Here is a 71,048-nt window from a genome sequence, read left to right as displayed (position 1 = left end):
ATCATCCCTGAAATTCCCTCCGAATAAAAGGCAATGGCACGACTTATGATTTTAGCCAAAAATTTTAGTGATTTTGGTCCCTCCTATACATTTCGACGAAGTTTGAGGATTTGTATTCGGCATAGTAAGACATATCTTCCTTGCGACTTGCAAATATTTGTTATTCGAGGTACATTTCACATATTTATTATGACTAAAAAGGTGATATTGAATTTGCCAAAAAAAAAAAGTAATGTTTGTAACCCAATATAGTAGGGTAACATATAGCTAATCTGAGCATTAGCACATCTCATTTGCTTTGTTTGAATCGAGCAAAATGAGGTCTAGTTAATGATCTTCATCAAACGTCCTATGATCGCCGATGGTTTTTCTAAGTTACTGAAAATAAAATAACTTGATCATCAATCGGATACTTTCATACTTCTACTAATTCTTTAGCGAACTACCCCGAGCTTAATTAAATCCTTAACACGTATCTATCCGTATATTTCTCGATGGATTAGGATCAATTGATTTACCTAATATGCTGTGTAACTTGGAATAAACTCTGAAATAAGTAAAACTATTTTTTGAGAAAAATCATAAAGATTTGATTTTCTTTTTCTTTTTTGTGTTACAAGGAAGATTGTGATTTAATACAAGGAAATATAAAATTTAACTTGGAATAAATTCTGAAATAAGCAAAACCATTTTTTGAGAAAAATCATAAAGATTTGATTTTTTTTTTTGGTGTTATAAGGAAGGTTGTGATTTAATACAAGAAAATAGAAAATTTAACTAATGAAATACGAATGATACAGTCCCAAAATCGAATCTGCACTGTGCCCCTTTCGGCTTAAGATTCGATATTTAGATTTAAAGGGGAAAAAAATATTAAAGATGAAAAATTAAAAAGGAAAAGAAAAGGAAACAGGGGACAACCAAAAGAAGTGCATTTCCATTCTAAAGGCGCTGCTGCCGTCTCTGATGATTCTTCTTCCGTTCAAAGAAGCTTCGCGCAGAGAGAAATCGATGAGTATACCCTAATCTCATGATCTTCCCTCTTTCTCCAACAAACCCAATTGCCGAAGTATTGTCTACGCAGGCAAAGGTTCGATTTTTATCTTTACCTTTTGTATTCTTTTTCAAATGTTTGCGTTCTTGCGGAAATCGTTCATGTCGTACAAATATTCAAACATGGGTTTGTCTCAGGGCTCATTATTTCTTGATTTCTCCACTTTTCTTGCATAATTCGTTTGATTGTGGAGATTCTGATGCTATGCGTTCTTATTGGTGTCTGGTAAATTTTGTTCTACCGGGTAGGGAGAAGTGATCAGCTAATTTGTTGGGGCTTAGCTGATTGCTTTTCCTTTTTTCCTTTCTTGGGATGTTCAGTTCTGTTTTAGGTTCTGTTTCCGCATCTGTGGATGTGGATTTTGCATTTTCTGTTTAAAATTCTGAAACCCATTTGAGATTTACTGCTAAATTCGTGTTTCTCTTACCTATGATATGATGGAAAAAAATTTTACATATGGATTTACTAAAGCATATGTAGAAGTTACTCTTGATTTTTGCAATTTGGTCAATGTTAGTTAGTATTAGGTCTTCCATCTCCGTTTTGGTTAATCAAGTATTATCCTGTCCTTCTGTAGTCCTGCTGATTTTTCATGCCTCCAGAGCTGGTGCTAGCTGAAGTTCCTCTGGCAAAATTATGTTTATGAGTCTCCGGAAATATTCTGATGGGACTACCTGTCGTTAGCCCTTCAAGCTATGGTAGGGTTCAGTACTTTATTAGTTTCTGAAGGTCAAGCCTTTTAAATTCATTTTGGTTACGGGATAGACTATTAGGCATTTTACCAAGCCAGACCCATCTGTAACCTGTACCAGTCCCTCTCTGCTATGTGTCCTCAAATTACAATTTATTAGATATTGTATTCCTGCAGATTTTCTTGTCTTAATCTTTATGGGCATACTTATGTAGTATTCAAGAGCGGGTGGACTCCTCACATTCTCTATCACAAAATTCATCCAAATGTATCCAAGCTTTGTCATTCGTAGGATCCGGACATGAACTTAACTGTCTCAAACCGATATGCTAGCTGATTTTAGTTATGATGAGTTCTAGCTAGTTCGTCTTACGAGGTGCAGTATTATAATTGATGAATTATGATGTCAGCACCAGTTACCTATGGAGTAAAGGAGCATGTTCTATTAATTTCTCCTAAATTCTGTTTTACAAGTCCAATGGCCCATTTGATATGATGGGATGTGTTGGTACAATATTACACTATCTTATCATTCCATTCCGTTTGCTTGTCAATTCCATCTTCATACCAAAATAGCTATTCGAGTCAAAGAGCTATTCATCCATACCTGTCCAGTGGAAAACTGTTCCTTATCTCTCTGAGAAAAATCAGAGTGGCTAATGGCTGCTGATGATTATGCATGTGTTAGTCAAGTGGATATCCTTGTCTGTTGGGAATCGTGGAAGACCTTGTTATTTAAAAATTAGCCCTCTTTTTTTGTCTTGCACTTCAGAAGCGTCAATTGTCTTATGTTTTATTGATGTGCACCTCTCTAGCTTTTCTTTCATCCCTTATCTACCTTCAAACATTTACTTGGACGGAGTTGACGAATGCTTTTTCTGTACTTTACATATGCTCTGAGCTATTTGCCTAATGTTTACTACTATTCTTTCTTTCTTCTTCTGTAGCATTAATGGCCAACGCCAATAGCGCAAATGATCAGGAATGGGTCGAGAAAGTTAAATCAGGTGGGGCCGTTCCACATCTTGACCCAGATAATTGCCCAAAAGGGTGGGCGTCCCCACCTGGGGACATCTTCATGGTCCGAGGCCCGGAATATTTCTCAACCCGTGTAAAAGTTCCTGCTGGTGAATGCCTCCTCAAACCTCTTGGGTTTGATTGGATCAAAAGCTCCACAAAGATCTCAGAGGTCCTAAATAACCCCAATAGTCGTGTGAGGAAGGCCATTGAGAGGGAGTTCCCTGAGGGTGAGAGACCGTTTGTATGGGCTTTCAATTTGCAGGTCCCAAGCAAGGATAACTACAGCGCTGTGGCTTATTTTGTGTCTGATGAACCAGTTCTGGACGGTTCATTGATGGATCGGTTCTTGCGAGGTGATGATGGGTTCAGAAACTCGAGGCTCAAGTTGATTGCCAACATTGTGAAGGGCCCATGGATAGTTAAGAAGGCAGTTGGTGAGCAGGCAATTTGTATCATAGGACGGGCCCTTACTTGTAAATATTTCAAAGCAGATAAATTCTTGGAAGTGGATATAGATATTGGATCTTCTATGATGGCAAGTGCTATAGTTCATTTAGCATTTGGATACATCACCACGTTGACGGTTGACTTGGCTTTTCTCATAGAAAGTCAAACAGAGTCAGAGCTCCCTGAGAAAATCTTGGGCGCTGTGAGATTCTCTGAGTTGAATCCTGCCTCAGCAAAGCCTATTGAATCTTCATTGACCGATGAGAGTGGAGCTAGTGATAATCTGCAGTCATCTCTACCCACGAGATGGTGGAAGTCGCTGGGGCAAGGATTTTCGCATCTTGTACGTCATAATTCCCAAGAAGGGTCCCGCTCAGGCCCTGGGCATGTGAATGGCATTGCAGATCATGACAGCGGCAGTGAAAAGACTGAAAAATGGTAACCTATTAACCTCTTCCTATTTTAAGCTTAATACTGCGAGTACCTTCAGGGCATAGCTTTAAAATTAGACTTGACTATAGTTCGAGGTTTCAATTGCTTTTTCCTGTACTTTGTAAGTCTGAACTTGCAGAATTTACCAGCCCGTCGGATAAGAGTATAATATCCTTTGAGAAAACGTATACCTATTTCACAATGAAGTGTATCAGTAACACACATGAAAAGATTCGTTAACAGCTAAAATTGAAAATTTGGTCGATGCATTAAAAGGGTGGTTTTCTATTCGGGCAGCTATACCTGTTTCACTTGCTCATATCTGCAATACAAAATTGCAGGTGTCTCACCATTACTTCTGTTTCTTGTTTATTGCAGATTGCGAGTTCTTATTGGGTGCTGATCGAAGGTTATGTTTCCTTGAAAGGGATCGAAGCATCTAGTCTTGAAGACAGTTCTTGGCTTCCTCTCCTATTGCTGCAGATATTTAACTGCGATTTAGATAATTATACATACATATATACATAATATGCACGTTAACGTGGGTAGATGATTTTTCACATTCCTGCCGTCCATTCAATATTGACCTCTGTACTTATTCATTGGTACTGTGCTTATGAAGATAACGTAGCTATGAAGCTAGAAGGGGCATATGAATTATTCATTTCCATTGACTTGTAGTACAATGAATTCTCTTGGATGCTTAAGTGCAGAAGCGACTTTTTTTTTCCTTTTCTTCTGTCTGATTTTATTCTGTAGAATGGTTTTCGTTCCTTGTTTGTCAATCTAATTGATTCGAGCCTCATCTGGGATGTTGTCGCGATTCACCATTTCTTTTTATGGAACTATGTGACGAAGTCCAAGCGGCTGCTAACTGTAACTTCTTATTGATACACAAACTCCTTGGTAATGAAAGGTTTTACCTTTTTCTTTTGTCGGAAAAAGTGAGGTAAAGGAAGATGGTGCACTTGTTCTCATATGCATCATGTCACCTATCTCTATTAGTAAAGCGGAAGCATTTCGAATATCTTGATAAAGAGTCTACTCTTTTTTTTTCTTATTATCACAACTTTAGTTTTTTCTTTTCTTTTCTTTTCTTTTTAACTCTCTACATCAATATATACTAGTGAGCGTCCCGTGCAACGCACAATTGTTCACTAGTATAAATTTCTTGTCTGTCTAAATTACCAATAGAGTTCTTTTTGTCGATCGATTGAGAATTTAAAATTTTTTTCTTTGAAATTATACAAAAATTTGTTCAGTCTCCCTTGTTCTCTTGACAAAAAATATAAAGAGAATAAAAAATATTAATAAAATAAGAGAATGAGAAATATTAATCAAATAAGATACAAAACCGGTTAAAGATTTATAGCAACAACAAAATTAAGAATATTTAACATATGAATTAAATCAAATTTTCTCTTAAGATCTTAAGATGATACGCGTAAAGCATAATAATAATGACAATCTATCAAATTAACCAATATTGGGGAGAAAAATGTGATAACGTAAAAAAAGAAAGAAAATTCTCATGAGTAATTTACGATGATTTTGTCACTTTTGAATTCCCATCCTTTTCTTCCCTTCTTCACTTTTTTATTTATTTTATTTTAAAGTTTAAATTATATAATTAATAATATAAAATAATAAAATGCAACAATTTTTGCTTTTCCTTTTCCTTCTCTTTGTTAATCAATTAGCACATCCTTTATAATATAGAATATTCTAATAAGACAAAACACCTATGGAAGAGGCCATTACTTTTTTTCTTTTATATTTATATTATATTAACTACCATATAAAATAAGAGAAAAATTAATTATTAAAAAACTAAGAAAAGATAAACAAATTTTTGGATGAATAAAATTGTAAAAGATATTGTTCTCGCAATTCTATTGGATCGAGCATTAAATGTTATTTTTGCTCCCAATGAATGTTCTTTTCGATGCTCGAATTTTTGTTTTTTTATAAGGATTGAAGCTGCTTACTACTCAACCAATATTTTTTTTAATTACTCTCCCTTATATTAATTAAAAGTGATAACTTCACAGTGTTTAGGTGGCATTTGGTTCAATGTAATCAAGGCAGGAATTTCAAATTTCCACCTAGATTACACCCTCATTACACCATTTGGATGTAATTTGGAGCCGGATAAATTTTGTTTGCTTACAATGGTGTAATCTCGAAATACCAAACTCAAGGTTGGTATTTGGAGATTACAACAATCATTCTTATATATTTATATATTATATACCGTATTTATATTTATATTTTTTTTATAAATATAAATATATTAAATATATTTTATTTATATATTTATATTTATCTTTATATAAATATTTAAATAAATATTTTTTATAAACATATAACAAATATAAATATATTAAAAAAATTTAAATGATAATAAAAATAAACTTTTGGCATAATAACCATATAAATAAAGGGCTCAATGTAAAATTACTTTCCTTTCCAATCAATTTAAATATACTAGACGTAACAATCTCAAATTACCTTATACTTTAATACGTAATAACTTACCAAACACAGTAATGTCATATTCCTTGTAATATGACATTCTCGGGCTTATTTATCTTCCCTGCAATCTAACATTCCATGTAATCTGAGATCAAGCGAACAAAATGCCCCCAATATAACAACAAACCCTCGAGCCGACATATTACACTACCACCTCATCAAAAGGAAAATCGGCCTTTCTCACTATGCCACATCATTGGAATTCTAAGCCCTCCCATGCTGCCATATTTGCATGTTATAATTTTTAAATTTTTAAGAAGTTTCATTGATATAATTTTAATATGTAGTTTCCTATTAAAATAGACTTACTATTATTATATGCAATATATTTTTCACACGATGTAATATATCAGTCGTCTATTTTAAGAAATTTTTGTTTGATAAATAGTTATCCTATATATTGCTCGATTGTGCTTTATATATACATAGTAATAATATATGGTTGATAAATACTCGTAAACGTAAATACATTTATGAATTTATGAATATATATAGTTGAGAGGTTTTTAATGAGCATGTCAAATACACTAAGTTAAAAGAAAAAGAAAAAAATAATTAATTGAGCCATATTTTTTAGATCCATGAATTTATAATATTTTTCTTCATCAAAATAGTTAAAAGATTTATTTTTCAATTCACGTATACAGCCGGGTATTCAAGACGAATACAATTTGTATTCTAAAACTACACTAATAAAAGAGTAAGTTACACCGAACTTTAGGCGATTTTCCATATTTATCATGATTTTTCTTTCTTTTGATCCATAAAATCATCAATTTTTAATTGTGTCTCAAATCTATCATGTCATCTAATTTTATCAAAAAAGTCTCCGACTTTATCGAACTTTTGGAACTCGGCCCATTAGTCCCCAATTAATTCGGACGAGAACTATTTCTTTAGCCTTTGCTCTATGTCTTGGAATTCCTGCGTTTGATCTCGAAAGGAGAATTGCATCGTTTTCCCGAGGATTCAGAAGGTTCCACTTCGAGCTTCAATGTCATTAAATAAACATCCGCAGCAGTGCCCGGCAACCGGATCAAGTGATTGTTGATCGATCAATTAATTCTTGTATATTTGACTTTTCTTGTTTCAAGGGACGCGAATATATTTTCATGTATTGTTGTAGTGAATTAGGAGAAAGCAATCAAGCATTTTTTTTTCTCCATTAATTCCAGTAATCTTAATGCCATGAGGCTCGAGAGTGTTGATTTTAGCTGAACAATCTGATGAATATGAGCAGAATTGGGGATTATGGCTATGGCGTGAGGTGAGGATAGGGAGACGAAGTAGAGAGAGGGACTAGGTCAAGCTTTCGACATCGACACGTCGTCGTAAGCCTGAGGTCATCGACATCACATAATGTACAAATTTTAAAATGGAGTACTACTTATGGAATCCAAATGATTTGCAACTACAAGAAATATAGTGATCGTGTAATGTGAGCATAATATATAAATATATATGTATGTATGTATATATGTATGTATGTATATATATATATAACTCATCCCATGCATGGACAAGGCACCGACTAGTCTTTTTTGCTGGGTAACCATCATAACTTTATCAGTAAAAAGCAATGTTACAGAGGATAGCCCTCAACTATATAGAGGAAAACAAAATTTGATGTATTGCCAAATTGGCATAAATGGATTCAAAATGTAGGAGATCCAAGTACATTGCCACTTTGAGAAATAAGAGAAAAGTTTCAAAATGTCTAGGATGATATTCCTAATTTCCTAGAAGACGTTCCTCGGGCTACTCAAAGCATTAACTACTACTAAAAATCACTAACTAGCCAAATTTTCGAGCAGTCGGAGTTGAGAGCTAGTGAGGTAGCAAGAAGGATCACTCGTGCTTCTGCATGGAGTGGGGTTGCTGCCAAGACTGTGGAGTACCATGATCGAAGAATTTCTCCATTATAGGATTGGGCCACCCTAGCGACAGTTGCATTGGAGCCTCTCCAACTTGCATTAGTGTGTATCTTCCACCATCCAGGTAGAGGGGACTGTAAAATAGAGGGTGTAACATTGATAGGGCCCTGGTCAGTATAGTTGGGAAGTTGGAGAGCATCCCGATTTGCAAGCATGATGGAATCAGCAAGGAAGTTGCTTGAGTATAAAATGTTCGGGATGAAATAGTAAATCACAACCAGATTACGATGGAGATCTCAACATAATGTCTTTGGAGACTGTTTCCTGTCTACTGAATGAGAAAAGAAAATGATCTCCAAACAATTAATCAGGATAAATTACATAGGGATACAAAAACCTTTTATAAATGTAATGTTTGATACAAAATAAAAAGATTGTAATAATCATATAGAGTACAAAACCTTTTTACCGTCAATATGTGACCGACGACATTTTGCTCACGTAGCTTATGGCAATTTATAAATAAAAATTGTTTTAGAAATAAACTAAAACAAATATAAAAGAAAAATGAAATTAGGAAAGATGGAGAGTACAGAGACAACCGGGGATGGGGGCGCTCCACCCGCAACTCAGACCTATCTCCGCCGAATCCCTGCGAGAACCAAGAACAAGAGAAAGAAGCAGCAGCAGCAGCAGAGAGCTCCACTCAATCCCTACGAAACCGCCGGCCGCCGCCGCCCAACGTTGTCCGCTGGGAGTGCCCCGACTGCTTCTGCGTCAACAGCGCCACCATCTCCGCCTATCGACACCGACCGCCTGCTCTCCCTCTCTCTCCAACACTACTCCCTCTTGCCTTTTTTTTTAATTTTTTTTTTAAATTTTTGGTCGATATCTCTCAACTGCGATGTCTCTCTCTTTCTTTTTTCTTTTTAATTTGTAATATTATTATATATATATGCTAGTTTAAAAATTTACTATAAAAATTTCCCAAAAAATATTTTTTATCATTTAAAAATGCCGAATCATTACATCAACAGCAAGATACATCCCCAAAATTTAACACTATTTAATTTAAATTGACGGAATGTATAATATTATTATAAAATAAAAACATTTTATACTTGATTGTAATAATTATTTTATTTTATACAAAGTGTTATATTTGTAAAATATTTTATACCCTAATGTAATTTATCCCAATTAATCATAGGGATACAACTTTTAACTGGGGTGATGTTTAGTGCTTTACTAGTATTCTGATCCCGGCAATGTACATTACCGCCGCATAGATTCCTACCTGGAATATATATATATATATATATATATATATTGATATGTTTGGTATGCATAGAGTAATCAGAATTAGACCAGACGTCGAACTAGATATGGCATGAGTTTATAAATTTTTGAGTTCAATCGGAAGTTCGATGGGTCGGACCGCAAATTTAATTAATCATAATATTTTATTATTTAAAATAGTATTAATGATAATTAAATGTATAATATCTATCTAAATTCATTAACAATATATAGAATCTAGGGAACAAAAGTAATTGAGGAAGAAATAAAGAAACAACTAACTATTGCCTAGCTGGTTAGTGGATGTGCACATAGTGGGAGGTTGGAGATTCAAAACCTTTCATCATCAATAATTTTTTTTATATATTTGTTCAATCATTAATCTCATGAACCGGGCAGTTTAGTGAATTTTTAAATTCAAACCGGTCGATTTTGTGGGTTCGGTTCAATTGTGCATATTCGGTTAGAAGGTGGAATCGGACCGGTCATGATCCGGGTCCAAGTCAGACCGCATCGGTTCGATCCGGTTTTGATAACAGGCTCTGATAACAATGGGTATGCGTTCGAGTAACATTACAAGTAATGTCTTTTTTCCAATATTTAAATTTACAATGAATTAAGAAAGATGAAATTCCTAAAATAACCCTCCCTTGACAATCCTTCCCATATTTCTTCTTCCAGAAAAAGAGAAAAAAAAAAAAAAAAAGGAACATTGGCCTCACCTGAACTCGAAAGAAGTGGCAGCGACCTCCATAGTCACCCCCATGAACCTTCGTCGGAGCCACAAAAGCACAAAGAGGGCTCAAATCGAACCCTTGGTGGCTTCGATTGAAACAACAGGAGGCTCGATCGTGCCCTCTCTGCTTTGACCGATTGAGCCCGCTCTGGCTTCTTTGTGGCTTCGAGGTCGGTGGCGAAGGCGAAGGCTGATGAGGAAAGGGGGCGGCAGATGTGCCTGAAAAGTATGTGGAAGAGGAAGGGCGACTTTGGAATTTGAAGAATAAAAGATTACCACCTTGGCGGGAATCCACATACTCACTTGTGCGACAATGTGAATTACTATGGCTAAAGTAAAGTGGCCCAACCAGACGTGAAAATCTGGCGGCCCTTGTGAAAATAAATTAACATTCTTGAGAATAAGTCTCACGTACCAAACGCCCATAGAGGGACATCATTTTTTAACACAACGAGTTCTACAACAGGCAATTCCAGTCATCTTGATCCCAACTTGTTCTATAACAGGCAATTCCAGTCATCTTGATCCCATGAGCGCCTGCCGATGTAATTAGTTTGATTCTAATAAACCTTCTTAGACTAGTGAAAATTTTCCCGTGGGACGACGCTTGTATTTATAAACTGCGAAACTCTTATCCCAAAGATATCAAATTCACTCATTATAGAGCTCTAACAAAACACTCCAATAATTCACCTGATTACTGAATTCAATCTCGTAACATCCTCAGAGGGAGAATGTCTTTACTGACCAATCTCGGGTTCGCGAAAAAGATCAATGGCCTGAAATCGAGCAAGAAAAATAAAGCCAAAATCAGTTGCCACTCATCCACAATGACCGTAAATTCAGGCTTAACTTGTTACCATTTTCAATCAGAATGCACAATACCAACCCAAGTCAAAATCAACAATGAGCACCTTGCAGCTCAAACGAGGGCAAAACCTGCCTGACAAGCTAGCAAATAGCAGACACTTCAAGATGAAGTTGAATGCAAACATAAGATTCATCGTTGCTTACCTATTTTGAACCATAGCAGAGTTGAAAATCATCACAGGATGACATCTGAAATATTCCAACAGCAAAATCATAAAGTTCAATCATAATAAGAGAAGACAGAACTCAACCTTTCACCACTTTAATACCGAGACACACAGGTTCATTTGAAGCACTTCTCCAAATTATATAGCATATTGGCCATGCTTGGCACCTGGAAATAAAGAAGTCGTCCTGGAACCGAATCACTTTATGAAGTTGGATCTTTTATATTTCAATCCAATCAACCCTCTTTTATTCCTCCATAGAGAAGTCTCCAATTAATAAATGACTAGGTCAAGACACAGAATGCATCAAAAGCTAGACTTACAATACAAAAAGATATGAAAAATGTCATTATATAGTTCAAACGAGATAGATCACAAATTATCAAACAAAATCAAATGCAAAGACAAGAAACAATATGCAGTGGCAATATAGAAAGCCATTAGAGCTCCATATGACGATTCATATGAAAGAGTGGAAATTCGGATAGAATTTGATAAAAGCTTAAAGGAGATGGATAATGAATTATCAATTAAACTTCAAATGCCAATATGCTCAACATGAACTAGCAATATTGTAAGGCATTAGAGCTCCTTGAGCCAGTATCGTGTAAGAGTGGAAAAAAACAATAATTTGCTATCACCATCACTATGGCAAAAATTGAGAGGTAACAACCCTCGCATTTTTTAACTAACAACAAACCGATCGAAAATCAAACGAGCTCGACACCTCCAAGAGGAATTGTGCTCATTTGCAGGGTCCTCCCAGTCCCTGACCCAATGATCCTTACAGAAGGCAAAGAAGGATCAGTCACGGGCTCGATCTCAAGAAAGCTGAGATCCCAAGCACCAGATCGCTTCAAGCTTGAAATGAAGACAACTCCAGTCCAACACAACATCGAGATAGCCCAGTAGTTGTTCATCCCATGGATCAGGCCCCATGCGATGGAATATCCCACAATGATCCCCGATAGATGTCCCAAGAAGCTCGCCTGCGGGACGATGATCGAGGTGAAGATGAGGGACTCGAATGGAGCAAAACTGATGGGGAGTGACAGGACTCCAAAAAGGTCCAACTTTGAAGAGGGCTGCTTGACGGAAAGGATTGTCATCCACCCAAAGACAACACACGAGTAACCAACAGCTGTTACCCGACGAAAGTACTCGATCTTGAACCGTTGTATGAGGACATGGTACATTCCTAAAACCAGTAAGCCTGACAATAGGACCAGCACGAGAGTGTACTGCAAGTAATACGCAACTCCAAGGCCCAAGTGCCCGGACTGTTCAACCACACCAAGGCTCCAGAGTGCACTCATATTGAAAACCAGGTGAAGAATACTTATGTGCGAGAAGGCCGAAGTTATAATCCTCCAGAAGTGGCCATCAGCAGCAGTCTCATAGCTTAACCCGACTTGGGAATACCCAATGTTCTTCTTCTGAATGTAGAACCATATTGCAGAACAAATTGCTATGATACAGCTTGTTGCCGGTTTCTCCAAGATCTCGAAGAACAATGGCTTGCCCATCTAGACAAACCCCACTTGATTCCTATGCCCAACTCTTGAGATGCCAGAATGAGTACATCAAATAAGATGCCCCCACATAGGGAGAGATATTTCGATCAATTACAGATCATCGAAGATACAGATGGCGCGAATAGCAACAGGACTACCACTACTTCAAGGATGGAAAACGGAGGCCTCCTAAGCTATAGCTAACGTATCGGAAAGGACCAAGACTGTTTCCTTTGGCCGACTAATCACAAACAATTGAACAAGGACAGCACAGTTATCATTCACCGGGCAATTGCAGAGCTGATCGAAAGTCACCAGATCTGCTTCAGTGCCAACCTCCAATGAACAAGAAACCTACACCATATAGCCGGTCGGAAGCCGGGAAAAATCAAAACTTTCCTTCGATATTCTTCACCAACTTGACCACTACCTCAACTCAAGAAACCCCAGATCAGAAACCTACCATCGACGATTCAACTGCTGACATAACCATTACCCAGAAAGCGAAAAATCCAATTGGGCGCTGCGGAGGATCAGCCACTCGGCACTTCACTTCTCAGAGGACTGCCCAAAATACGGATGGATGGAAACTGATTCCAATGGGTGTTTACACGGCAAAACCTTGGATGAATCAGAGGGTTACGGAGGAGGAGGGGGAGCACTTTCTGACCTTTGACAGGAACAGATTTATGGGTTTCTGTCTTTCTATGGTTTCCTCGTCGGTTCTAAGATTTTCTGGGACCTTCCTTGGCTACGTCGTCGATGCTCGGAGGGACCTTTGCGTGCTTCAGACTATCAGTAGAGGATGATGATGATTGGGATCGCGTTCTTTGGCGACTTATGAGAATTTGCACCACAAAATTTACCTCATTTCCAATAAGAACCCTTAAGTTATGTAAATATCTATTTGTACCATGAAACTTTGTGTTTGATCCGGCCTGGCCCCTGAGGTTTACGTACCAAAACTGCCCCGCCATGGCTTGCTTTCAGCTCCTTTCCTTCAATAACTCATGAGTCAATTCTTCAATTCATACAACCGTCCATCGCAGATAACATCTCATTGACCTCGTCAATCTGTCGAGACATAGGATGCCCTTAAAGTGCCATGAATCTCAAATATCCCGAAGCCATTTGTCTTGCGTTCGGTAGGTAAGACACAACAAAATATAGTATGAGAGGTAGGATAGGAATTAATGTTCCCATTGCAATTTTACAATTAGTTGTTTGATTCATGTCCAAGAATAGCATTGAGATATGAAAGTAGAATTATCTTGACGTCTTTAAATAAATATTGCTTTTCAAACCAAAAATTTCTTATCATATAATAATATTTTTATTAATTGGTAAGGAAGTTCAGCATCAAACATCTTATACACTGTGACCTAGCACTCTTCAATTAGTCTCTGCAATTTACTCCTTTAGAGAGTCTCCGAAGTGAAGTTTAATCCATGGAATTAACTTTCATTGGGAGACTCCTTAAAAGGAGCAAACTACAGAGTCCAATTAAAGAGCATTACGTCACCGCGTGCTGGATCATTGTCAGTGGAATTCTTTTTTAAATAATAAGAGTCTTATTATTTAACATAAAACTCATTATATGTGAAAATAGTAAATCACTAATGAAAATAAATGAGTTGAATCATTATTTTGTAATAAACTTATTATTTTGAATATTTTTATTAAATAATAAATTTCTTATTTAAAAAATAAGAATAAACTTATCATTTCTGATGACTACAAGTTAAAGGATGTTTCTAATAGCAGACACTATGTGAAATAGGCATGAAACTGACATTCATGTAACTTTTGTCTCCCTTATGAGATTAATTACGTTTGGTCATCCTTATTAATATAAATAATTTCTAACAAGACAAGCAATATCTTTTACTCACTGTGTGAAGAGAAAACATTTAATTTGATTCTCGAAAGATTAGTTTGCCAATCATTTGGTCATTCAATGAATTTTGTTAATAATTTAGTCCTCCAAAGATTAGTTAGTCAACAATTTGGTTCTCGAAAGATTAATTTTGCCATCAATGAATTTTGTCAATAATTTGGTTCTCGAAAGATTAGTTAGTCAACAATTTGGTCTTCGAAAGATTAATTTTCCCAACAATTTAGTCTCAACGATGTCATATCATGTGTGGGGACTAAAAAAATAATTTTTCAATTGTCGTTACCTAAGGAATTGTCGTCATGGCGTCGATGGTCAGTTAACGTCAGGACTAAATTATCTGCCGAAACGGTCTTTCGAGAACCAAATTGTTGGCCAACTAATTTTTCAAGGATCAAATTGTTGGCAAAATTTATTGAGAGACCAAATTGTTAGCAAAATTAAACTTTCGAGGACCAAATTGTTGGTCAATTAATCTTTTGAGGACTAAATTGTTAGCAAAATTCATTGAAGTATCAAATTATTGACAAACTGATCTTTCGTGGCCGAAATTGAATATTTTCTTCTGTATGCAACATTTCCTTGAGAATTACTAAATTTATTATGTCAAAGCTACGTCATTCATATTACTTGCTGATAGGGAAAGCATCAAAATTAATCTACGGCGCCTTTTTGGGTGCAACCGAAGTCACCAACTCCTCAAACACAGTTTCCCTCGTGGTTTAACAACTGATTGAGCCCAATCAATTACTGCAAAATCCTGTTAAATTTGATATTATATTGCCTATAAATACATATATATAGAACTTCACATTCCATTCCCTAGGGAAATATAGCGTTAACACGCATGGAAACGTAACATAGAGTGTAGATAGCCATGAGGAACACAAAGGTCTGCCCCATCGCCATGTCGAACTGGATAGATTCTCGGCAAGATGATGGTATATTCATTCAGCTGTCTGAAGAAAATGAGGATAACGAGTTCAGCGACACACGTAACGACAACGACTATTGGATTGATCAGCTGCCTCGAGGACAAGAGTATTGGCATGCCAGGCGAGCATTTCTGAGCAGCTACCACTTCTCGGAAGATCGAACCAGGTTTGCAGGGAAGCTGAAGAGGTCCGTGAAGGGCATGAACAAGGCCGCCATGGGTGTTGTGCTGGAGGTTCGTCAAGAGTTGTCCAAAAGAAGATTTGTGATCAGGGTTTTCCGGGTGAAGCTCATCTTTCCCTCGATGGTTCATATTTGCGTGAAATGCTTTGTCCCGTCATTTAGGAAAGTCGAAAAGCTGAGCCACTGATCAACATATGTGATACATATATTGTCTCCATGAAGATTTGTAAATAACAGCATGGAAGTCAGCATGGCTATATCTCCAGTGTATTTGTGTGTTTTGTGGATTTACAAATACTGTCAATGTAGTTCCTTGTCATATATATGTGTACCCATATATCTACATCTTTCTATCTATCTATCTATCTATCGGTTGAGCAAAATATATATATATACATATATTTATGTATGTACATATATATTTATATCTATATATCTTTATCAATATATCTATCTATATCTATATATCCATCTATATCAATCTATATACGTTCCATATATTTTCAAGTTCCGTGACTGAATTTTCAGTCACAGTCTAAGTACAAAACCCTTACTCTTGCAATAAAAGAGTTTTGGTATTTGTACAAATAGTTTTTGTACAAGAATTTTGATTTTGTACTTGATCATGACTGAAAATTCAGTCACGGAACCCAAGAAATTGCCATTAAGCTAAATGAGAGTTCCCCTTTAACTCTCAAGAAGAACTCTCATTTAGTCATGTGTCATTTTAAGGTCATTTCTATTAAAGTATTTAAAACTTCAAACTCATTTCTTAATTATTAAAACAGAAAAACAAATGGTAAGATGGTACGGTTTATATAATAAACATATAGATTACATTGTAGGGCCTTTATGGGGGTCAAGTTCTCATTCTTTCTGCGTTTATATCATATTCATATCAATAAAATCATATTATATTTATATCAATAACATTATCATACTTTCAATAATACAGACACTTGAAGTAGTATTTTTCACTATAAATTTTCCAAAAAATAATATTTTATTTTTATTTTTATTTCTTGAAGGATCATATAGTACTTATAAAAGAATATGTATTATTTGCTTAATTTTATTCGGATTATATTATATTTTTAGTTTTCAAAATTTCACAATCTTCTACAAGGAATCGTTTTATATAGAACTATCATATATATTATTAGATATGTTTTCTAAATCAAACACGTAATACGCATTTATATTCTCATTAATTACTGAAAGATTTTTTGAAAACATTACTATATCCTTAAATGTATATGTGACATTAATATTAATGAATAAAATCTAAAAATTGTTGTTTAAAGGCTTTAGACCTATGTATCGCATATCTAAAGCAGAGTTCTGAGTTAATTAACTTAATTTACATATATTTATATATTAAGCTAACGGAGAGTTCCAAGTTCTTTTAATCACGTGTCACTCCATGAAGCATTGTTACAAAAAAGTTTTTTTAAAATTCTTCTCCTTTTGCTTCACACTAAAAGAAAAAAAGGAACTTGCTTAAAAGGAAATTTTTTGAGGTCGACACTCTACTTAATGAGAAGGTCTTGTGTGTAACAGATTTATCACGTAGGATTATGTCACGAGATATATAGAAAATATTACTTTTGGCAATAATAAATTATTTTTGTCAATAATGAATTTTTCTTATTTTTGTTTACATACTAAAAATCAAAATGATAGACCCTTATTGGCTCTGGTAATATTGCCACGTAATACCTCTATTATATACAAGACTTTCTCCTCCTTAACTTAGTACTCAAGCATTAGATGGCATTTCAAGGAATCAACCCCTTTTTTAAAAAAAAAAATTAACCAAATAATCTTTACATGGTTATTTTATTATCTTTTTTTATTATCAAATCATTCTTTTTACGATTGTTGCTCGAATAATCATCAAGAGAATGTAACATGAAATTGTGAATTTGCTAAATGAAAAAAATAGGTTGCTAAAATGAAAAGAAAATTCCTTCAATAAATTAAGCTAAAGTTACTTAAGTACATGTGAAATTAGACATGACATAAGACTGTAACATTTTGTCAAACAAATCCTTAGTTTTATCCAAACACGATAAGAACTAACATAAATGCTCCCTATGTTTGTGTTTTCCTTAAGTTTGTATCTCGGTATTGCTGTGTCATTATTTAACTTTTAGTTTATAACCATTTTTTTATAAATATTTAATTAATTTAAAATTATTATTCTCAAATATTATGGTGTAATTCTCAAATTTATTAAGAAATATCGAAAATTAGTGAAGATCATATCTCCTAAATAAGAAGATATAAAAAAATTTAACAAAATTGCAGTAATTTTGAAACTTATATAACATTACTCCTGCTACAGCATGCGAACTTTTTCTATATATATATATATATTATGTGCAAGTGTCTACTAAAGGCATATGCAATTAGTGTGGATTTTCAGTGACTTGGATGTCCATCTATTTTAAAGGCGAGATGAGCATCCACTAGTGGGAAAAAAAAAAAGAGGAATAGTTTTGCAGTTTAACATCAAAACCATCACGGTTTTCTGAAGATGATGGGCCTAATATTCATGAAGAAAGGCAATACTAGGTGGTATCTCAGCTGAAAAATATTCTGATCACCCGAGGTTGTGATTGAAGTAGTAAGGTTATGCCCCTTCAAATGGGATATCAGAAGTTCAAATCTTCCCGCCTTTAGTGATTCGACAGTCGCTTAACGGATAAAAGTTACTCTAGGGATAACATGTTGATCTTCCCCAAGAGTTCACATCGATGGAAAGGTTTGGCACCTCGATGTCAGCTCTTCGCCACCTAGGGTTGTAGAGTATATGTTCCAAGGATTGGGCTGTTCACCTATTAAAGCAGCACGTGAGCTCGATTCATAACATTGTGAGACAATTCGGTGGCATCAAAGGGTGCCTACAGATGAACCACGCTCAATGCAGCACAAACTAAAGCCCAGGATTACACTACTCATGTTGCTCTTCCCATTTTTCTTGGCTGAAGGTGTTGCTCTTCCCATAGCTGAATACAGGTTAGGCTCATTGGCTCTTGACAGTGCCTCTGAGAAGAAGAAAACGTTAAGTCGTTTTTTTTTTTTTGGATAAAGTGGGCGTTTCTTTCATTAAAAGTAAATTACATAACAGAGTTCAAGTTAGCCCAAAGGCTTGACATACGAATACGGGTAGTCCCTACAATCATCATACAAAATGTTGTTAATAGCAACAGGAGGTTCCATAAACCGGACAGAATGTTCGTGTAATGCAGTCCCAATCCTAGCTAAAGCATCCGCACAAAAGTTAGCCTCCCGATAAATATGTCTTGCTTCCAACTGATTGAATCTACTGCTCAAGAGCCTGCAATCAATGACAACCGAGTTAAGAAAAATGTTAACTGCAACGTCACCCACACCATGTCATAAACAGTTTCTGTGTCTAGCTCGACTTGAAGATTTTCGATCCCCAAGTCAAGAGCTAGTCGAAGTCCATCTCAGAGTGCCCACAGTTCAGCATTGGCACTCGAGGCTACTTCAAGTTTCTGGAAAATCCTCTTCACCACCTGCCATTTGAATCCTGAATGACACCTCTTGCACCTGCCTTACCGGGATCGCTAATAGGCAAACCATCAGTGTTAAGTTTAAACCATCCCGGTCTCGGAGGCGATCAGGCTACAATAAATTCAGTTCGAACTTTCCTACCACAGAGAGATTTGCTCGAGAAGAACTCAGCTGCTCTTTCAAGCATGAATCGAGGTCCTTGTGAAGAGGATGACCTCTGAACAACATGGAGTTTCTATTCAACCATAAATGCCAAACAGCAAAAGGAAAAATAATGGAACATAGAATAGACAGAGTATGAGTTTTCGTTAGCTTGACAATTCACATGAAGCCAAGAAGTAGAAGGGATACTGAAGGTGGCATGCTTAGTACGAGAACATCCCAGATTGTTCCAAAATGTTCTTGTCTTGGAACAATCACGAAGGATGTGAAGGATAGTTTCCGGTTCAAGCTGACACTGTTTACACAGAGGATTTAATGAAAGACCACGTTTGGAGAGAGTGTCAGCCATGGCTAACTTATTGTGTTCGCACTGGCACAGGAAGGTTTGGATTTTATGGAGGCCATGAGTTTTTCAAATCCACTCCCGCTCGTGATTGTGAGTACGAGTTGGGTCCCAACCCATAGCAATGTCATAAGCTGAGTTGAGGTTAAAATCACCCTTCTAAGAGAATTTCCAGGCCACCGAGATCCTGGACTTGGCAAGATTGATTTTCTGTCCAGACTAGTAGCAAAATTTGTCAAGGGTCTCGAGAATGCACGCAAAAGTATTGGAATCTGTGTTAGCGAAGAGCAGGAGATCGTCAGTGAAGAAAGGACGGGAAATAATGGGGCCATATCAGATCTTGATGCTTTAACACCTTTCCATTGCCCCGACCCTGTGCCCTCGTTAATGAGGGCACTTAGAAATTCCATACAGAGGATGAACAAGATGGTGAAATCTGGTCCCCTTGTCTGATGCCTTTAGTAGGCGATAATGGCGCGACTTGTCCACCGTCAAGAAGAATAGAGTCACGGGAGATGAGACACAGTTCATGATGATTTTGATCCAAGAGTCAGGGGAACTGAAAGTGGGTGAGCGCTTCCCGGATGAAAGGGCCATTCAAGCCGGTCATAAGCTTTCTCCAGATCGATTTTGATCACCATGATCCCAGAATTGCCACTTTTCTTCTTCGTAGAATGAAGATTTTCTCTAAGGACCACAACATTATCAGTAGCCCGTCGGCTTAGAACGAAACTGCACTGACATGGGGATATAATTCGATCCAAATGTGGACGAATTCGATTCACAAGGACTTCTGAAAATGATTTTACAGGCAGTGTTACGGAAACCGATGGGGGTGATATTGAGAAATCAATTCAGGAGCACGGCAATTGGGGCGATATTGACTTGTTATCGTACATCGTTATGGATTTATAAGAGATTGTGAGCTAAATTTATTAGATTGAGTTTTTGAATGGAAGATGGTCTAAATTATTTTTAGACCCAACGGAAAATCTATATCTATATCTATATAATATATTAAAAGTCGATACGACTCACCTTGCAATGTCACGTAGGACAGAAGAGAGTTTTCCTTGTGTGACTATTCGTATGACCGCTAATAGTAATTTTACAAATGGCATAGTATCGCAATACCACATCACTTTTTGAAACCGAAACACCTGCACTCATGGAACATGTAAAGATGAAAGCTATATTGAATTATTTTAGAAAAATAGCTCTCTGTAGATGAGCTTGTTTCTTCCAGGCGAAAGGGTTGTTGAGGAGATAAATTTAAGGACAAAGACCAATTTTTTATTGAATTATACTGCTTTTTTTTTTGTTTGGATTCCATTGATTTACTATTGTTTCTCTTTCATAGAGGGGCAGATGCGCTGATTGCAAATACTGGATTGGGAAAGTAACCACATCATATTGTAAGCAAGCATGTGTACGTACTACTTACAAGTGTTTCATCATTCACGATATTAACGGATCATAATTTACATTAGCATTTTTAGTAAATATTAAAAAAAGAAAATTGTTCGGCTCAATAACTCTAGCCCGAGGATACGTGCGGGTGCGTTGTCTAATTTAATTAAAAAAGAGAAGGAAAAGGTTTTAGGAGATGGGGAGTTTATTTTAATGCTATGACTTGCATCACATCGGCTCTCATTTTTCTTTTCTTTCAGAGAAAAAAAAGGGAGGAATATTCTCCTTTTCTTCGGTAGACTGGGAAACTGGCAAGATCATTTGAGAATCACAATCCAAAGACTGATTTCTTATTAGCTTTTGACCACATAAATTCGACAAGCCTGCTTGATCATACAGCAGATATATTTCTTCTTCGGACTATATTGATTTCATAGGACCCATCTTGTCTTGTCATTTTCACGTTTTGTCTCAGTAGTTTCGTTTCCTATCGCACAATAAATTTCAATACACGTCAAGCACCACTAATCTCAGTGCGTACCCAAAATATAACTAAATTTTCTTATAATTTTTGAAACTATATTGATTGAACTGCACCTGTGTGGCATGATTTGCAACCATACTTTCTAATAGAAATGGAATTTTCTATAAAATATATATAACGTGACCGAAAAGAATTAATAAAGTTTAATCATCACACAATTTATTCACATGTTTGCTGTACTTACTTTTCACAAGTCAAGAGGAAATGAGACGGTAGTATGTGTATCTCATTTTTCTTATATATATATATATATATAATACCAGCACTTTTTTATGCACTATGTTATCGCAAATATGCAGCAAAGAGAATAACACGTACAAGGTTTTCCTGTGGTCTTGGATGGTCCGTCTCGTGGACCATCTTTTCCCCTTAAAATTCTCTTTAAATATGGCGGACTGATCGGACGGCCTAATGACACGGACCACAGAACTATAGCACCTCGTTCCTATCCGTTACACACAATACTTTTTTTCACGTCTCCTAAAGTATCCGGACTGAAAACTTGCAACATGACATAATATAGGTGAGGTGATGGTGAGGATCCCCCACGGTGCCCCAGTTGGCTCCATCAGATGCCTTGATTTTGATCCCGCAGGATCTTTCCTCCAGCAGGGAGCAGCTCTTATCTTCATTTGCTCCATCTCTGACCATTCACTTTTAGCTTCTTCGTGTCCCTCACTGTCTGTCTGTCTGTCTTGTCTGTCTGTGTCCTCCTCACACCCACGTTTCTTGATTTTCTGTGCCATAGTTTTCCATTTCCAAATCCTACAAAAACCCAGAAACCACACTGCCTCTCATTTCCTTTTCCTCTTACCCTCCTAGTCCCATCCCATCATTCTTGTTTCTGGGCTCTCTGCTCACTTTGCAGGGACAACTAGGAAGAAGGGAAAGAAACCAAAGGGAGTTTGTTGAGGGGTGGTTGTTACCGGAGTGACTGAGATAGAGGAAAGTGGTGGTGGGGGGGGATGAAGATACAGTGCGATGTGTGCGAGAGGGCTCCGGCGACGGTGATATGCTGCGCCGACGAGGCGGCTCTCTGCTCCAAGTGCGACTTCGAAGTCCACACCGCCAACAAGCTCGCGAGCAAGCACCAGCGCCTCCTCCTTCAGTGCCTCTCCAATTACAAGCTCCCCCGCTGTGATATCTGCCAAGTAAATATTACTCCACGTCTCCTGCTCGGTCGCCTGAATTTCACTGTGTCTTGGATGATGACAGTAATAAATTTGGTTTAGTGTTTTCTTTGGTTGCTTTTGGCCTTTTCCACCTTTGATGTAGAGCTACAGTTGATGAAATAAGGTAAGGCTGTTAAATATGAAATTTTGAAATTTTGAGCGACACAACTGTTTAATTTGAAAGATTAATCTTGTTAAATATGACGCAGTATAGTTATTTGTTACTTAATAAAACCACAAATCCATCGCCTAAAAGTGCTAGGCCAATTCGGCATTATAGCTTGTTACGAGGTTGATGTGAAGTCAAATTGAGTAAAAATTATCTCCTTTTGGGTGCTCGTATTGTTCTCTTCTAGGCCGTCGGTCATGGGTCCAGCAGATGATTCTCTGGTGATGCTGCTTCATTAGTAGCAACGGACCATAATATGGGGTATGACTTTAGCTGCGGTGTCGCATCTGTAAACACCACCGTGCCGATCGTACTCGCAGAGCAGTTCAGTGATAGTTGAAGTCTTGAAGAAGTATTAGACCTTACAATTAGCATAAATTATGTCTGACTTCGGGTTATACCAGTCTCCCCTTTTAAATCCCGTGGTCTTCGCACTTTTGGGCCTCCGGCATCGTTGGCAGCCTCCAGAAATAGTACGCTCCCAGAGTCCTCACAAGCTTGTTCCCAGTCTATCATGACCTGTAAAAGCATGGCTCCTCATCTAAAATGGTGCTCACCGATCGGCTTCACAGATGAGCCAATGAATTTCCCTATTGTGGGATAGCAACAATCATGTTAGCCTAGTTCTGCTGGCTAGTATTCCACATTATCCAGGTTAAGAGAGAAGTTGCCATCAGTCGGAACCTCTTGCTGTAACAGTGCCTGTATCTCAGCCCCATGGGTGGGCTCTGGAACAGAGCTAACTCACAGGCTATGGTGTTGTGTCCTACCTGTTGCGCCGAATAGTTAACATGCATGCTTTGACATGTGTGATTAAGAATTTTTTCCGAAACAAAGACATGAACACTGGATCGGCATAGTGTGAATCTATATTGAATATGGATATACCTCAAAGCAGTGATCTTCAGTCTCTTTGTTTTCAGTTTTTCCTTATAGTTTGCATGTTTTTGAAACTTGCAAATCGGGAAGGTGCTTTAGCAGCATACTTCTCCAGGATACAATCGTCCGCTCTGGTAGTTAAGTCCTGACTTGCAGAAATTTTGTTGTACAGGAGAAGGCAGCTCTCATTTTCTGCGTAGAGGATAGAGCACTCTTCTGTCAAGACTGTGATGAATCGATTCATTCGGCTCATAGCCTTTCGGCCAACCACCAGAGGTTTCTTGCCACTGGAATCCGGGTGGCTTTAAGCTCCAAGTGCACAAGTGGCAGCCAGAAGGGTCCCTTCGAGCCACCAAGCCAGAATACCCCACAAAACCCGATGAAAACCCCAAAACCACAACAGGCTTCTCTGTCAACAGGATGGAGCGTCGATGAACTGTTGCAGTTATCAGAGCTCGAGTCCTCTGAGAAGGTTAGATGACAAACCCATCGATGCATATCCACATAAACGGGCACCAACTTATATTGACGCACACTTTTATTCTGTTCTTTTCTGGGTGCCATACACTTGTTTTAGGGCTATAATTCGAGAACTTATGCTCTGGTCATTCTCTGGAACCGAAAAAAATACGGGATACGAACATCTGCATTTCCTCTAGAAGAGCTTCATAGATTCAATCTCTTGTTAAGGCAATCCTATGCATTTCTGCTGTTTATCTTTTAAGATGAAGAAGGAAAAAGATAGTTTCTGGAATCAAACAAAGCAATATCTTCACTTGCAATTACGATTGATTTGGTACCGGAAACACAGTTTCTATAACAAGTTGGATGCTCTTCAGCATACCATAAGCATTTAGTAGTTTACCGAAAACTGGCACTTACTACAGATTTTTGAACACGCAGAGAAATCGTCTTTTATTATATATTGGATGGGCAATTTGCATCTGTGTTTTATAACCGAATGTCAGATGAATAGAGTCAGCCGATTTAAATCAAACTTTTCCTTGTTTCTATTTAGATTTTGAATATGAACTTATGAACTTGTGAAATTACGTATTGCCTTAGTATTTCGAACATCCCCTTACAACTTAGAACAGATTCTCCATCATATGAAAACATGGTTATGCTAACTGTGTTTGATTTTCTTGAATGCTGCAGAAGGATCAGCTTGGGTTCGGAGAGCTAGAGTGGCTAGCTGACGTGGGGCTCTTCGGAGAACAGAGCACTCATCATCAGGAAACCCTTACTGCAGCTGAGGTTCCTCAGCTCCCAGTTTCACAGCCGAGCAGCTTTCCTGCCCCTAACTGCCGGACCAACAAATTCACCGTCTCTGCACAGAAGAAGCCGAGGATTGACATTGCAGAAGATGATGATGATGATGATGAGCACTTCACTGTCCCCGACCTCGGCTTGGATTGAAAACCTATGTTCCCTTACTCTATCTCGCATTGGTGGAGAGGTACAGATTTGGTAGTTTATCTGGCTAGCTAGCTTAATTACGATAATATATATCTATATATATATGATCTACTGATGATTTCATACGCTTAGTGAGGTCGATATTATTAGCAGAATTTATACATAGATATAATCGGTACTCGTATAATATTGGAAGATATTATGTGTCCTTCCTGATTGAGCATTGTATCCCAAAGAACGTGTTCCGACACATAAAGTATGTAGACGGTTGTAATACCTGCTTTCTCACGTAGTTTGGAAACTGGATCAAGCCGGCTGGTCAGACCGGTGGACAGGACACTAAACTGCTACCTGTTTGGGGAATTCGGTAAGGATCGAATCTGCAACTATGTATGAAGCTAGTTTTTTGTTGAGCAATTATTTTTCTTACCACATCAATATTACTTCTTTATACAAACCTGGTTGGCATATGAAACCCGGTCGAGCCCATAGACCCATGTATAACTAAACAGTACATATATCGAAGCCGAACAAACTGTTCGATTTATTAATTTTGAAATGTTGGTAGGTGCCTTCCTGCATTTCAATCAAAGGGATTTTCAGGTGAAGACTTTAAAATTAAAGTCTTAGATGCTTGAGATTGACAGCATGCAGATATTTAGCCGTGAGTTTATATAAAGAAAGAACTTTATTGATCGTTTAACATGTCATTGGGAGAATTAACCGTTGAACAATTTCTCGTGAAACTTCAAACATATGCAAATTATCAGTGCCAATATCAAAACCAGTTAAATTATCCGTGCCTCTTTATAACTATTAGATTTTCTATTTCGTTATACAGTTCAGTCGTCGTCGAAAGGCAGTAGAAAAATCCAATAAGTTTGGTACTTAAAGAGAATTGACTTCTTCGGAGAAGTTCAAAGTTTAAGTTATCCTGGAACCCATACAAAATAATACTCTCATATGGGAACACTTACACGGCCTGTTGAGCGAATCCCGAACATCCAACGATAAGAGAGGAGTTTTCAGGAACACGATGATAGACGCGAGGTGAGGCAATCTCCAGCAAAAGGAAGAGGGGTAAATACTTGATCAATTTCAAATCTTCACTTCCTTTTCCAAGCAAATTTTATTAGATAATAATACCTTGAAGCATTGGGGAAGTCTTCCAATCATTACATGCAAAGAAAAAAAAGAGAGGAGAGCCTCAATGAGAAGACCAAAAGAAGAAAGCCTCGTCGAATTTGATGAGCAAACTCCCTACTGAAGAAGAAAGAAACGAAAGAAAAACTAAGGGGAGAATGACAAGGAAAAGGAATTTGCAAAGTTTCAAGTTCATTTGGAGCCCTTCATGAGGCTCAGGACTTCATCCGCAGTTGGAAGGGCCGGGATTGCTCCCTTCTTGGTGGTTGTGATGGCTCCACATGCGTTCGCAAACTTCAGCGCCTCCCTCAGCCTCGATTCGTCCTGCATTCCCATCAAAATCAATGTCACATGTTAACACCAACATTGTCAGGATCCGGTCTTTTAGATGGGTTGAAAGCAGAAGGCAGTGAAAAAGAAAATCGGTCCAAGTTTGTTGTCTGCAGCACATTTTGCAATAAGACTGCAGTGGCTACAATAATAATAAGCTGTCGAAGAGGTCAACTTCTTTCTAAAAAAACTCAATCCGTCACACAGATTGTAGGGGCAAAGGCCCCCGAGTTTATGATCGATTGAGATTGACAAGGATGTAAGAGTCATTTTCAGTGGTACATTAGATGAGAAGATCACCGGAAACATACTCTTTTATGCCATTCACTAAAGCACAAAAAAATGAAGGCCGTGTTACCTCGATTAGGGAGTGGTCGTCAACGATCTTGCAGAGAAGAGCTCCCACAAATGAATCGCCAGCACCAGTGGTATCCACTGCATTTACATGGTAAGCCTCGACATGGCCGCAGAAATTCTGTATACGAGGGGGGAAAAAAGAGCAAATTTTAGCTTAAGTTAGCATGAACAGTTAGAAGCCAGTGGCCTATACATAATTCTAAAAATGGACGAGTAGAACACAGAGGGAAAGCAGACATGTATTATCAAAAAGTAAAACTGTCCAATAACAACATTAAGAAAGATCAAATAAGTTCAGGATACTCTCCCACCAACTCCATGATGGAGAAAGCCAAACCAAAATTGAATTTCAAATTAATATATCTAAGTGGCTATTTGTCATTTTTAAATATCTTAGTGTAATCAGGTGGGTGGCGACAAAACCCTTTCTTATTACTTTGATTGGCCGCTAGCCGTTTAGTCCCATACTAGTATGTACGTTTAATCCTACCACTACACGATACAATGCAGATAAATATTTTTAAAGTGAATCTTCACTGTGTGCATCAGTTTGTCAGACATAGAACTCTGACAATGACTGTGGAGCTAAACGGAGACATCATATATCCATAATGTATTACATTTTTTGTTTTCTTGCTAATGGGGAAAGGGAAAGGTGCTGCGAGATATGGCTATAAAGAATGATAATTACTTGATATCAGCATCAAGACCTTGCAAGTCGATGACCACATTAAGAAAAATATCTCGATGATATGACACTATCAGCTGTTCTATCCTTTGTGTGTTTCATAACACAAAATGGCAAATCCTCGTTATACCCTTATATAGTGCTTTATTTGTTTCCCAGAAAAAGCATCAAGACAGCATCCAACTAATGTGTGCATGTTACTAATGCTATGCACTAAGATGCAAAAAGAAAGGGTCATGCGATCAAAACATAGAAACTGCGATCGCAGCATCAGATTATTTGAACATTGGAAAGAAAAGCAGACACTGACACAATAGAAAATGAGAACCCAATGATCCCACTCACCTTGGTGTAGTATCTGCAGCCCTTTTCGCCCAGGGTGACGAGGAGGAGCTTGAGGTTAGGGTGCCATAGAGACATTGCAGAGGCATCGTCAATCTTGTCACTTCCAGTAAGGAACTCCAGCTCCACATCGCTGATCTTGATCAAGTCCGCCTTTTCCCAGATGCTCATGATCTGCTCACGGGCATCCTCGGCCGATGGCCACAGAGGGAGCCTGAGGTTGGGGTCATAGGAGAGGAGGGCCCCAGCGTCCCGGGCCACTTGCATGGCCTTCAGATGGGCTGATCTGCATGGCTCAACGATCAAGCTGATCGAGCCATAATGGAACACTTTGGCCTGCAACAATGACACAAAAGATCTTTAGGACATCTCTTATTCCCCAGCAACTTCAACTGCTTAGGTCATGAATAAAGCATTACAACTATGGCCAAGTTGAATGTATGAAGGTCAAAACCGAACTAAACCGCAATGCCACCAAATAGTCCAAACTTAGCCTCATTGAAGAAAAGATAATATCTCATCAGGGCATTTACTCCCCGCTGTTCTATTTGGACCCCATGAACAGCATAAAAGCTAACCTACCCCATTGTCCTTGCAGTTCTAAGGGCGCATCTATACTTCCAAGATCAAACAAAGTGCACTGTCCTGACAAGGCCGACATGAAATAGCAGCTATTAAAACACTCAGCTGTAACCCAACTGAAAAGCCCACCAAAAACCAAGATCTCAAGCCCCAACCAGACTGAACGTTGCTCCGCAATTATCCCGAATAACTCAGGTTACATAAAATTTCCCAATATTGAGCAGTTGTTAAAAAGAAAGAATTTTTTTATTCACCTTAAAAAAAAAGGAGTTTCTAACAAATTCCTGTAAAGGGCAGCTTCTATCGCCTGAGGTTCCAATTCCCGCGGGCGGCGCGCGGGTTTGGTCAAAAGTAATTTGGCGCCTCCATGGATTAGCAAATGGCCAGCCAAAAGTCAAAGCTATTGACCAAAAACAGTGCCCTTCGGAGCATGTGGGCATTCAATTACCTGCCCATCCAGCCTCTAGCACGCCATATTTACTATAATAATTAAAAAAATTATATGGTACATAGGTATATATCACGCGCTATTATTTTTAAATTAAACTAATAATTGGATTAAATTGACACTAAAAATTATTTAAACCGCATTATCCGCCTGCTATTGCCATTCGCTATCCATCATCACCGGAATACGGCCTGTCAGCAACAGGCGGTAAAATCAAGCTCCAAAAGATCTGGCCGGACGCCTTAAAAAATCTCCCTTTTTTGGCTTCGGTAAGCCGGAAAGATCTCCCGAGCAAGGACGGAAAATCAATCCGTTCTCCCCTGAGGAAAATCCACCCCAGGTGGGTCCCACATTCACAAGCCGTCACACTCACGTGAGACCGACCCTCTCTCCTCGCTCTTGATTAGATTCCCTTCACATTTCGCCCGTTCGATGAAAGTCAAATTCAATAAATCAGATTACACCCCAAATAAAAGGGGAAATTTTCGTAATTTCGTGGAAGTTTGTCAAAATTTTCAAAAATAAAAATAAAAATGAAAATATGGTAATGTGAATTGCGACGGTGCAGAGGATAAACTAGTAATTTCAAATCGGATGGAGGAAAGGAATGGCGGAATCCCACGGCGGGAGAGACGAGTCAGCTGCAGCTTATTGGTAGGATCTGCGGTATAGACCACCAGCGGGGCCCACAGGATCCCACGTGGCCGAATCAGGGAGGCCGCCTGGCGAGACCGCCGGGTCAGATTAGCAGAGAGGAGAGGGACCGGACTGTGACAGTCTTCGCCTCAATGATCGCAGAGTAAAACTGGGGAGAGAGAGCACAGTCGAACACGGAGAGAGAGAGAGAGTGCTTACGGATCTGATGAGCTCGAGGTTGAGCTCCTCGGGCTTGAGCAGCATGTCGGCGCTGGGGTTCCGGTAGAACATGAACTCGCGCTCGCCGTCGGCGCGGAGGGTGACGAAGGCGAGGGCGGTCCTGGCGCCCTGGTCGAAGTTGATCCCCTCGGCTTTCACGCCGTACTGCTTCAGGATCCCGGCGAGCATGTGCCCGAACTCGTCGTCGCCGAGCTTGCCGACGAACGCTGACTTCCCGCCCAGCCTGGTGACGGCGATCGCCACGTTGGCCGGGGCGCCCCCAGGGGCCTTGACGAACCCCGGCGCCTCGGCGAGGGACACGCCGGAGACGGTGGGGACGAAGTCGATCAGCATCTCGCCGAAGCTCACGATCAGGCCGCTGGAGCTGCCGTTGGACGCCATTGCAAAGGTTTCAGATTCAGGAAGAGGGGAGAGAGAGAGAGAGAGAGAGAGAGAGAGAGAGAGGATTATATGAAGAAGGCTAGAGAGAGAGAGTGGGGGAGGAGACGAAGAAGAGAGTCTCGGGGCTTATTTATAGAGACGAGGTTGTTGGAGATGGATATTAGAGGATTTTGAAGTAGCAGAAATATATCTTTGTATTTCATTTATTAATTTCATCTTTTACCAAATAGAGATTTATTTATCACACCAAAAATTAAAGAAAAAAATATTTTCTTTTAATTTATTTGCATAATAATAAGGTCGAATATCACTAGCCATCTATCGGAAATCTAGATATTTTGATTTGATTACCATCAGCTAGACTTTTTCTGTAATCCAAAATGGATCTCCCCGTTGAATATTGATTGATAAGATCTCTTGACATTCAAAATTGAAATAGATCAAATCTAACTCGAGATTCCGAATGGATCAAGATATTTAAACAAACAATCAAAAATGTTGTTATGTTAATCTGAACTCTTATCTAAACTTATTCGGTTTCGGTAAGTGGGAGATCGAGCGACATTCAACAGATATAGACGTTTGTGTTTAGACGAGCCGATCTCGTGACGATGAATTTCGAATGTTAAATTTTGAGAGAGAATTTGTGGGTAAGATCTAATCGACAATGGTTCCTCTTGAAGGAACCGGCAATTCCTTTTCCAACAAGCAAAACAGAAAATTTTGTTTTCCTCCTTTGGTTGGGTGGGGCAAGCATCATAACCATAAAATAATGATGTAGTCGCCTATGTGAACACGTATTAATAGATTTTAGAATATTATATTATATATTTAGTAGGAAAAAAATAGTACTCAAGGTTGCGTGGGTCAAAAAATTCATTTAAAAGATATTACAAACCAATATATATATGATTTTAATTAAATCAAAACCGTTTATTTTAAATATTTATGCACGAACATATTCGTCGATCAACATACATAAAATTTTATTAGTGAATATTGAATAATATCATATAACTTCTTATTATTTAAAGAAAAAAGGATAAAGGTTTTTATTCCTTTCTATCTCTTTCAAGTTTATTAATTGTGTAATAAAACCCATCTACAAATCAGATTATACCCTTTTGCTCACTATCATCCTTTGATTTTTCACCTCACCTCTTGTATATATTTTTCATGTTTGTACCCTCTCTTAGTCTAGTTAATCCTTGTGAACTTGACAATGCTAGACCTCTTATCATGATGCTAAATTTGTTCTTACAGAACGGCTACTATGTTTGTTCCTCTTTAATCATATTCCATATCATTTTGTTGAGATATATTGTTCCTTACGGAAAAATTAAAAGAGAAACCATAAGCATATATGAGGCTTAGATTCAATAATATATCAGTTTAAGATTTTGGGTTGCAGATGAACTCAAATCCGTGTAGATCCAAGTGAGAGTTTTACATGGTATCAAAGGGGGTTATGCTTTCACGCATATGTGTGCTCACACCACACCAGATTTGGTTTCGAGGTGGCCAAAAATGTACATTAGTCAGGTCCGAGAGTGGCCTGGTGCAATCCCGAGATAACTAAAGATGCACCTCTAGTTAGAATCGAGTGTGGAGCTTGAGGTTATTTGGTGTTTGTCCCCCTCGTCCGAGCACGAAAAAGGATGCGTGGCTCGTGGTTAGTTGTTGAAGTCGATTATTTCAAGGCCCGTGACACGTGCTAAACCATACGTTGCTATGTGAGGGCCGATATTAAGATATGTTGTCCAACACGGAAAAATTGAGAAAAAACCACAAGCATATATGAGGCTTGAGGTTTGAGTTCAGCAGACTATCAGCTTAAGTTTTTTGTTTGTAAATTGGCTCAAGTTCGTGTAGGTTTAAGTGAAAATTTTACACATTTTCACAACTTTATAATAATTATCGAAAGAGTTGAGCCGATGGACAATAAAATCTCACCTAATTATTCTTATTAATCTCGATTCTCCACTCCCGTGTTGTTGCAATGTCAGCTTTTTGCGCTCAAGCTCTTTTCTTCCTATAGAGAAGTAGTCCATCCACATCATACTCGCATGTATTGATTATATACTGATGCAATTGCAATCAAAACTATGTATAATATTATTAAAATGAACGTATGCAAAAGACAGAAGCATAATAATATAAAATATGAATCGAATAAGGTTTGAATTGAACAGAGTAAAAAGCTAATGACGGAATCATGGAAATGGAGAAAGGTATCGGACCAAATTGACTTAGCTAAGGAGGTTTGGTGTAGTGATATCTCGGATTAGATCCTCATTAGAGCGAATCTCGTGCCTCTTTATTAATTAGTTTTTACTATTTTTGTATACAAAGAGCTTTTTCTTATAATGAGAATAAAAAAACTAAATTTAGTTAAATTAAATTTGTGCCATATCAATATTTGAGTGAATGAGAGGGAAAAAGAGGGAAGAGAGAATAAGCTGGATGAATCTAATTTAGTTGCTTTGGCGGAAAAAAAGAAGAATCTAACTTCAATCAAATGTATACTATATACATTTATGTGGAAAAGTGAGGCAAAAGATATTGTTTTTATATATATATAAGAAATATACAGAATTCAGAATTGTCCTATTGCCACTCAGGGTGTTCGACAAATTAATTTAACATGATGTATAGATAGAAATAATCACTTTTTATATATATTATATATATTTATGATGTGAGTTTAGAGATTTAAGGTATCATATTTATTGAAAATTTAAGAAAATAAATTAGGAGGAAGAGGAGAGAGAGCATAAAGAGAGGAAAGGAAAGAAGTTAGAGAAGTGGTGGATAAATGGTCAAATTAATTATATTATTTTATTATTGTTGATATTAAAATAAAAACGAATGTTTTTTATTAGGTCCATAAAATTAGGGGGCTTTTGGATTCTAAGGTAAAAAAAAAATTACTTTTTTATGAATAAAAAAAAAGTAGGTCACGCCAAACTTTTTTTTCCCAATTCATTCTAGACAACAGATGTATTGACGAATAAGAAATTCTCCAGTCTTTTTCTTTTTTGGCCAAAGAAAAAAAGAAATTCTCCGGTCACTTAATTCCATCTTGAAAGAATAAAAAACAGAGATTCGAATTCGATTTTTTATCTAAAAGTACGAATAGAATCTATACATCCATTCCAAGTTCACACGATACAAACTCCTCCCGTGTAGCAATCTCAGCACATTTGAACAAATTGTCGTTTCAAAATTTTGATATATCTCAATATTATTATCATCTTTTTCTTCTTTTGTCGTATGTTTTCAAATTGGGAAAATATTCTTCAATATTTGTGGATGCATATAGTACATGCCACCTTTTAATTAAACAGGTCACTTCCCCTGATTTAGAAAAATGGCATCTCAAGCACACTGTTTTGTTTCTTAATTCAGTAAGAAGAGGTATAGGCCTTCTTTTATTCCCGTTTAAGAATTATTTAGCTTTCGCTATGAGTAGTTTTAGTAAAAATTATAAATAAAAAGTTCTTTGATATTAAGATCGACATATCAATAGACCAGAAAATATTATACTAATTATATCAATTATGTAAAAAAGAATTGTCCAAAAAAATTCAAGTCTAAAAACTGTGATGAAGAATAATTTTATTGGACCACCTACATGGTCTGTGACTAGACTGACCTATCCATTCGACTTATGGCAAGTGCGTGAAAACATTCTCAAGATCATTTCTATTATTTTTTCATGAATATGTAGATTTTCTTAATTTTTAAGAAAAAATGATATTTACTTTTTTGACCTCAAATAATTAGTATTTGTTTGTGAATTACTTTATTTCACTTTATAGTATCATGATTTAACAATACTTTTAACTCACCGAACAGCCAAAGAGACAATAGCAGCTGAGATTTTCAAGAAAATAATAATGATGATGATGATAGCCCCATATTACATCGAATTTTTTCTAAGAAAAAAGAGAAAAATCCTCTTGTGATTTAGGATTGAGACAAATCGCACAATATTTTTTGTTTGGAACAATTAACTTTCTTGTGGTTTGCTCCGTTAGACATAGGGAATTATCGCGTTAATTTTTTCCTTTTTCAGTCCTCAATCTTTAGCATTTTAATCATTTTAATTCTAAATCTTTTTCTTTTATTATTCATATCCTCAACTTTTTATTTTATTTCATTTTACTCCTATAAAGAAAATCGAAAGGGAATGAGGGGTCGAGGCCGCCAATCAGTGACCCCGACCCCTCCATCGAGGTCGTCGGTACCCGCAGAGGACGTTGACGACCTCAATGGAGAGGTCGAGGTCGCCGATTGGCGGTCCCAACCTCGAATCGACTGAGGACTCCGAGTCGGAGGTCACAAATCGGGGACCCCAACCCCTCTACCGAGGTTGCCGGGACCGGGGTTGGGACCGCCAATCGGCGATCCCAACCCCTCCACTAAGGTCATCAGCGTCCTCCGTGGGTACCGACGGAGAGTCCTCGGTCGATTCGGGGTTGAGGTCACCAATCGGTGACCCCGACCTCTCCACCGAGGTCGCTGGTGTCCTCTGTGGGTATCGGCCACCTCGGTGGAGGGATCGGAGTTGCCGATTGGTGGCCCCAACCTCTCCTTCTCTTTCAATTTTCTTTAGGGATAATAGCGTCATATAGCCTAACGTTTGAAGGAATTCTTAGTTCTAACCCAAACTTGATTTTTTACCTGAGATATCCCAACGTTGATGTATTGATTTCAAATCTATCCCGACGCTAACTTATGTCCAAAATTGACGAAATTGCACACGTGGCACATTAATTTTGTAACAAGTGTCGGGATAAATGTGAAATTAACGTGTCATGTGTGCAATTCCGTCAATTTTGGACGGAAAGTTAGCGTCGGGATAGATTTGAAACCAACATGTCAACGTTGGGATATCTTAGATAAAAAATCAAGTTTGGGCTAGAACTAAGAATTCATTCAAACGTTAGGTTATATGGCGCTATTAACCCTTTTCTTTATAGGACTAAAATGAAACAAAATAAAAAGTTGAGGATATGAATGATAAAAGAAAAGATTTAGAACTAAAATGATGAAAATATTAAAGATTGAGACTGAAAATGAAAAAAATTAACACTGTAACCCCCTATGTCTAACGGAGCAAATAACATGGGGGCTAATTGTTACAAACAAAATAACATTGTGTGATTTGTCCCGATCTCAAACCACAAGAAGGATTTTTGTCTTTTTCCCTTTTTTTCTATGTCATCAACACGCCCCGGTATGAATTTCCAAGAGGACATTAACACGGCATAAGTTATCGAAAGGTGGTACCTCCCTTGCCCATTGCAGGAGGGGCTGTAACCTGTGGGTACCATTCTGGAAATTATTTTGTCTGTATTTCTTGAAACACGGTGCTCTATTGGCTTATTTCAAAATAGGAGCTCCGCCAGTCTTCTTTGATAAAACCTATAAGCGCCTACCTTGAAATTACTTTTCGATCGGATCACAAAATATTCTCAATCTATTAACCTAAAATAAATCATTAACCTAAAATAAATCATGTTCGTGCATTAGATTGGCTCTCATTACGAGGCCGAATGCACTAAGAAAGGCACAATTTTGCATGGAAATTCACGAGAAATGCTGCCTAGTTGTTCTCCCCAACATGTTAAAAATTGTTCAATTTTCTTGAGATTAAGCGAACAAATGAGAAATCAGTACCATTTAATGATTAATTTATTTTTTGTGAGGACCGCAGAGTTCAATAAATTAATTTTATTTGGGTCAAATTAATTAATTAATTTAGAGAAGAGGCCATAATTTAACAAAATTTATGGTGGGCCGTGAACTGAAGGGTGAGGGAGAGGGCCCACGGTTTTCTATCATCGCCCGGTACTCACTCAATTCGACAAGTTGGTGGACGTAATAATTTAACCCGAATTTCTCATCTAACTTTCTCAATTGTTTATTCATTATTCTTAAAATTTTAAATTAAATAGATCGACCAAAGAAAAAGGAGAAAAATAAAATGTTGATATTCTCTTAGATTAGGTCCATCTAAGGTCCATCTAGATAATATTTTCCTACCAAATAATGACCAGCTTTCAGAAATTTGAAACGTACCTATCAAACAAAAAAGACCTAAAACATGATTTCTCGGGTTGTGATCAATGTTTAAAACCTGGCTCGGGTGTTAAAACCGGACTCTTCACTGGGTCGAGGGTAAACTAGTTCAACCACTGGCTTGATTTTTTTTCAATAAATTATAAAAACTTATTGGATTATTAGAAGAAACATAAAAAAATATGAAAAAAATTTAAAATTGACGAACTTAGCCATAAAAGTATTTCTATAGCTTTCTCACCTTTTTTTTAAAATGTTACAATTAAAAAGAATAGTCACAAGCAACAACATATAAAGTTGAAAATCAATATACGAATATTCAAGATTTAAACTTTAAAAAATTATGTATGTACAAGATCAATTTGCAAAATACACTTAAATTAAAAAAGAAATCTTGTATCTTATACCTCTTATCTTATATCTGATCTTATCTTATGTCTTATACTATTATTTAAGCGAAAGTTTTGTATTGTAACCGCTTTTATTTTATTTTATAGTTTGATCTTATTTCTCCCATTTATTCTCCTATTTCTACGGGACAAAAAATCCTAAAAATTGGTCCATTTACCTTCAATTAAGAAAACTCCCTACCTTTTTTTTTTCTTAGTCCTGTCGGGCATTCTCAGTCCTCACTCTACCTTTATTTAATTAGTTACAACTATCAAATATCTACAAAGATAGATCATCATTCCCAAAAATCTAACAATTTTCTATGAATATCAAAATCAAGATTATATAATAAAAATAGGAAAGCGATTGCATACGCGAGTAGCGTGTGCGTGTGCGTGTGCGTGATAGCTAATATCTATATATATATATATTAATTTGTATATTGCATTTACAATACAAAATTTCTTCTGATAATTTTTTTAGACAAAATTGGGGAAAGAAAAGATATGAAATAATTGGTCTATAACGGATGGGGCATTTGGGTTGACGGGTTAAAATAGGTTTTTGGCTGAGTTATTTATCTAATTGGATTTTTGTTAAAATCAGCCCTGACAAGGCATCATATTGCCACTTAACTATCGCCGGGTTGTGAATTGTCGTGAGAACGATGGATGAGCTTTACAATTATAATTAAAACTAGAATATTCTGTTTAGGAAATTAGCCATACCTTCGACTTGAATCCAATGCTATTCCCTCTTTAAATCTAAAAGTTCATTTTTTTCCCCCAACATGTGCGTAATTTGTATAGGTTGAATTATACTTCCAAAAGGAAGCTATGCTCAACAACCATGATTAGTGATAATTGTTAAATCACTTCAACCAGGCTCTTCGTGAAAACAACAAAAGCCAAATAATTAAACAACAAAATAGGTAAAATGTAGTTATTTTGATAATTTAAAATAGGATTACCCAAATCGTTTAAACATGAATATAAAAGTTCAATATTTTAATTTATTAAATATTTATATTATTTATTATCTAGATATATTGTCAATATTGTTTATAAAATATAAAATTTTAGTTAAAAAAGAAATAAAATATACATAAATATCGTCGTAATTCTTATATTAAGTGAATCACTCAAAAGAGAGTTTCTTTTACAAATAATATTTTGAAAATATCATATTTATCAAGCAACCATAATTTATCCGAAATAAAACAATTAAAATATCTATAATAAGATTACATTTGTCTTCTATTTAGTCTATGTAAATTTTTATTATATATATAAATACACACAAACAAGAAAAATGAAAAATGAAGATAATAAAGGAATGAATATATATATATATATATATAAACATACAAGAACATGGAAGAAAATGAATATATATATATATACACGTATATAAACATACAAGAACATGCAAAAATAAAAATGAATATGAAAATGAAAATGAAAAAAAAACATGGGTTTGACATGTGGTTTGAATGAAACAAGAGTTTTAGATGTATTAACTATTGAGAAGCACCCGCACAATGCTAGCGAGAAGATATGGAATTGTTATTGTGGATGTTATAATTTGTTTTAAGTAGATTAAATTTTATATTAATTCATATATCTACCATGTAAAAAAATGTCATTAGATATCACGAAATATATATGGTCTATTCATACTTCTGATACCATCTTTATATTTGATATATATATATATATATTTGCAAAAAAATATCATAACATATCATTGTGTCAAGAACATGTAAAGTGTTTTATTGAAACTATATGTTCTAGAGTTTAACTCATCATTTTGCTCATACTATTCAGCTTCCTTTTTTTTTAGATGTGAAACAATATTCAGAAGATGACATGAATGAAAAATATTAGCAATAATGTCGAATAAAAAAACACACACCCTTAACATGGTTATTTTAGCATTAATTTATCCATTAAAAAGAAAATATAAGAACTCCTATATATAAAAGGAGTAACCTATGCATATCTTTCAATTATCTAATTATTTAAACTTACATGTTTATCCTAAAGAAGGACTTGCTTTTCTAATTGATATTATATTGTGAAAACGCGTAAAAAATGCATAGTAGTTTGAGGACTTGTTGTGAAATCAATTAAAAGATATGTGGATCGATATAGTTTTGTGGATTGTTCGTTAAAAGTATTTATATATAAATATCGTCGTTAAAAGTATTTCATAAATATCATCACCATCACCACAATACAAATTGAAAGAAATCTTACCACCAAGCCATCCTCTTCTCTTTTGTCTCGTTTGGCACAGTAAATTTAATAAACAATGATTTTAGTTTTAATCATAATGAAAAAGGAAAAAATTTAATAACTTCACCGATGTCCCACTGAACAATAATTTTAGTTTTATTTTATGATAGATAGATATTATTTATTTGATTATTTGTATTTTACCAACCATAGAAAGCATTCGCTATATATTAATATGATTGTATTAAATCCGAAAGAAAAGTATATATTTCAATTGCATACTTATATAATAAATTTATGCAATAATGAATGAATCAAGCGTGTACAAATTATAAAACATTTTAAAAATTCTTTTACAAGTATAAAAAAAATACAATTTAAATATGAAATATTTTTAAAAAATAGTTTTGAATTTTAAAAGACAATTCATATCGAAATCCCGAATAATGCATGGGTAAAACACTAGTTATAATTAAAACTAGAATTTTTTGTTTAGGAAATTAGTCAAACCTCCAACTTGAGTGCAATGTTATTCCCTCTGTAAATGTAAAAGTTATTTTTCTCGAGCATGTGCAGTTCTAAATTGTCTAGGTTTATGCTTCCAAAATGAAGCAACGCTCAACAAATATAATCGCGGACAATTGTGAAATCACTTCAATTAGAGTCTTCATGAAAATAACAAAAGCCTTTTCTTTAACTATATGATTTAATACAAGAATTTCGCCTCATAGGCGAAAATTTTGGATGGAAAGCTCTATCCTAATATTTGGACGAATGATTCCGTCAAAAAAGGCATCCACATACAAAGAGAGAAACATTCAAACTGGAATATTCGTCTGTATAAATAGAGATGAAAATTTAAGACTGTATAGTCCGTTTTAAAAAATTGGATGGACCGAGACATATATTTCCGTCCCTATCATAGAGATGAAATTGAGACGAAAATTTCTATCCTAGTATAGAGACGAAATTGATATGGAAAGTTTCGTCCCTAGGGAAAATCCCGTCCCAATTCGGTCTATACCTATTAGAGATGGATCATAGACGAAACTCCTGTCTCAATGGCTTAGAGACGGAAAAGAGCAGGAATATTTTGTCTCAATATTAGGAAACAAATTAGAGATGGAAATATTAGTTTCTATGGCTTAGGCATGGTTTGACAAACACGAGCATCCGTCTCAACTTATTAAAGTCGAATTAGAGGCGGAACTTCCATTTCTACTTTGCAGAGAGAGATCATAGACTGAATTTTCCATCTCAAACACAGTGGAGGAACAATCTGTCCACATCAAATATTATTATAAAAAATATCTTTTTGTTAATAGAGAGAGAAAATTGGATGTTAATCTAAAAATAAAATGCTTCAATTTGTATTATGAATATATTTAATTGTATAAAAAAGGTAAAAGTTGGAGCATAACATAGTGGTAAGGTGCCGAAGGCACATTATCAAATCTCGTCCAGTGCCAATTGGAGGTGTGGGTACACTATGCTCCCGTGTGCTGAGGGCCCGCTTAGTTGTGCTGGCCTTGGCCTCCTGATAGCTATTCCAATTATTTATATTTTTTAAAACTGAAAAAAATTAAAAAAAATTTGAATTTTGAGGGACTTTTGTCAAACAAAAATTTTCGCCTTTATAGCCCTTTTGAGACGGATATGTAGACAAAAATCTCAATGTCATAGAGACGGAAAATTCCGTCCATATTTCATTTATCGTAGACGGAAAGTTCCATCCCAATTCCATCTCAATGAGACCAAATAGTGATGGAAAAATCTGTCTTAATACATCGAGACAAAATTACCCACCTCAATTAATTTGCAACGCTAAAATTACCTACGATGCAAAATCCGTCTCTATTCCGTCCTTATGGGTGGAATAAAGATGAAATAGAGAGATTTTGCCGTCTATATTTCACAGATTTCTTGTAGAGTAGTTGATTCAACAAATGAACATCAACCTCTCCTCTATAATAGAAAGTATTAATACAATCCCAACCTAAGGTAGATGGAATTCTTCCCATAATCGTGAAGAAAAACCTCAACTTAGATGTGCAGTATGATCCCACCGGCTTCATTGAAGCCCAACATGAAAGTAACTACGTCAACTATGCTCAGTATGACAATATTACTTATTTCTCTTGGAAGGAAGATTTTAATGTCAAATGGTAATTTATATATACTTTAAAAAAAAAAACTGACCTTGATTCCCACATAATCAAAACCAGAACGGACTCAAATATTCTTCACAAGTCATCCGATTGAGATGTATAAGAAACAAAAAGGGGGAAAAAAAGATCCAATATGGTGGACTTGATATGATTAAATAACGCAAAATCAAGAGATTCCAAGTTCAACTCTCGTTAATAGTAATGTGTCTTTTATTAGCTATTAGGATTTACATTTCATTGTACTAAATCCATGGTCATGTGCCTCCCATGAAACCGCAAAAAAAAAAAGATGCAATTTGCTTGATAAAGAATTAAGTTTAAATTATCGTGAAATCTTACAAGAGAATATGCTTCATATCGCGTCTCCTACACAATTTGACCAGCCTTACCTATTTCATGGGCATTTTTAGTGTTCACGTGAGACATCCCTTGTGATCCAAAATTACAATCAAAATCTCTTTCATTGTACTAGGCCTATGCCTCCTTTGTAACGAAAAAAAAAAAAACAGTAAGACTTTCTGAGGTTGGGGGTGTTCTGCCCTCGTCTTGGATCAATGAGTATTATTATCAAAATTAAACTAACCCAGACCGAAAACTTGCAGATATATTAATTAGTTAATCAAAAAGGCACGAAGCTCAATATAGATCCTTAACATTAGGGAAAAATCATGACCAAGGGAACTAATAATTAGTATATATATATTTCCCTTAGCTTTGAAGGAAAGGTCAAATGCACGATCATGTTCCCTTGTCTTCCACACGGCATATCTTGACCATGTCGGATAATATCTCAAGATAATTTCTTTCCAATATCACATATAATTTATCTAAATCTCTATTGCATTACCATTACATACTAGAACAAGATAGTGGCCGCGACAAGGATCTTATATTATGAAATAACTAATCTCGGCAGCCCGTCCCCTCTTCTTTTCTAAATAATTTTTTTAATTAATATTTTTAATTATTATTTAATTTAAGTATACGACTCTCTTTTTTCCCGTATGTACCACTTAATATTCGGAAGTTCACTTGAAAGTGAATTGAGATTATTTATGCAATATCTTGGTATTCAATTTTCGTGGTAAATTTCACGTCGGTAAATACGAGAGTATTCAAAGTGAATTCTTATAAGGAAATACGAGAGTTTTATTATTAGAAAAGATTTCATATTTAGAAAGTCTAAAGTGGAAACCTATGTCGGGGTGTAAAAGTCTTTCTTTCTTGAAGTTTTGGTCATAAGATGACTTATATGTGTAACGGTAACAGCAATAAATTAATTAATTGTGAATTGATTAATTAATTGGAAATCAATTTCAAAAGTCATTTGACTCATTATGTAAAATATATATGGATATGTTTTATATATTAATGTGGGGCATTAAATACACACACAAAACCGAAAGAGAGAGAGATCAGAGAGGCACACAGCTAATTAAGAAAATTATAAGCCTACTGCCTTTTGTTTTTGGAGCTGCCGATTAAAACTGTGTTTCTTTTTCGGCCGCCAAGAAGGACGTCCGAGACTGCCTCGTAATTCCTTAGAGACAAACAGCCCGTGTGAACGAGGCTAGAGGCTGCACGTTTGATCGGCTTCAATCATCTACAATGATACGTTCTTGATAGGTGTATTTCGATAACCCTTGTAGAAATAATTATAGAGTTGCTTTGTTTAATTTGAATAAAAGGCTATACCATACCCGGAATACGATTCTAGCTCATGATACGATATTCATATGATGAAAATTTTTTAATTATCTGCGTTTAATTCGATTTTCCTTTCAACGCGCAGCATAACCATTCGTATGCAATCGATCGTGAGCAGCAAGCCATGAGAATTGACGAATTCTCTGTGGCCGTGGCCACTTCCAGATCGCTCTCCAAACCGGTTTCTGAGTTCCCCACGAGTTAGAGGCTCAAAGCCTAGGCCGAATGCGCTGGCAATGCCTCTGCCCCAGTGCTTGCAGCATCCTGAGCCAACAAATCCTTCTCCACGATGGATAGCGTTAGAAGAAGTAAGCTGTGGTAGCAATCCCCTGTGTAGTAGTCAACAAAATATCAGTGCCTTTGTCTCCTTCACCTGGTTTTGGATCTGGACCTAATGGCGCTACGTTCTCCACAACATCTTCCATCTTGTCATCCGGTTCGGCTGCCATTGATGACGTTAAGGGATTCAAAGGAACCAGATTTTCCAGGGAGACTTCAGGAGCAGCAGGCGAGTCTGGAACAATACTGTTGGATTTCAAACCGCCCTTACTCGTTTTATCTGAAGTCATTATCTCCTCCCCACTTCCAGGCTCTTCAGAGTCCTTGCATTGTTTCTTATGGCCAAAACGACCACAGTCAACACAGATCATATCGAGCCCCTCATCCTCCACATTATAGACTCTGTACCAAGTACCTGAACAGTGGGTTTCAAGGGCTCATTCAAGTCTAATTCCACGCAGATACATGCGAAGTTCCCTCTTGAGGCGTCTCCTGTATTATCGTCGATCTTAATCATTTTGCCTAAGCCAGAAACCCAGCCTTCGTAGCAAGACATTGTTCTGGTATTCCATGGGTAAGTTCAGGATTCTAACCCAAGCAGCCGTTTTATCGATCTTCGCATCTTGCCAGTGGAATTCCGGTACCCATTCCTGAACCGTAAGTTGTGACCTTGAACAATCCAAGGACCAGAGGAAAGGGCGCGATCCCTATCATCACGGACAGAAAACTTTGCGTTATAGAACTTGTTGGCTGGGTCTGTTTGATGGAGCTCCCCCTTCGGATTCCATATTTGTTGCAGACGCCTTCGAAGAGCAACGTAGCCAAACTTCTTCCCTAAAACCTTTAGTATGAGGGCATCTCTCCACGGTGTGCGGAAACCAACAAGCTCTACTGTCCTGGCTATCCATTGCAGCTTCCTCCTCCTCTTCCATAGGACTCCCATCCTCATTCCTACGGTCCCCTGTCAAGGCCTCTTGGAAGCCAACTTCCTCTGTCCTGGAAGGAAGGGTTTATCAGACGACAACCCCTCCTGTTCTCGACAGAGAGCAATCTTTTTCGTTCTCTTCGTGCTCCGGTCGAGGAGATCTCCCTCTTCCGATGACCGTTCGTCACCACCTCCAGCTGCGCTTTCCTCTCTCATTTTCTCTCTCTTTCACCTTCTGGTTTTACGGTTTGCTGCCTCAGACTTCCTCTGTTTTGCAGAATTTCCAGTTGTTACTTACCAAATATATCCAACCTCTTTCTTTCTGATAAGAGTACTGCCATAAATTACAGAGGTTTGTTGTTCTTCTGGCTTGTGGCACTGTCTTCACTCGGTTTCAATCATCGACTTTCTTTCACAACCAATTATACGCATCTGGATCACAAGCTAGATGGGCAGCCGTGTGTTCGAAATTGACTTGATAAGGGTCCTTAGTCAATCTTATATATAGTCATTCTATCCAAGACAGAATATTGAAACCAACACGAGAAGCTATTGGAAGGAAATCCACCAAACATGGAATCATTCAGCCTGGCGTTCCCATGATCATTAACTTTGGCATCAAAAGTTTCATTTCAAATTTAACATCTTCGAAACAAAGGCACCAATATTTTATCTAAGAATATAAAATCGATTTTATAATGGCTTAGTTACAGAATCAAACCTTTCACTAGACTTCTCACCGGCACTTAGGCCAATTCTACGGAACGGGATCTCAAGCAAGCGCATTCAACTACCTGTGGATTCCTCGGGTAGGTGCGGTTGCAAGGTCAGTGACCTCATTTAGTGCATATGGGCCAATCTTCGGAGGGGCTAGTTTCTTGGAAGAGGTTATGGGCAACGGAAATAGAATCAAAGGTTAAGACGTTAGTGAAGGGGAACTAATCATTCTTTGAATGGTAATAACTTGAAACATTTTTCAATACCAATTTCATTCCATCTCAGCCAAAATCCCCGGCATTCTTTGTTTTCGTTTATCATCAGTCTCAGAATCCCATCTATTGAAATAACTCTCTTCACTTTCTTCATCAGAACCAGACTCACTCTCATACTCACAACCCGAACCATCAGTCCTCATGGATTTACCACTTCCATCATCGCTCCCGGTCTCCCACGTTTCCTGGTCTGAGAATCGGTCTTCTTCAGTCTCTGAGAGACATGTGAAAGACACATCATCTTTACTATCAGTTAAATTTCCCGATCCCCCACTTCCAGGAGCATCCAAGATTTTGACGGGATCCCGACTATTTGGGTCACCATAAAGAGCAATATGCCTGTAATAAAGCTCTAATTCCTTCTCTGCAATAGCAATAAAGCGCTGAACAGATTCGAGTGATTGCTCATACTTTGATTTCTCAAGAGCCTGCAATGATGATTAGAGACGATACTAAGCAACGTATTTATATCAGAAAAATGGTTAAAGATTCTTGGAAACATTTAAAAAGAAAATGTGCAAAGAACAGATGGGTACAGTCAATGACGGATTAATTGCCAATTACAGCGCAAAACATGGATGTTGGTACGACACACAGAAACAGTTATTTCAGTTCATACTGTACTTCTACAACCTGATTGGCCATGTTCATGATGCAACACTAGTCTGAATCTGATTCGAAATATTTAACAAATCCAATCACCCATGTTATAGTGGTTCTTATAATTGGCACCCGAAAAAGATCTTGGGAAAAAAAAAAGTGCTTGACCAGAATTCATATATCAACGAGATTAATTTCCAAAACTTAATGGATCAGCATGAAGTTACATCTTTGTCGCCGTAATGGCATAAAGGGAGATCTGACCAACCAGCACAGCTAAGATCCAAAACCATGAGTCCCAGCATTTACTACAATATTCAGCTCACAGATATGATGAGGACCCACCTGTGATACTTGATCTTGGGTTTGTCCTTAAACCTGATCATTATCATACCGACTTCTACTACCAACTACACTATTCAAACCAGTCATTCAGTTTCTAGACCTTCGTGTCACATTTAATCCTAGAGAACAGATATAGGACCTTTGAATAAAATCATCGTGTAAAAAGCGACCATTCTATATGGAGATTCCTTTCATTATTTTATTATCCTTTCATGTCAAAACATAAAAAGCATGGAATCACATCTTATAATGTAAGAAATAAGGAAAAATATCAGAAGCAAGTGTTGCACCTTTTTCTTGGACAGAGTATCTATAGGTGACATGACTTCAGGCTGCGCATAATTCTTTCCCCGATAAAATATTATCTTGTCATCTCCAATAAAATGAATTGGGATCCCACCGCTCAGTCTCGCAATTTCTTGGGCATACTCGTGCACCTGCCCTGGCTTACAGGGCTTGCATATGACCTTGACTGTCTCATGCTTTTTCCAATGCATGTGCATGTTGAGAATAACTCCTCCAAACACTCCTCTTCTGCCAACAGGCACGTAATTGGATTTCTTCTGTGAAATCTTTTTCAAATAGAACCGTTCCTCACCTGTGAGATTATCGGGTTTAATTACGGGACCTTGGACTTTTGGGACCTCGTAGCGCTTGAGTTTTTCAAGTAGCAAGGCTTCCTTAATTCTTGCCTGTGGTTATAGTAATGAATTAGGAAGATCTGAACAGAGTTTCAACGCTCCTATCTAAGCAATTGCAAGAATGCAGGCAAGCTTCTTTGTACTACTATTAATAGACAGACCAATTTAGAGTATTTCGACAAAATAGATAGGCAAAGCTCCCGTTGGCAGGACAAATAAGAGAACTAGTAGGTAACATTAGCCTTTATAAATTAAATGGACAGGCTTAGATGTGAATTAGATGGGAATCTTTTCCACCACTATCCATGCATTCCCAATTTAATTAGACAAGATCTAACTCTAAATGAACAAAGAGCAACCTGATCACTGTCAAAAAACCAAATCTAAGATTAAATTATTCTTGTAGTTATTGCTAGCTCTGTAGTTACCTAAAAGATACAAAGATAAGCTAGAGACAGGCTACTGAAGTTAGGGATACCAATCCGTGATGTGTCAGGTTGAATGATTTGCACTGAAAGTTGCAGTGCTAATCAAATAATACTAGACACAATAATTTCTCCTTTGCCTCGATTGCATATGTACCAGCCTAAAGACAAACTCAGCTACAGAAGGCACGTCGAGAGAAAAACCCGTTGACATTATCGCCTGGTCTATGCGGAGGGAAAAAAAATTAACACAGGAGGGCTCACCTTCTCAAGCTTGTATTTGATCCTCTGTTCGGCATTTGCAAATTTCTGCTTCTTCTTTCTGGTTATCCCAAGCTTTCTCGGGTCCTTCCTGTTAGCAGCTTTCCGCTTCTCCTTCTCTCTCTTCTTCTGCATCTTGAACCTCTTCTTGTTCTTCCACTTGTCCTTCTTCGGAGGGTCGACTTCTTGTACCTCGAACTTGGGTTTGCCTTGAGATAACACGAGGTTTACAGTACCATAGCTCAAGTTTCTAAAACCCCACAAAGGATTGACTGAGTTCAGCCCAACAGATTGTGTGGATGAAGCGAAAATTGACCTCTGGGGTTGCAGGATCATCAACCTTAAAAGGGTAAAGAAAATTGCTGGAAATGTGAGAACTAGATACTTCAATCTCATAATCCTCAAGCATCAACATTACAATGTAAAGTACTCATTGAGGCTATCAACAAGATCACTTCTCCAAAATGAAAAGATATAGCAAGCAAAGATCAAATCCCTTAAACGAGAAAGCGAACCATTAAATCAGAATCTGATCAATTGCCACAAGTATAAGTTTACATTTCAGCAACGAATAATTTTTGTGCATGTGTACCCAGGATCCTAAGCTAAGATTGAAACTAACAAAATAAATCAGTGTCCGAATCTCCCACTAATTGCAGGGGAGAAGAACATCATTTCCTGGGGATGTCAGACTGAGCCGAAATGCTCGAGCCGAGCAGACTCAAGGATCCCGTCAAATTTCAGTTCAATGCTGCGATGCAATAGTGGTTACCAGTGGAAAGCAGAGCTCGGATGCAAATAAATAGATTTCATGTCAAAAGTGGAAGAGAACATCAGCAATCACAATAACAAAACAACTATCTTTATCTTAGCTTTTCACTTCAATCAATCAAAACAATCAAGTTCCCTAGGAAGGAAGAGAATTTTCGAGAGAGAGAGAGGGAGGGAGGGAACCTGCGACAGGAAGGGACGGCGGGCGAAGGTTTCAGAAGTGAAGAAGCTCCGAGGAGATTCCGCAACAAATACAAAGGTTTTCTGCCCATCATTCCGCAAACAAGGGGCTTGCGATAGCTTCCACAGTATCAGTGCCCGACCACCATTGCTGCTGCTAGGCATAATTGATGACACTACACCATTGCTGACACTCCCTATTTCTCTATCCTCAAGAAAACCGAAAAAGCACGGTGATTGAACAATCCCTGCACTCAATTGATTTTCGCCCTAGAATATGAACAGCACAAGACAGGGAAAAAAGAGAGAGGGAACCCACAACCCCTAACTTACCATTCAAGCGTGAAACTGACACAGCCGAAGCTCAAAAGACGCACTTTTGAATCCAAATTTGAGGACCGGAACTCACTGGGCGCTGTCATATGGGAGTAGGAGGTGGGAGGGATGAGGATGGGGTTAGGGGCTGGGGGTTTTAGCATTTAGCCGCCCGGTGGTTGTCGGAAAATCGTAGTACGAACCGAACCGAGCCCCGTACTTTTTGGTTTGGTTTCGGTCAGCGTCCAATTCCGAGCTGTAAAGGTCTAAGGAAAAAAAAAAAATATATATATATATATATATATATATATATATATTGGGTAAATTATTCAAAAAGTTTTAATAATATATGAGGTTGGTTCAAAAAGTTTTTTTTATTTAATGGTATAAAATGTTTCAAAGTTGTAAAATAATTATATAAACCGTCATCTCGCCATTGACACCGTTATCTCGCCATTGACGCTGTCAAACCGTCATTTACAAAACTATAAATTTTAGACCATCATGTAACTTACATAAAATATTTTGTACTATTAAGTTATAACTTCAAAATATTTTGCATCATCATGTAACGTCCCATAAAAATCGATTTTGCACCATCAGTTTCGGCTTGACAGCGTCAATGGCGAGATGACGGTTTGTACTATCATGTTACAACTTTGAAACATTTTATACCATGAAGAAGCAAAAAAACTTTTTGGACCAACTTGAAACATTATTAAAACTTTTTGAACTACCAGTGTAATTTACCTATATATATTAATTGAGTATTACTTATTCACTTAAATATGTAACACCTAATTAAGGTGTTAGAAGGTAAAAAACTGACCCACAGTAAACACACAAATTTTCACTTAAAAATATTTTGATTGTTTATTACTCATTCACTTATACTCATTAAATATTTAGTAATAACCAACTGTTTCAAATCAGTTCTCATGCATTGGGTTAACTGGTTAACAGCTTTTATGAAAAATTAGGGTGCAATTTCCACGAGTTGCCGAGGATCAGAAAAATTTTTCATCATTTTTGTAGTTGATAATATATAATAACTTATGTGATAATCAATGTAAAATATGACTGAAAATAATGACAAAATCAGTTATACAAAAAAACGATGATGACATAAATATATAATATTATACCTAATAAGTGCACGATACTATACTTACAATAAGCACCGATATTGTCATATAAAGTACCAAATGTAATCTATGAACAAAATTTAGTTGAGTTCTATTAGTTAAAATATATACTTACCAAAAAAGGAATTAGCTCATTTTATTATATCACATATATTAATTTTCTAATATTGATCAGTTGAGAATTTATAAATTTCTTAATTATGATTTATGTCGTTTTTTTAAAAATATATATAGAGAGAGAGAATGATTTAATAATAATAATGTTTTGCCTAAATGAAGAAAAAGGAGATAAACGAAAGATTTGACAGGTCCGTTAAAATCGGAGACATCATAATGAATAAATATTCTAAATCCTAAGAGCACTCATTCATCATTATTTTTCAAAAAAATTATAGAGATAAAAGTTACGTGTGATATTATTTTGAGAAAGAAAATGCATGTGAGTATTAAAATGACACCGTACTTCACTTTTTTATTATGTGACTTATTTTAGTTAATTAATTAATATATAGATAGTTAAGACATGTTAATTTTGAAATTGTTTTGGATGATGTAAGAAGAAATCAATAGAATGGACAAAAACGAGAAACAATAAAAAAATTTGACTAAATTTGAAAAAAAAAAAAAAGAAGAAAGTGTTAAAATAGAAAAATATGAAGGATGCATGTCCTCGTATTATTAAAAAGCCTCAACAACCGTTTTAGTATATAGTGTATATTTGTCGATTTGATATTTCATTATTTTATTTCTTACATAAAATTATTTTAAAAAATTGGTTCGGTTATTCACGGTTAACCGAACCACATATATTAAGTAAATAATCGAACAGAAACGATTCCCAAACCTTTAATAACCAGTTATATGATTCAGTTATTTTCGGTTTGGTTTGCAATACAATTCGTTCTTCCCATGCCTAGGTAGCAGGGTGGGAAAGTGCAGGATGGGTTGGGGATGCTCGTTTCAGGGGGCCGAGAGAGGGGGGGAGAAGGAGGCGAGGGGTTCACGTTATGAGTTAAGGACGCAATTGTGCTGTTATGTGGGAAAAATTATATCAAAGATACAAGAAGTGAAATCCTTGAAAACTGCAGGAATGTTATGCGTATATATCATTGGATTTTCTCGTGTAAGAATCTGCCATTGCAGAGCTCTTCGAGCTTCCACCTAGATTCTTGCAGCCTATATCTCATCGGCGGTGTGAGATGGGACCAAGACGACTACACATCAAGCCTCACGTGCAAAGACCGACCGAAAGAGGTCAGTCAAAAGGTCTCCGTCGCAGGTTCACTAGTGGTGACGACGGTAGCTGAAGCTCATTTTTCAAACGATTAAAACATTTTCAATTATTTTAATATTTATTTTTTATTAGCGGTATTTGGGACTCTCAGTGTTCCATTCCAAATTTATTCCGACAACCAACCAAACAAACAAAAAAATATACATTTGAAATCTCAATTCTAATCCCTCTAATTTCAATTCTCTCTTTATTCTAAATTCTGATTCTCTCTTTATTCTAAAGCCCTTTTGTTCCTATCTAGTGAATCAAACGTCCCATTGGGGTTCTTTATAAAATGTCTCGTTTGGATTCCCTTGCTTGGTTATTCTGACTTTTATTCCCTATCTTGATTTGTTAATTATCTATACTATCTATTTAGGGGAGAGTTGTATTTTCTAATCACCACTCATGAAAATACAAAAAATAAATATTACAAAATTACTCGATCACTCATTTAAAAAATAACCACCCAATTAGAAAGAAACTTATTTTAATCATTATACAAAATATTTTCTCTCATTTTCTTTCACAATTTCTCCCAGTCCCCACATTTTTTTCATACTATGTCCCTTTTCGCATCTCTCTCGCTAAATTTATTTTCTTTCTCCTCTCATAACTTAAAAATCACTTTTTTTTTTTTTTCCCCTAATTTTCGGTATTATTGCAATAAATCGGTTATAAAAATTCGTGAGTGAGGCACATGCAAATTAGTTACTCATGAAACTGAAATTAATTTATTGAACATCTCACCTAGGTGGCTAAGATTTTACAAATAAAATTATCTTTTGTAGTTCGAGTCATGCTCTAAGTAGATGAGAACTATAGAAAACCCTATCGCTTGATTTGGAGAAACCAATCTATGCTTAATAACACCTCTACAAATACTCAGCAAAAAAACACCTCGACAAGTTCTCATCAATTACATAATTTGAATGACATAAAATATTTCATTGCTATCCTCGGGTCCTTTTTGTTATTGTTACTATCTTGTCAACCTGAAATTTGCTCCAGGGGATATGGTTATACCTCTTTGAATCTCATAACAATAATTCAATTCTGATTTGGATATGCCTTTAAAATGTTGCTATGCTTTCCGTTCATCGTTGTTACCCACGAGACTTAGCATACTGTTTTCAATACTAATCATTTACGTAGATTGATCAGTATACTTGATATCTTTAGATGAGAAATTCATGCTGATAGTCATGTAGTTGGTGTTAGTGTGTGGATTTAGTTGATCCCTCTCGCCCTCAAGAATGTGTGGTGTCAATAAGGAGTTCTTATTGACATCACGTATTGACTATTTAATTTGTGAGTCTGAGATAGCAGATCAAATAAACTCATGAGCTTGTAAGTTTAATTTGTGAAATGGAACTACATATTGATTGTTGCTGATTTTCTTTCTTAATGAGAAGATACTCAATTTTGATTTGGTTTGATTTATGACTATGAAATGTTTGACGGTATCATGTTATCTGATCACTTATTTGAACTCGATACTTGTTAGTAGAAAGAATTTTGGAAAAACTATACTTTTATGCCACTACCTTTGAACGCTTTATTATTTCAATCCACTTTTGTTTTATTCATTTATATCGATCCGATGGTTGTGCTTACTTTTTTTTTGTTTTTCTCTGTTTGCATCTTTTGATTTAATTTCTAGTAGAGAAAATCCATGATTTGATCCTTAACATTAATAACTTTTTCAATTTTGTCATAATTATCTTTTTCTTCAATTCCATTCTTGCATTACTCATTATATTCGCCATATTCTTCTTCTTTAATTTTTTTCAATCATAAGTGCCAAACATGAAACTTTTTGAAATAAAAAAATATTCATTTTTTTAAAACAAAAGATGACCGAAGCTGTAGGGGGAATGAGGGGTTACGGGGGCGTTCTCGGATATCTACCGTAGTGCAGGCCAAGTATGTCTCTCTTCTTTGTGAAAAAAAAAAATTCAAATACTTAAAGTAGATTATATACAAGAGCTACAGAGAAGGGACTGGGGCTCAACACCTACAACCCCATTCAGTGCGAGGTTGTCGGGAGCTCACCTTTGACATTGCTTGTAACTAGCCCCGACCCTAAAAGAGAGGAATAAATGTGAGAACAACCATGATGGTGAGGGCCTATGGCGACATTACCCAAGTAATCGTGGACGATTTTAGGCCCCATCGCTTTGATCCCCCTTCACTATCTCTCTTTAAGAGAGAAGGGGCACAAAACAGAAGGTCATGAACGACCTCACCTGCACATTGGTGTTGGACATTTGCCCTTAATCGATCACTTTTGACCTTGTAATCTCCCTCCTTTTATTTTTTTATTTTTTGTTTTTAATATTATTTTTTTGAAAATATCTTTTATCATAAAAAATATCATATTACATTTTTTTGTGGGAGCAGTTAAACACTATATGACTAAAGAACAAAGTATTTAATATCGAGGGCAAAATTTGAAAAAAAAAAAAAAGGAGGCAGAGAGTTAGAACAAACTACGAAGTTATAAAAGTTGCGGACCAAAACTTACATAATCCCTAATAGATAATTTGATTTATGCATTAAAAAAAAGTACAAAAGGTATCAGATGAATACGGACAAGAAAAAGGAAAAAAGGATTAAGATAGAAAAGCAAGCAAAAATGTTGGATGTAAACAAATAAAAGATAAAGTGGACCAAAATAGAAAGGTGTTCAAAGGTAGTGAGATAAAATTATGAGGTGATGTTTGGTAATAGAATGGAGTTCTTAAACTAGTCTTACTTGCGAGCCTTTTATTTTATATATTTTAATTAATATTTTGTGAATATATTTTAGAAATACAATCAATAGTTTTTTAGTTGATACTTGTTAAATTATATTTATGAACTTACTATTACTGATGGAGAGTAAGTAATATGTGAGAAAATTAAGAATACGTTTAAATTAGTATGGTAGATCATATGATAGGCCTTACTTCTTTTTCTGTTATATTTTATGTATAGTTAATTAGTTATAAATATATAATAATACTATCACACTTATCAGATAACATAATATTATATGTTATATAAAGGTATATAGAGATTTTTAAATAGTTGTATTGCAAATCCAAATTCATGAATATCTCTCTAAGAGAGGTAAAACCCACAAGCATAACATTTATTTCAAATATTATATATGTTGATTATTTGAATCTTTGCATATCTCTATATGTAATCTTACTAATGGTGAAAATATGAATAGACTATCCATAACATGTTGAGGATTTATAAAGGCATAACTTCTGTATATGTTCCTATTAGTTTACTTCAAAGTATTTTATGTATCAAAAGAACCGTGTATGCGTATAATTTTTATATCTATATTTTATTAAATTTCACTTGTTTATACTTATGCGTTTCTTTTAATTAAAGACATTGTCACCGAAAAAAATTAGTACTTGAATGATGACGTGCTTTCTCATTGCAGGTAGGGATGAACCGCGAGGGCTGGGGTGGCAGTTGCCCTCTAAAATTTTGACGTTATATGTAAAATGACAAAATTTTCTTCCATTTTTAGTAAATTACTTATATCCGCCCCTCCTCTGGGACAAAGTCGCTTTCCCTTTTGCACCCCCTAAAGGCTCGCCTCCCTCAACCAAAATCCTAAGGTCCATCCTTGATTGCAGGAGGCTGAACTAATATACAGAGATAGAAATGGGTTGGAAAAAAATTTAATAAGATTGTTTGATTTTCAATAATTTTGATAAAAATTTATGTAGGCATTCAATAAGGAGAATAGAAGAGACAATCAACCATGGAGCAATAATTCACCCAAGACGCTTATGTGGCATGCACTCATTAAACGAATGGAAATCTCCCATCGCACTATGCCTAGGAGTCTAAATTAAATACCTATAATATATGTTAATGTATATATTTAAGTGAGGTTGTGATGATGGTTAAAAAAAGTATGTGTCAGAATTTATTATTAAATAGGAGAAAAAGATAAAAATGTAATGATTGTGTTATTGAATTAATGGAGCAATGGAGTGGAGTGGAAGAATTTATTATTAAAAATTGACTGTAATAATGGTTAGGAAAATATTGAGAAAATTTATTATTAAATATGAGAAAAATACAAAATAGTGATGATTATGTTGTTGAATTTGGAAAATTTTGAGGGGAGTGGAGTTGTAATGGAGTTAAAAGGAAATGATGATTGCGTTATTTATGACTCGTAACTATTAAGGACATATTACAAAGAAGTTACATGGAATATGACGATACCCCGCATATATGTTCCTAATATAACCCTAAGAGTAACCTTGTCTCATCCAGTAACTAAGCCCGTGTTTAGCAATCACGCCACCACATCGTGATCAATTATTTAGGATTAGACTCGGAGTGTGATTTAGTATACAATTATATGGTCAATTATCTGATGGATCATAATTGCCGGGAAAGGAATGTCAAATGTCCATTTGCCGGTTGCCTTCTATTGAGACGACGAGTCGAAAGTTTTATGGATTTTCGAAGAGGGTTTTGTATATTTTTATTTCAACTCTTTGATGTTTCTCTGTCGTATATATAGATTAGAGTATTAATTTTCTAATTATATATTTGTCATGTAGGAGGAATACTAGTTCAATGAGTGGATAGATGGAGAGACTCCTCGGACTAATTAGATTGATTATTAGAAACTTATCGTTGGAAGGGGTATGTAGTAGAACATTATGGAAAAAAGCATGCAGAAAAGGAACGGTATGCTACAGGAAAAGAGACCTTTGCCAACCCTTTTTTGGACCTGTGGCAACCTTGCGGTCGGGAAAAGGTTCTTGATCCATTTCCCGACCCTTTCAGAAGGGTAGGGAGTGGCCCGGTTGGGATAGGCCTGTCCATTTTTAAAAGGGTTGTCACATATCCCACCTATGCCGATCTATCTTTTTGGGTCGGGAAAAAAAAGTCAAGAAAGGCCTCTCCGTGCTGACCGACATGTGGATCGGTCCAAACCACTTTGTGGCGATTGCCAAAGGTAGTCTTGTGGGTCGGCCCAGCATAACCCACACCGACCCTTTTGTGACGGTCGGCATTGCCTAGTCTTTCCCAACCCACAGAAAAGGATCGGTAATGGTCAATACTTGGCCGACCTTAATGAGGGTCGGCCTAAGAATAACCTGTGATGACCCTTTCTATGGAGTCGGCATAGGCATGTCATTCCCAACCATTGTGAGAGTTGGCTCAAACATATTTAAGGCAGCAAATGAAATCTAGGTCCTTTTTGACAACTAGTTATTAACCGGTAATCAATAAGTGAGGCAAATAAACTGGAACCTTCTGACAACTAGTTATTAGCTTGTTATCAGATTACGAGAAGACAAATCAGCATTCGCTAGCTCTGATTATGCTTGAAGCAATTGACAACCGCATAAACAAATATATTTTCCCAAAGTAATATTACATAATTTAATTAAGAATCCATCCATATTACATTACACGACAAATGCCGATCCCTGACGTCTTAAGTTTAAACAGCAAGATAGGCATATTAATCCCAACATGGTCGAACAACGACGTAATGAAAGACAAGCAATTATTGGGTGGTGTCATCATTCGAACCTCTGCGTCCATGCCCATTCAGCTGTGACACTGGTTTAACTTGCGAGCTGTCCACTGCATAAAGATGCACTTAGGGACGTAAAAATCTTGTCCAACTAAGAAAGATTGGAAAACTAATGAAATATAGTAACGTTTCACTTACGGAACTTCCCAGCCTTCAAAAAATCAAAAAATAAGGTATCATATTTCCTCTTCAGTATCTCCTCGGAAGCCTTAAGCACCTTAGTTGCTAAAGCATCTGCCTCCTGGCGAAATTTATCTTCAAGTTTAGCTCGAAGTTCTACTTCACATCGGTGTTGTTCTGCTCGAATGGCTTCCTGATTCCGTTGTTGTTCAGCCCGGATTGCTTCCTCATGCCATTCTTGTTTAGCCTGAAGCGATTCTTCACATTGAACTTGTTCTTCTCGAATTGTTTCCAAATGTTGCTCGTGTTGTTCCCAAAAACCTCTTTCAACTCTCTTTCCAGAGCTGGGCTTGATTAGGTTGTTTGACTTATCGAAGCACCACGCAACCTCGATTGCGTCATCCCACGCCCAAATCCAGTTACCCTTCCATGGTTGTCCGGGCAGAACACTTCTGCGTACACCTCATTTTCCACAGTGACTTTATCAACCATATGCCAGCTGCTTGTGTTTCAGAGAGACGATCCTCGACCCACTTTTTGGCTTGAGTCTGCAATTATAACATGAATGTCAAAGCAAATGAATAATGAAACAAAAGATGTCATAGAGGAAACGATATGTACAAGGATTTGTTCATCATCCTCATTGATTAATGACCCATCGGGATGCTTATGTTGGTATTTGAACCGCTCCAGCCTTGAAGGAGCTCGACCCTCTCTGATTTTTCCTATCAAAATTTAAGCAATCAGAAAATTTATTTCTAAATATAGTTAATCTATATAAAATAAATTGATGATAAAATGTAAAATAGCTAAGAGATTACTTACAAATCTGCGTGCAGGAGTGGAAAAACTCGTAGATCCGGTGGTGTGATGATGCCGCATCTTGCCTCGTAATGCCTTCCCGTGTTTCGATTTCCTCTGTTAACAAATTAATCGGAAACATTATACGATGTTAACAATCTTGGCCGTGATTAAAGTAACAGCCAAACAATATATATGTCATTTTTCCACATACATCTGCCCCTGGGGTTCGGCAATAGTCCACAAATTTCTTCCTCTGAACTTCAGCAACACCAGGGGGCACTCTGATTGAATTTCCTCGATCGAACATCTTTTCTCGACCTTTGGGAGGTATACCGTACTTTTCAAATCATTTCGCTTACGAATCTTGGAACCTGCTCAAGATCTCTTTATCTTCTATATGACATTAGAACTCAAATTTCTCCTGCGAAAAAAAGAATGTCGAATTAGTAAAATTACCATATGAAGCATGAGATGATGTTGTCCAATAACCAAGACAAGATATCATAACCTCCGACGTTACACGAATGATCTTCAAAATGTTGTCCTTTATACATTTTGGGACTTTTCCCCAATGTTCGGTATCCACAGGGCACAAATTTCCATTCTGGACTATCGTCCTAATGAACTTTGCCAGCAATGAAGCTTCCCTCTCAACAGGATGGCCATACTCATCGAGTTCAACAATTATACGTTCGCCCGGAGGAAGATTCCAAATATCTCCCACACTCGTTTTTCCTCGTTTTCTCACTTGTGGATCTGCACGCATAACTATAGAAGTTTTTTTTTTTTGGATAAATAATAAAAGGGTTTTTCAATTGCATACTAATATATTGTGAACATAAGTATATCCATATGTGTAATTACATAATGAATGAAAATTGAAGAATCATACGTACCGGTTGGAGTCTCTGGTACTTCTTCCTCGTATGAATCCAGCGGTTGAGTTTCGATATCATCAATGGGCACATTCCTTGACGCGTTTGAGCCGGTGGAAGCTTCAATCGCGGAAGTAAGGCGTGATCCTCGTAGAGTTCGTCTTTTCTTCATATAGAAAATGCAAGCACTAGTGTACGAGCTGAGCTACAATAAAGAAATATGAATTTACACGGCATTATCTATATACTCCAACAATACAAAACTAATAAATAACTAATAGACACTCAGCTGATAACTTGCTGCAAGACCGGTAATTCAATCCAATTCAATAACACATAAAAAGAAACCAACCTAACATATAAACCGATAATATTTACAAGTCCGACATGCCTAATTAATTAGGTGAAAATTGGCACCCAAATATTTACATCGGCTCTTCGATCTTGTTTTTATTTTTTTATTTTGTTAAATAGACAAATAATTTAATGAAAAAATAATAATGTAATTAACTTTAAAAAAAGTGATTATAAATAATGTCATTAATCTAAAAAATAGAAAAAAGAGTTTGGGGAGAGAGTGCAAAAAAATTAATTTAATTGATTAAATTTAAATTTAAATGATAAAAATAAAAGAATTTTTTTATTTAGGTGAAAGAGCCATTGCAATTTCGTTAATGTAATTACAATTGATTATTTATGATTTATACTATATAAATACATAATTATTCATATATATAATTTAAATAATGTGTGGCTCAACTGGCACTCAAAGTGGGCGCCAACCATTAAAGTGTATTTTCAGGTGACTTTTTTAATATTAGTGCCATGTATTTTGACATGATGCCAATATGGCATGTGTGGAGCCCGAAATAACACAAAAAAGAGTGCCTCCCATTGGATTTGTCCTAGGACCCCCTTTCTCATGAAATCTTTTTGGTCACGTAAGAAATGAAAGCCAGCAGCATTGTCTTGGGACAAGGAGATTGGGGAGAGAGTACAACAACAAATTATCACTACACAAAAGCGATTGTACTGTTTTTTATTTTTATTTTTCGGTAAGCAATATATTTTCGTACGAAAGGAATTGATATGTCATCCAATTCATTGATGACAACCTAGTCAGTGACGAATTATTTGTTTAGTAAAGAAAAAAAGGGTTTCTGAGAATGAAATAGATACTTGAGTGAAATGGCTATAATGATTATTATGGATAGCATTGTTATACTATCTGACCTTGACGAAAACATTGACCATCGGAGATGTGGAGACACCTCCAGCGATCGGGTTTGGCGTGCGAGCCGACCGGCTGAACTCCCCTCAACCTTTCCCAGACTTTACAAATGGAGTTTTTTGGTATGGAAATACATAGTAGGAGGAGGATCTAACTGTAAGATAAGGAGTTTCAAAACGAAGAGTGCCCAAAAATCTGCCTGAAATTGCATATATTGCTTATATTTGCTTCCCTTGGTCCCATAAGAAGATGCTGAAGACCAGAGAAATATCAAGAGCTTGGTAGATCTGCATCGTGTAAATTTTTCACTTAAATCTACACGGACTTAAGGTTGTGATGACTCACTCCGAGCCCCTATAAACATAAGGGCAACCGAGACAAAACTTTTTAAGCCGATCTGCAACTCATAAGTTTAAGCTGATAGATTGCTGGATATAAGCCCGTGGTTTCTTTCTCAATTTTTTTGTGTGGGACAACATATCTCAACACCCGTCCTCACGTGCCAATGTGTGGTCCAGCATGTGCCACGTATTCTTAAACACCCGCCCTCAACAATTGACCCCGAGCCAGACATCATCTTTCGTGCTCGGGCGAGGGGGACAAACACCAAACTAATCTCAAGCTCCACACTCAGGCCTAACTAGAGATGCACCTTTAACTGCATCGGAATTGGATTGGGCTACTCTCAGGCCTAACTAATATGAGGCGCATTCTTGACTGCCTCGAAACTGAAGCTAGCGCGATGTGAGCCCACATGTGTGCACAAAAGCATAATTCGCTCTGATACCATGTAAAATTCTCACTTGGACTTAACGGACTTAAGCCCATCTATAATCCAAAAATTTAAGCTGATAGGTTGCTAGATCCAAACCTCATATAAGCTTGTGATTTCTTTCTTAATTTCCTTCCTTCCTTCCTTTTCTCCGTCCTGTAGGAGGAGGAAGCATATACTGGGACTCCTCATTCGACCCAATAATGATTGCTCTGGAGGAATTGTCTTTGACCGTACAGAAAATTGGAGAACAAGTAACAAGATTTAGTCCAATCCAAGGCAAAATTATACCCATTTGGAACTTGATCAACTGAAATTACCTATGATCATGCAGAAGTGGCAATACGAGTCATGGGGCGGAGCCTCTTATACTTTAATAGTACCGTTAGCACAATCCAAAGCCTCGAACGTCATATAGTGAATGAGAAGACTACAACGTTCAGAATTCGACTTCAAAGATCAGGGACGGCTCAAAATACTTAAGCTTAAGTTGTTGGTAATCCCATAGATGAGTCTTTATTAATCACTTTACAAACTCTTCTCCCAGCAATGTAGGATTTTAGGGGTTTATAATATCCCCCACTCAAAGACTTGAAGTCCTCATCAAGCTAGTCAAACAAATCATATCTAGAACCAAGACATTTTACAAGGCATGTGTGGTTCTAGAGGTGGCTCCTACGTTTCAAGAGGTGGCTCTCACCCAATTCATCGGGTGTAGCACTTTATCTGCATAGCATTTAGTTCCCACAATTCTGGCCGGTGCACTGTTTTGATACCATTTGCAACCACCAGACCCAATCTACGGGACTGGCTCAGCAACTTGTCAATGAGCCTAACCATCAGCCCAAAATGCTTAAGCCTAAGTTGCTGGTAATTTCATATGCGGCTCTTTATTAACCATTTTACTAACTTTTCTCCTATCAATGTGAGATTTTAGGGTATTGCAATAATCCCAGCCAATTTTTTTATTAAACAACCAAAGATATATCTAGCTGTAGAACTAGATTCGTTTGTGTTACTATTCAACAATGCAAAATAGTCGAGGTAACGACGATTCAAATGTTAGGACCAAGTATGAACAACTAGTCAATTCAAACGAATGAACGGATCACAGCGTACTAAATGCCAACCTAGGGGAAGTCACCGTAGCCTATAGATCCATCAACGTCTCTCTTTGTAATCACAACTACCATTGCACTTTGAGACATCATTGCTTGCATCAATAGTCACCATGTCCTTACTTAATATATCACGACTAATCTCACCAGCATAGTTGGTGGCTATTGAGTCTCAATCGGCCATATATTTCCTATGTTTTCCATTTCTTTGCCCGCATATTTGAGTACTAATGCTTCCAAAGCAAATTGCCACTGCTCCTGCTAAGATTTTCCATAGCCAAAATGCTCACCCCCACGCATTCTCCCGAGGAGGTTCATGATTTTCCTTTTATTATTTTAATTTATAAATTTAAAAATAATTTTTGTTTCAAAATCACAACATTTTCATGGAGAATTGAGCGGTAGAATTATAAGAAATGTTTAATATTAAGGAAATTTTTTTAAAAAGGAATTAGGATGAGAAAAGTAGTTACAAAAAGGTTTAGGACCCAAATTAAAAATTTTCCTAAGAAAAAAGTTGAAAAAGGATGATAATATAAAAGTTTTCAAAGATATTGGATGAACATAAACCCAAAAGAGGAATTGAAACATAAAATTTCTTATAACTATAGGATGTAAATGATAAAAAAAATTAGAAATTCGATTAAACAGAAATGCAGCCAAATCTAAAGAACCAAAAGTACAGTTTTCCTTCTTTTACATTACCGATGTCCTTTGACATTGACCTTGTCGATCCCTCTGCGGGATATTCATTGGAAGAGTTTGAGACGGCTAAATTCTTCAAAATCCAAACCATTTAAAAAAAGGGGTTGGCTTCCAAACCCTTTCTAAACCCATTAAGAAATTTAAAGAAAATTCTCAAGCCCTTCCTTCTAATTTAATGGGTTCCCACTGAGAACGCTTCTTTTACCCTCTAATGCACTCGTAGCCTTTATAAGAAACCTAAATAACAGAGACCAGGAATGAATATTTAACCACAATAGTTTCATGAATAAAAGCATCAATTAAATTAATGCGAAAGAGTTTCATCTCATTGAGTTTCTACAACACAATCCATAATAAGTTAAAATAATTCACTTAATTAAACACGTAAAACTCCTTAACCCTTCTCTACAAGCTCTAATATTTTCATCGACATATTCTTTCGACGCATCGAAAACACCATACATTCCACCACAACCAGCGCCTATGCAAAAAGAGAGAGACATTCAAAGAATGAACTGAATTAACTATACAAATTTCATATTTTAAAGAAGTTCATAGCTTACCTCCTAATTGAAGGTTAATTTGTAAAATTAAAAAATGAATGGGATATTTTAATAATTTTTGCTTTAACGGGTTTGAGATGGGTTTTAGAGCGAAATACCGGATCCATCCCACGACAGGGTTTTAAAGAAAAATCTACACATTATTCCCATGTCCCAATAGTCAAAACCATTTTATTGCCTGTCGGGTCTTGAAAAGATCAAAACATGTTTACGCACAATGGTGTCGGAGTAAAACCCGAATGGGCCCGACCCGCGAGAAGGGGAAATCCTGAGAGCACGAGACCACGTGATAACACACGTGTCTAATTTTAAAAAGTTGGCCCAAGATTTTGACTTCTTCTTGTTGCCACAGACCAATGATACGCCGCCACGTAACACTCCAATTGCGTCCCCATATTCATAACCTGAACCTCGCCCCTCTCTCTCTCTTTCTCTCCATCTCTCTCCCCGCCACCACCACCCCCCCTCTCTGACCCTCATCGGGCCGTCGACAGCAATCGCCGTCGATTATGTTCGCGGCCATCATATAGCCCGGAATCTGAGATCAAATATCAGTACCCAGTGAGTTCCTATCCTCTAATTTGATCAAAGTCGATGTTTTTCGAGCTTCGGCTTTGTCAATTTCGCGCTTGAATTGAAATTTAGGGTTGTGGGTTCTCTCTCCTCTTTCTCGTTGTTTAAAGATATATAAAGCTGAGACAATTTTGGGTTTGTCTTGTTCTGTTCATATTCTACTGCAAAGATTTGATCTTGAGTCCAAGGTTCTGCTGTTGCCATGCTTTTTGGTTTCCTTGAGGTTAGGAGAATAGGCAGAGTGTCAGCAATGGTGAAGTGTTTTATGTATGAGGACTGGGAGCAGTGGTGGTTGGGGATTGACATTGTCGAGGAAAGGGAAGTAAATCCCTGGAAGCTATTCCAAGCCTTTGCCCTGTGGTAATCGCATTGTGGAGTGAGGCATTGCAGATGATTCGGGTGCTTAACGATGCTTGTGACACAAGTCAATCTTTGCCCAAAACAAAGCAAAAGACAAAGAGAGATAGTTGTGGTTTTTCACAAAAAATAAATGAGATGAATTTATTTTACTTGTTGGCACAATCTCTATAGTTGAGAGGAATGCTGGAGCAGAATTGATCATCACGTCTTAATTTGCAGTACCTAGTTTAGATGGTGCAAGTGGTATTTGTGCCTTCTCTTTACTATATTTCTTGGGATTTCTTAAGATAGTTACTTTAACAATGAATATATGTTCATGAATGATCTGATTCTTGCGGCAGTGGATCTTGCGGGTGACTTTAATCAAGAAGTGATGGTGGATGTGGAGAATTGCAGTAGAGAAGCTGACGCAAATGGAATTGGTGGAAGTTCGATAGAAGGAGGAGAGTATCGGGGGGTAGTGGATGTAAAGATCGATGAAGATTCTCTAGAACGAGATGAAATGCCTGAGGCAGTCCCTGCGGCAACTGCAGGGCCCTCTGGAGACGAACCCTTCATCGGGCAGGAGTTTGACTCAGAAGCAGCAGCCCACGCATTCTACAACACATATGCTACTCGGGTAGGGTTCATTGTCCGGGTCAGCAAGCTCTCAAGATCAAGGCGAGATGGGTCCGCCATTGGGCGAGCCTTCGTATGCAACAGAGAAGGCTTCAGGATGCCTGACAAACGGGAGAAGATTGTGAGGCAGAGGGCAGAGACGAGGGTTGGCTGCAGGGCAATGATACTGGTGAGGAAGGTCGAGTCAGGGAAGTGGGTTGTTACCAAGTTTGTGAAGGAGCACACCCATCAGTTAACGCCTGGGAAAGGCCGGAGAGACTGCATTTACGATCAATACCCGGTGAGCTTATATACTTCTTATTCTTCATTGTCAGTGATTGTTGTGTTATGGCTCATTAAGAACGCTTGTACTGGCATTTAAAAAGATTGCAGTTCCATAATGATGCGATTCCCGCAAAAAATGACGAGACCCGACAGCAAATTGAAATGAAAATGATAGGATAAACCTGATTTGGAGCTTGATGCTCTGATACCAAATGATGATATATTCTCTTGATCTTCAACAAATATTCTAGAAACTTCTAGAAAATGACATTATAATGGGATTAATTCTCTGCATCATAGACTTGGCTGGAATCTTCTAGAACTTGAATCATGTTGATGCATCTTTGTTGATCAAGTGGTTCATGTCCAATGGGCCTCCACGAATTTGCTTGAGTCCAAACCTCTTGAATCAGGCTGTTGAGTTATCTTTAAATTTATTTGTTCGTGCTCTTGTAACCGGTCCAATTGGAACTTGAACTAAATCCCTTGAAGTCGTGCTACGATTTACATGACATGACACTATTATTCCCGTGTTATGTCCATTCCTGTGTACTTGTCAACAATCTTGGTATGAACTGCGCTATAATGGTTCATATGCTTCCCATGATTAGCAATTTTTCTATAAGTTGAAGGTAAAACAACTTGAGCTTGACTTGAAGTTACCAACTGGACCACCCTGACTTTCCAATCCAACATGAAGGTGAACATTTTAAATTAAAATCACCACCACCATATGATCTGTTTTACCTATGAAAGAATTATATTTATGTTGATGGACATTTTGTTGTGCTTGGCTTCAGTCCAAATTTTGGCAGATTTGGCTTGGTAACATGATTAATGGCCAAAGATGAAGTCTGGAGTTATCCGGTTATAAGTAACTTAGTGAATCCCTTACTCATAATTGCGCCGTTTTGAGTGTAGATGCTTTTGGCTATGTTTACGTTTCTTTGAACAGCTGTTATATAAATGTTTAGTGGGAGAACTTACACAAATCATTTTGAAGTGGAACTTCACAATGGCAATCTCTCTATTCACATGCTTCAGTTATTTTCTTACTTAACTGAGCTGTGTAAGAATAATTTTACAAATGGTTGACAACTTTAATATATGCGTATACATGCAAATTCTTCTTCCTCTTCGTGCACATATCGTTCGGATGTGTCTTAAGATTTCATTTTACTGAGTTTGTTTTTCACTGCTTGGATACATTCTAGAAATGTTAAACTCAGATCAGTTGTTTCTTTTTGTTAAATATCCAAAAGAAATTTGCTTTGTGTTATTATCCTTATCACAGGTGGCAGTGAGAGTTCATATTAACTGTGTCAGACCTGTATTGTGATCCATGGCACTTCCGGTCGATGCCAAATAAGTCATATTTTTGCCAATGCATGGGACAACTAATTAATCTTTAGAAGAGATCGAATCATGTTGGTTGTGAATCAAATGTGCCTGTGCTGTATTGCCATCATTTCCTTATAGCAAGTTCATGTTAGTTTCAAGTGGCGGCGTAATGCTGCATTAGAAACTGCCAAGCCTGGTTCAAACTATTTGAGGAATGACCATCACGGGAAAGTCTCTCTTTTATTGCGATGAAGAGCTTTACATTAATCCTTTGATAACAATATTTTTTTTTTTTTATTCTTCCGATCGTGCAGAATGAGCATGACAAGATACGTGAGCTATCCCAGCAGTTGGCGATTGAGAAGAAGCGGGCGGCCACGTACAAGAGACACCTTGAGCTTCTCTTCGAGCACATAGAGGGCCACAACGAGAGCCTTGCGAAGAGGATCCAGCACATAGTTGAGAACGTGAGAGAAATCGAAACTAAAGATCATCAGCAACAGCAGCAGCAGCAGCAGAGTCTTAGATGATGATGATGATGATGATGGTGATGATTGGAGATATACCTCCTTTTGAATTTGTACAATCAGTGAACCATTTGGGGTTCTCTTTCTTTTTTTACTTTTTCTCTTTTTATTTTTTTTTAGGATTTTCTCTGATTTTCCTTTGCCCCCCCCCCCCTTTTTGTGTAGGAAATAATATATTGTCCACAATTGTAGCTTTGGAAGGTTTTTATTCTTCTTTTTTTTTTTCAATTTTTTTCCTTTATTTACTTTTTTTTCTTTTTATATATGTACATAATTTTTAGTTTGGGAAACTGTTCATATTAAGATTGTCCTTCTGCTAGTCATACAAGGATCCTTAAAATTCGATGACATCCGATGTGCTCTCAGTACAACTTGCTCTCTCCCCCTCTTTGACACTTGAACTCTAGAGCCGAACCGATAATTGTATCGGTATTTCCAGTGGCTGCTGGCCCCTACCCAACAGCATTTGCGAACTGCACATCTTAATTGTTAAGTATTGAATTGATATATTTGGTATGTCTCATGGTGGCAACGGGGATTGCAATACTATACGCCGTACTATGGACTGTTAAGAAATAGAAGTACATTTTAATTATTTGTGTCGAATAATGTTTAACTCGTCACTGTATTATCGTTCTGATTATGCAGCAAGGTGAAATGAAAACACAAACCTAGCGAAGTCAGCTAACGCAATCAGGGAATGATGCAGCCTTAGTGACAAGTCTTGATGTGTACACAAATTTATCGAGTCCGGATCATGGATTTTTAGCAACAACCTATCTCGCCAACAATCTATCGCGCCAACAAATCACTAACATGTCATAGACCGGGTTACTTGGCTGCCCCTTATTATCATAAACTAGATGGACAAATTGCCTAGTCAGTGGATAAAACGTCTATGCATACACATATAAGGAAGAGCCATGCATGCATGGCCTGTCAATCAATCAAATGTTGTTTTATCCAATAATACTTAAACCGGAAAAGGCCCTAGAGGTGTGTAACGTGTAACATTTAATTTCCAGAAATGTCGTTCAAAAAATAAAATAAAAAAAAACATGAACCACTAAATTATAGGTACTATCGTAATTTCATGTCATAACTATCCTATTACTTCTCCCCCTCCGACAACTCTCTCCATCTCTCACCTCTCTTTTCATGCCATGAACGTAACTCTCTTTCTCGCCCTCTCTTTTCTCTCCTCACCAATACAATTCAACATCATCAAAAAAATAATAATTAATTATATATTTCACCAGAATTTATATTTTAATATATAAAATATAAATAAAAAGTATTTTATAATACGATGCATGTAGAGCGGATATATAAATTACAAAATAAAATTACATATATTTCGTGTATAACATGGGTCAAGCTTTTGTTTATCTATACTACAACAAAAGGAAAAAGAAAGTTAGTTTGTCTAACTTTCTATTTTCAGAAATGCCCATTGAAAATATGCGTGAAAAATTATCATTCATTATATAAGAAGAAGTTTAAGGGTAACTATATAAATTTATTTTTTCACTATCCACTGTCTAACTCCTCCTATAATTCTCTCTTCGCTCTTTCCTTTCTTTCTTTCCAAGTTAACCATCCATTCCCTCTTCTTTCTTTATTCTCACCACACCAATTAATGTATAATAATCTTTTTCTTAAATATATTTTTACAGTAGAACTTCGGAATCTTTAATATAGAAAATGTTGATATATGTTGTTTTATATGATAAAGTAATTTCTTTAAAACACAAAACAATTTGGGAAAATGTTGAACTTAATTAGTGTGGGCATAATTTTTTAACTAAAATTTCATTTGATTCCACGTGTAACACGGGTCACGCTCTAATTGTAAATTATGCGATGAACAACTTAATGCATGCAAATTACTATACCAATTTATGTAATAATATATAGTTAAATTAATTTCTCACTTTACATGAGGCATGAATCTAACTTTCCAAAATGAGATATTACGTATAGGGTGGATGCTATATCTTTTCGAACGTAACTAAGGAATATAATTGTGATTAAGAAGGTTAGTGTAGTGTCGCACGTTTTCGCTTGATAACCAAAAGATTATAAGTTTGATGCTCGTGGTTAGATTTCCTATGACTCTTTATTAGCTATTAAGATTTTTATTTGATATTAATAATCCCATGAGCCTCCTTGTAACAAAAAAAATGTGGAAAAAATGAAAATGAAAAAAAGAAACTTGGCATTGAGATGATGGCTTGATCAGGAAAGAGATAAGGAGAGGAACAAAGAACAAACATAGGGGTGGGTAATGATTTTTCATACAAATACAACGATAACCTTAGTTTTGTGATTCATATTAATAAGAGATAATATTATATTAAAAATATTTTTCAAAAGGAATATTATGAATTATATTTTAGGAAATGAAAAGTGATGTCAATAGAGTCCATCCTGTCATGTACTGGAAGTTCTCTCTATATATATATTCCCTTCATTTTTTCTTTCACTGATATAAGTAAAAAAACATTCTAACATTACTTACGGTCTGATCCATCTGTCATTTTTTTAATTGAGTCTCAAATGGTTACATTATCATTGAAGTTTTTTTTTTGTAGATAGGGTGTTCGAGTTTCTCCCAACTAATACCACGGTCCACGTGATTGCCCTGTAAGTTCACAGGACAGATTAGTCCGACTACAAGCCGTGTAGGTGACCCGATAGGGAGTATTTTTTTGCATGGTTGATGGGTGACTTGTATATGAGATTTGCGCAAAGAAGTCAACATTCAAGTTATTTATTATTAACATTTTGCTATTTTTCTTTTTGCTCCTACCTTGAAAAGACAATAGGTTTAGATCAATCTATACATATTTGTAAAGCTTTCTTTAGACCAATCGGTTAACTTTAATGTGGTTCTAATTGTTTTTGAAGAATTATTTCAAAATTTAAAATAAATGATGCCTAAGCTAAGGTTCCTCAAGGACTAGAAAAATAGTTGGACTGTAGATATAGGTCGAGAGATGGGGTAATTGCGGTCTTGCAACTGCCTTGTGTTGGTGAGATCTGTCCTTTAAAGTCAAAAAAGAAAATGAGATCTGTCCTTTTTTTTGTAGTCTTTGTTTTCCTTCTTTCTTCCCAGTGATGGGTTTTAGGGCTTACACAGTATATGATCATTCCTCTTGCACAAACAAGGAGGATAAGCACAAACAGATCTACTATTATTTGGCCGGACAATTTGTATTCCAATAAACCAATTAAAAGCTGAATTTGTTTGGTCAACCAACTCTTAGGTCGCATTTGGTATGCGAGAATAGAGTGAAAAGGAATAAAATGGACGAAGTGGAATTGAATGGAATTAAAATATAGATAAGATGATCAAAAGAGGGTGTATTGATGTGGGAAAAATTTTCTGGATTAGAATCCTCTTCCCATCACGAAGGATCCTCAGGTCCTCTTTTTTGTCTGACTGCTGCTCTATGACTTGCAAAAAAAGGGTCTCAAGTTGTTACCCGAGAGCCCTCTCCGATACTCAAGTTAGGGGTGTATTTGGAGAGTATATTCGAGAGAGAGAGTCTAGGGGGAATGAGCTTTTATTTAGTATACCTTGTGGACCAGTACTTATGGAAGAATCAGAAAGGCAACTTGGGCCTGGGCCGACCATGGGCCAACGTGACGAGATTGGGTCGAAGCCCGTTTAGTCACTTCTAGGGGTTTAAGACAGCGGCATGTTGGGGCTGCCTAAGAGCAGAAGGCTCGCCAAGATTCCGGAAGGGAGATTCGGCGGCCCAGGTTTGACGCACTATGTTTGACGGGCTAGGGTGGATAGGGTCTTTGAGTCTCCTAGGTTGTGTGGGAGCACCCTGTTTGGGTTGGGGGGGGGGTGTTTCTGAGCTTGGGGCGATAGTTCCCCAAGTCTCCTCCGCTTTGGGAGGTTCGTTAGGTCTTCTTCCTATTGGGAGGTTCGCTGAGTCCTACCCCTACGGGAGAGGTTCGTTAGGTCTCCCCTTTGGGGGAACAAAGAGTTTTGTCGAGTCTCCTCCATGTAGGGAGGTTCGCTAGCCCCCCCCCCCCCCCCGACGAGGAGAAGTTCATTGGGTCTCCCTTTGGGAAGGAGATTCGTCGGGTCTCCCTCATGTAGGGAGGTTCACTAGGTCTCCCCTTGGGTGGAGGTTTATTGGGACTCCTCGATGTTTATAAGGACAAGAATGATGCTTAAAGTTTTTATGGAACTAGCAAGCTCGTTAAGGTTGAGCAATTACGGGCTAAGAAATCAGGTGGCTGTGTGAACTTCACCTCTAAGGGGAGATTTGGCAAACCTCCCTCCCCAAGCGGAGACCCGGCAAACCTCCCAATGTGGAGGTGACTCAGTGAACCTCCTCCCATAAGGGGAGGACCCAACGAAACTCCCCACATGGATGAGATTCGACGAACCTCTCCACATG

At 36.9% G+C, this 71,048-nt stretch overlaps 7 protein-coding genes and 2 long non-coding RNA genes across 16 annotated transcripts; 4 read left to right on the top strand and 5 right to left on the bottom strand.

The window, feature by feature from the left end:
• The first annotated feature begins 885 nt into the window (after positions 1–885).
• On the top strand, positions 886–4,378 carry LOC116214950 (protein ENHANCED DISEASE RESISTANCE 2-like). Of its 4 annotated transcripts, XM_031550481.1 has the most exons (4): positions 891–1,090; positions 1,632–1,752; positions 2,693–3,650; positions 4,023–4,378. In XM_031550481.1, coding segments are annotated over exons 2-4 (993 nt in total). In that variant the 5' UTR covers positions 891–1,090; positions 1,632–1,718; the 3' UTR covers positions 4,024–4,378. The 4 variants fall into 4 exon arrangements, with proteins under 4 accessions (XP_031406339.1, XP_031406338.1, XP_031406342.1 ...); XM_031550479.1 differs by lacking the exon at positions 4,023–4,378 and having other exon boundaries at positions 886–1,090; positions 1,657–1,752; positions 2,693–3,654; XM_031550478.1 differs by lacking the exon at positions 4,023–4,378 and having other exon boundaries at positions 886–1,090; positions 2,693–3,654.
• A 3,414-nt stretch (positions 4,379–7,792) lies between these two features.
• Positions 7,793–9,093, bottom strand: LOC116214243. Of its 2 annotated transcripts, none has more exons than XR_004158257.1 (2): positions 8,653–9,093; positions 7,793–8,187 (listed from the first exon to the last, which is right to left on the bottom strand). It is a non-coding gene; the product is annotated as an uncharacterized LOC116214243 (long non-coding RNA). The 2 variants fall into 2 exon arrangements; XR_004158256.1 differs by having other exon boundaries at positions 8,656–9,090.
• Positions 9,094–9,914: 821 nt separating this feature from the next.
• LOC116214242 (RHOMBOID-like protein 13) lies at positions 9,915–13,455 on the bottom strand. Its single transcript, XM_031549618.1, has 2 exons — positions 10,782–13,455; positions 9,915–10,307 (listed from the first exon to the last, which is right to left on the bottom strand). Exon 1 carries the CDS (start codon positions 12,649–12,651, stop codon positions 11,836–11,838), a length of 816 nt encoding a protein of 271 aa, XP_031405478.1. The 5' UTR covers positions 12,652–13,455; the 3' UTR covers positions 9,915–10,307; positions 10,782–11,835.
• Positions 13,456–15,347: 1,892 nt separating this feature from the next.
• On the top strand, positions 15,348–16,024 carry LOC116214739. Its single transcript, XM_031550180.1, has one exon. It carries the CDS (start codon positions 15,411–15,413, stop codon positions 15,834–15,836), a length of 426 nt encoding a protein of 141 aa, XP_031406040.1. The 5' UTR covers positions 15,348–15,410; the 3' UTR covers positions 15,837–16,024.
• Positions 16,025–22,140: 6,116 nt separating this feature from the next.
• On the top strand, positions 22,141–25,728 carry LOC116213752 (B-box zinc finger protein 25-like). Of its 2 annotated transcripts, XM_031548802.1 has the most exons (4): positions 22,141–22,802; positions 24,044–24,343; positions 25,030–25,330; positions 25,584–25,728. In XM_031548802.1, the coding sequence occupies exons 1-3, from the start codon at positions 22,617–22,619 to the stop codon at positions 25,288–25,290; spliced, it is 747 nt and encodes a 248-aa protein (XP_031404662.1). In that variant the 5' UTR covers positions 22,141–22,616; the 3' UTR covers positions 25,291–25,330; positions 25,584–25,728. The 2 variants fall into 2 exon arrangements, with proteins under 2 accessions (XP_031404662.1, XP_031404661.1); XM_031548801.1 differs by having other exon boundaries at positions 22,143–22,802; positions 25,030–25,707.
• A 623-nt stretch (positions 25,729–26,351) lies between these two features.
• LOC116213751 (probable fructokinase-4) lies at positions 26,352–30,557 on the bottom strand. The gene is made up of 4 exons (XM_031548800.1): positions 30,036–30,557; positions 28,154–28,486; positions 27,122–27,238; positions 26,352–26,757 (listed from the first exon to the last, which is right to left on the bottom strand). Exons 1-4 carry the CDS (start codon positions 30,435–30,437, stop codon positions 26,626–26,628), a joined length of 984 nt encoding a protein of 327 aa, XP_031404660.1. The 5' UTR covers positions 30,438–30,557; the 3' UTR covers positions 26,352–26,625.
• Positions 30,558–45,158: 14,601 nt separating this feature from the next.
• Positions 45,159–48,951, bottom strand: LOC116214979 (CRM-domain containing factor CFM9, mitochondrial). 2 transcript variants are annotated; one of them, XM_031550521.1, is made up of 5 exons: positions 48,779–48,951; positions 48,449–48,693; positions 47,498–47,834; positions 46,458–46,859; positions 45,159–45,650 (listed from the first exon to the last, which is right to left on the bottom strand). In XM_031550521.1, the coding sequence occupies exons 2-5, from the start codon at positions 48,538–48,540 to the stop codon at positions 45,219–45,221; spliced, it is 1,263 nt and encodes a 420-aa protein (XP_031406381.1). In that variant the 5' UTR covers positions 48,541–48,693; positions 48,779–48,951; the 3' UTR covers positions 45,159–45,218. The 2 variants fall into 2 exon arrangements, with proteins under 2 accessions (XP_031406381.1, XP_031406380.1); XM_031550520.1 differs by having other exon boundaries at positions 48,449–48,650; positions 48,779–48,950.
• A 7,630-nt stretch (positions 48,952–56,581) lies between these two features.
• LOC116213365 lies at positions 56,582–58,776 on the bottom strand. Of its 2 annotated transcripts, XR_004158074.1 has the most exons (7): positions 58,577–58,775; positions 58,189–58,436; positions 57,892–58,101; positions 57,702–57,794; positions 57,498–57,601; positions 56,895–57,424; positions 56,582–56,806 (listed from the first exon to the last, which is right to left on the bottom strand). It is a non-coding gene; the product is annotated as an uncharacterized LOC116213365 (long non-coding RNA). The 2 variants fall into 2 exon arrangements; XR_004158073.1 differs by having other exon boundaries at positions 57,892–58,436; positions 58,577–58,776.
• Positions 58,777–63,350: 4,574 nt separating this feature from the next.
• On the top strand, positions 63,351–66,950 carry LOC116215628 (protein FAR1-RELATED SEQUENCE 12). Its single transcript, XM_031551410.1, has 3 exons — positions 63,351–63,505; positions 64,219–64,775; positions 66,415–66,950. Coding segments are annotated over exons 1-3 (774 nt in total). The 5' UTR covers positions 63,351–63,504; the 3' UTR covers positions 66,631–66,950.
• The last annotated feature ends 4,098 nt before the right edge of the window (positions 66,951–71,048 follow it).

This window comes from Punica granatum, chromosome 7 (assembly GCF_007655135.1).
Source record: "Punica granatum isolate Tunisia-2019 chromosome 7, ASM765513v2, whole genome shotgun sequence".
NCBI lineage: Eukaryota > Viridiplantae > Streptophyta > Magnoliopsida > Myrtales > Lythraceae > Punica > Punica granatum.
The sequence above is the reverse complement of the archived record's forward strand: the minus strand, read 5'-3'. Positions and strand labels throughout refer to the sequence as shown.

Coding starts and splice junctions, on each gene's coding strand:
- LOC116214950 (XM_031550479.1), top strand. CDS start 1,719: ATGGGACTACCTGTCGTTAGCCCTTCAAGCTATG. Junction 1,753..2,692: donor CGTTAGCCCTTCAAGCTATG/GTAGGGTTCAGT, acceptor CTTCTTCTGTAG/CATTAATGGCCAACGCCAAT.
- LOC116214242 (XM_031549618.1), bottom strand. CDS start 12,651: ATGGGCAAGCCATTGTTCTTCGAGATCTTGGAGAAACCGGCAACAAGC.
- LOC116214739 (XM_031550180.1), top strand. CDS start 15,411: ATGAGGAACACAAAGGTCTGCCCCATCGCCATGTCGAACTGGATAGAT.
- LOC116213752 (XM_031548802.1), top strand. CDS start 22,617: ATGAAGATACAGTGCGATGTGTGCGAGAGGGCTCCGGCGACGGTGATA. Junction 22,803..24,043: donor CCCGCTGTGATATCTGCCAA/GTAAATATTACT, acceptor TTTGTTGTACAG/GAGAAGGCAGCTCTCATTTT. Junction 24,344..25,029: donor AGCTCGAGTCCTCTGAGAAG/GTTAGATGACAA, acceptor TGAATGCTGCAG/AAGGATCAGCTTGGGTTCGG.
- LOC116213751 (XM_031548800.1), bottom strand. CDS start 30,437: ATGGCGTCCAACGGCAGCTCCAGCGGCCTGATCGTGAGCTTCGGCGAG. Junction 28,487..30,035: donor ACCTCGAGCTCATCAGATCC/GTAAGCACTCTC, acceptor TCATTGTTGCAG/GCCAAAGTGTTCCATTATGG. Junction 27,239..28,153: donor GCTGCAGATACTACACCAAG/GTGAGTGGGATC, acceptor CCTCGTATACAG/AATTTCTGCGGCCATGTCGA.
- LOC116214979 (XM_031550521.1), bottom strand. CDS start 48,540: ATGATGGGCAGAAAACCTTTGTATTTGTTGCGGAATCTCCTCGGAGCT. Junction 47,835..48,448: donor GCCGTCCCTTCCTGTCGCAG/GTTCCCTCCCTC, acceptor TACCCTTTTAAG/GTTGATGATCCTGCAACCCC. Junction 45,651..46,457: donor ATACTCTGTCCAAGAAAAAG/GTGCAACACTTG, acceptor TCATCATTGCAG/GCTCTTGAGAAATCAAAGTA.
- LOC116215628 (XM_031551410.1), top strand. Junction 64,776..66,414: donor GCATTTACGATCAATACCCG/GTGAGCTTATAT, acceptor CCGATCGTGCAG/AATGAGCATGACAAGATACG.